We start from the raw sequence: 60948 nt of genomic DNA on the forward strand, positions 1-60948 counted from the left end.
GTCAAGGACAGGTAAGGATTCAATATTTGTTGTAGTGGATAGGTTTTCTAAGATGGCACATTTTATTGCATGTAACAAAACTGATGATGCATCCAATATTGCTAATTTATTTTTCAAGGAAATTGTGAGATTGCATGGAATGCCAAGAACTATTATTTCGGATAGGGATGCTAAGTTCTTAAGCTATTTTTGAAAAACTTTGTGGGCTAAATTAGGTACTAAGCTTTTATTTTCAACTACTTGTCATCCACAAACTGATGGACAAACCGAAGTAATAAATAGAACCTTGTCTGCATTGTTGAGAGCATTAATTAGTAGAAATTTAAGAACTTGGGAAGAATGTTTGCCACATGTTGAATTTGCATATAATAGGTCTTTACATTCAGCAACTAAATTTACTCCATTTGAAATTATTTATGGTTTTAATCCTTTGACTCCATTAGATTTAACACCTTTACCTTTAGGTGAGCGTGCTAATCTAGATGGAAAACAAAAAGCTGAATTTGTAAAGCAGATTCATGAGAAGACACGAGCAAATATTGAGAGGAGGACCGAGCAATATGCAAAGATGGCTAATCAAGGCCGAAAATCAATGGTGTTTGAACCTAGAGATTGGGTGTCACTGCATTTAAGGAAAGAAAGGTTTCCTGAACAAAGGAAATCCAAACTCATGCTGAGGGGCAATGGACCTTTTCAAGTTTTGGAGAGGATAAACGATAATGCCTACAAACTTGATTTACCGGGTGAGTATAGTGTTAGCGCCACCTTTAATGTTGCTGATTTATCTCCTTTTGCTGCAGGTTATGACTTTGATTTGAGGGCAAATCCTTTTCAAGAGGAGGGGAATGATGCGAACCCGTCCGAGCTCACACCACCGACAACTCGCTGGGGTACTGATCCGATACAGATGAAGTCTGGACCGATCACTAGGGCTCAAGCTAAGAGGTTTAAGGACAACCTTGCTGCCTTTATCCAGAGAGTAATTCATTCTCAAAAGGGCTTGTCCATACTTGAAGATAAAAGACCTGTTTTAAGTATCCAGGTGGTGGAGGCTGATACATCGGATACTTATACATCGGACACCCTTGCCTCGGACATCTGATCTCAGACTTCGGACATCAGAAGTAACTTAGCTCAGACAGATATAACTTAGCTCGGACAATCATTAGTTAGCTCGGCCAGACACAAGTTAGCTCGGACAGACATCGGTTAGCTCGGATAGGCCATAAGTTAGCTCGGACATCAGGCAGGCATAAGTTAGCTCGGTTGAAGACATAATTCAACCTAGATGTCAAAGTCAACTCGTTACCTAACTTGCGATTGACTTTATTTCTTTTTGGGTTTTCATTTATTTATTTTCTGGACAAATAACTTTAGGAAGGATTTTATTTTATTGTAAATTAATTAATTCCTAATTTAATATAAAGGAATTAATTAATCAAACTTAGATTAGGAAAGGAAGTATAGTTGCGGCCAACTAGGTTTCTTTATGTGTGTGCCCGGATTTTCCTAGGGTTTTTAGGGTTTATTTTGTTTCTTTCAAAGCCTATTTAAAGGCTTATTTTTCAATAAGAATAATCCTTTGATTTGATTAAGAAAATATTTGTGAGATTAATTATCTCTTTGTTCTTTGAGAACACCTAAAACACCATTAGAGAATTGGTTGTTTTAGCTTGACTTATCAATAGGTTTTCCATCCCCTATTGTGGCGTCTACATTATACCAAGGTTTCAAACCACAAGTTGGTTAGGGGTTGAGGTTAATTCCATTAGAACTTGACCTTAATTAAGATCCGGGCTAATATAATACGGGCTTAGGAGCAAGTCGTCCTAGGTTCGTATCAGGATTTTTTTGTGAAAGAATTTTTGGGCTTATAAAAAGTGGGATTTGTGCTCGTGGAAATTATCGAGTAATCGGAGATGAAAAAGAAGAACCGAAAATTTATGAACAATGCGGAGTTGAATTTGTTGATTCTCATATATGAAGATATCAAATGGGCTACATTAAACTGGCATGCTCAGTAACCATGTGTGGTATTTGAAACGTCTTCCTAGTTATATTGTGAATCTTTTAGATAAGCCTCTTAAAGAATTAGAAGGCTTAGTATATTGCAATGTGTAATTTGATCAAAATTATGATTTTACAAATTCAGAATGAGAAACTGTCATCCCATTCAATCGAATTAGGATGCCCTAGATCTGACATGTCTCTTGGTAGGAGTAACATGAAGCTTAGAATTATGGGTGTGTTCAATACCCCTAAGTAAAAAGGGAATTGGTCTATGGTCGATTCAATAACAAATAAATAGAAATTTGTACCTCGTGAAAAAAAAAAAAGATTTCTTTTATGGAATTAACCATTTCCTTTCTTTCTAAACAAAAGAAATTTTGTCGAAATAAGAAAAATAAGCAAACATGTCATGGTTGCAGGAGTCTATCCATCGCATATAGGCTTTAAGGATATCATGAAATAACCATCGAGGCAAAGTGGGGACCTAAAAGATTGAACGGAATGATACATAGACAAGTAAATACCTTATGAATTCTAAGGCCCTCCTTTACTTTAATTACAATGTAGGGGATTCATCATTCGAAGGGCAGTAGACTACTGAAGAATTTCACATTTCATTTATTTTATTATGCCATAATTAAATAAAGAATTCAATTAAGAAAATATACTAAAACAAATAAATAAAATGAATCAATAAAATGTTGCTTGACCTTCCTTTGGAACTTGAGTAAGGAGTAGATTTTTTGGGGTTTTTATAGAATTTGAAAGTGGAAACGAAGCCAGATGAGAGGAAACTTTCACATAGGATTTTAAGGGGGGGAAGATCCGATAAGATCCTTTCTAAATTTTTCTTTTGCTAGGCCCATAACTAAAAAACCCACTTTCTTACGATTACGAGGTTCATTCAAATATGAGATCCAACCTTGGAAATATAGCATCCCATTTTTTTTTTTTTACTACCCAAGGCTTCGAAACCTTTCAAAATCGAGAAATTTCTACTGGAGCAAGTGATATCCGAGAACAATTAGTTGATCTGGATTTGTGAATTATTATAGATTATTCGTTGGTAGAATGGAAAGAATTAGGCGAAGAAGGCCCCACAGGTAATGAATGGGAAGATCAAAAAGTTGGAAGAAGAAGGGATTTTTTGGTTAGACGCATGGAATTAGCGAAGAATTTTATTCGAACAAATATAGAACCCGAGTGGATGGTTTTATGGCTATTACCAGTTCTTCCTCCCGAGTTGAGACCTATTATTTAGATAGATGGGGGTAAACTAATCAGCTCGAATATTAATGAATTCTATAGAAGAGTTATCTATTAGAACAATACTTTTATCGATCCATTAACAACAAGTAGATTTACACCAGGGGAGTTAGTAATGTGTCAGGAGAAATTGGTACAAGAAGCCGTGGATACACTTCTTGATAATGGAATCCACGAAAAACCAATGAGGGACCGTCATAATAAGGCTTACAAGTCTTTTTCAGATGTAAATAGGTAAAAAAAGGAAGATTTCGTGAGACTCTGCTTAGCACACGTGTTGATTATTCGGGGTGTTTTGTCCTTGTTGTAGGTCCTTCATTTTCATTACATCGATGTGGATTGCCTCAGGAAATAGCAATAGAACTTTTCCAGACATTTGTAATTTGTGGTTTAATTAGACAACTGTTGGCTTCGAACATCGGAGTTGCTAAGAGTAAAATTCAGAAAAAAGAGCCGGTTGTATGGGAAATACTTCAGGAAGTTATGCAAGGGCACCTCGTATTGCTGAATAGGGCACCCACTCTGCATATATTAGGCATACAGGCCTTCCAACCCATTTTAGTCGAAGGACATGCTATTTGTTTACATCCATTAGTTTGTAGGGGATTCAATGCAAACTTTAATGGGGATAAAATGGCTATTCATGTACCCTTATCTTTGGAGGTTCAAGCGGAGGCTTGTTTACTTATGTTTTCTCATACAAATCACTTGTCGCTAGCTATTGGATATCCCATTTCCGTACCAACTGAAGATATGCTTATTGGGCTTTATGTATTAACGAGCGGGAATCACTGAGGTATTTGTGCAAATAGGTATAATCCATGGAATCACATAAATTACCAAAATGGAAGAACTGACGATAATAAGTATATGAAAGAAAAAGAACCCCGTTTTTGTAATTCCCATGATGCAATTGGAGCTTATCAGCAGAAAAGAATCCATTTAGATAGTCCTTTGTGGCTCTAGCGGTAACTAGATCAATGCGTTATTACTTCAAGAGAAGCTCCCTTCGAAGTTCACTATGAACCTTTGGGTACCCATTATGAGATTTATGGGCCCTATCTAATAGTAAGAAGCATAAAAAAAGAAATTCTTTGTATATATGTTCGAACCACTGTTGGTCATATTTATCTTTATTGAGAAATCGAAGAAGCTATACTAGGATTTTGCCTGGCCTACTCATATGATACCCAATAATATGGTATCTAAGCTAAGTAATTGTATGACACTAGTGTGAATTCAAGTCTCTCGGGTTCAAGTAGGACCATAGTTCCTGAATTTCTATGCAAATCAAGATCGAGAAAAGGAAGTTTTCCAGTCATTGAATCAAACCCATTGGCAAACCCCCCTCAGTGGAATATGGAGGTACCTATGGCAAAACGGGCTAATCTGGCCTTTCACAATAAAATGATAGATGGAACTGCCATTAAACGGCTTATTAGTAGATTAATAGACCACTTCGAAATGGCATATACATCACACATCCTGGATTAAGTAAATCCAATTTTAATCAATTTCAATTGATCCCTTGTTACTGCCCATAAGTAATAGGTAGGGATGACAGGATTTGAACCCGTGAAATTTTGTACCCAAAACAAACATGCTACCTATCTACGCTACATCCCTTTCAATTGGCCTACAGTGTCATTGTAAAGAATCTCTGTCTTGTTTTCCACTTCTTTATTTCTTCCATTAATATACATAAACTATCTTGCTATTTCTTCTTTTTTGTCTCATATATCATATAACCTATAATAATAAAAGACTTATATTAAATATGTATTAAATAAAGATAAAACATGCCGTAAAGTCAAAAAAAAAAAAAAAGACATGAATATTTTTTTGGGAATTCTTAGGTAGAAGTAAAAAGGGACTTATTTTTTTGTTTTAGGAAAAGGAATATCGACTATCTATTGTACTGAATCGTTGTACATTTCAAGTCAAGTTATACATTTCAATTTGAATTAGGGATTCTACTTACAAATACAAGTGGTCAATCGTTAACTACATGTACACATCGGGTCATGTATGTATTACCATTATGTAATACATTTTAGAATAAAATTACAATAACGAATAAAGGAGGAGGATCTGCAATGCGAGATCTAAAAACATACCTCTCCGTGGCACTAGTAGTAAGCACCTTTGTTTTAAAACATACCGCTCCGTGGCACAGATTTCCGGATGCATTGATATTTCCTTTTTTTTTTTTCCATTCTAGTTAGTGAGATTTGGGGGAGTTGGGGGGGGGGGGGTTGTTGAAGAAGATTAAAGATACAATCAAATATCAGTGACTAATCCCTCTCCTTCTCTTTTTTTTTTTCTTTTTTTTTTTAATAAACAGAAACGTGATGGCCGTAGCAACAATATCATACAAGATACTTAAATGAAATACTGTACAGCAATTTGTATTTATTATAAAATGTAATTAAATATAGTTAGAAATCATTATATTTCTTATTATTATTATATTGATTATTGATTGATTGAAATTAAAAGGAAATTGGGCTGCTGTAATGGTAGTCTTTACATTTTCCCTTTCACTTGTAGTATGGGGCAGAAGTGGACTTTATAAGTACTGCTAATTGAATTTAGAAACCAAACTTTATCAATTATTTTTATAGATCTTCCTGCAAAGCCTTTTTTTATTTTAATTTCACTATTTAAATTAAAATTCCATTTTGAAATTGAAATAAAAAACATTTTCATTTCGAAACGATATTTGATTCTAATGGAGCAATGGATTCTATGAATAATATATGAACTCTTTCAATCAAACAAATATTGCAATTATTCCCATGTTTATATTTCGAAAGGAATACAAATGGTAGGAAATTGATTCCAGCTGTATTCTTCATAACTTTTCTATTTCGATGACCCGACTCTTACCAAAGTTATATATATATATATATTTTTATTACTGTTCAAAGAGAAAGGAAATCTGTTATTACATGGATACACATTTTTTATGGAAAACAACATAGTGGTTGTCCAACGAGATACTACAACTCCACATAATAAAATATTGTCTTGGGCGAGTCACATATTGTGCACTTACCACTTGTTTTATTATGTGGTTTATTATTTTATAAATTTTATTTATGCTGTGCATGCTTTATTTAACTCGTTTCATATCATGGTTCAAACATAAAAAATCAGTGAGGTTTACTAATCGTTTTTGAAATCTGAAGAAGTTCCCACGGAACCTCTATCAACTGCTCAATCAATTATTCATTGTCGGAATGCTAACAAACAGATTACTTGATTTTATTTTATCCATACCCTTTTTTCCTTCATTGGTTTTTTTCTTTCTTTCAATGGATATTAGGATTCATATTAAAAATAATCCGAAATACAGGAATTAGAATTGTACGAATAAGAGTTGTCTTTTAATTACTTCCGATTATTAATTGGAATCAACACAAATTAAACAGAACTAGATGAAGAAATAGAATTGGGACACGACACTAAGTAATTTATATATGGAATTGATATCTATATATATGAACATAATAATGTAGATTGATATATATTAAATTAACTTGTATCTTGAGATAGTAAACTTTCTACAGTACAATGACAATACTAGATAGTATGGTAAGAAAAATATGAATCTTTCTCTCTACCATACTATCGTCTCTCATAGAGTAATGGTGATTCTATTTTCTTCATTTCATTCATTTAATATGTGAAATTGGAATCTTTTTCATTTTATTTCTTTTCTTCAATCATTGATAAGAACTAAAAAGTCAAGTTTAATTCAAATTAATCGCTCTGACTTACTGTTTTTACGTATATTATGAGTAAAAAAGCAGTAGGAACTAGAATGAATAGTGTAGTAGCAATAAATGCAAGAATATTGACTTCCATAATTTCATCGTTTCATGTTTCTTTAATTGGTAATAACTCGGGATTTAATCCCATAGAAATGATAAATCTTTCATTTTTCCATTCTTTTTTTCTATAACTTATCACCTTCCTTGTACAATCATCTGATGAAGTATCATCTAACCGCCTTTACATTTACCTTACGGTTAATTTTAACCAAACCCAAACAAAAAATCGAAATGAAAAAAAAGAGGGATTTGGTTGGCAATGAAATTTGGCTATTTGTACTCCCTTTCGCATAAAAATGGAGAGACAAATTGATGTATTTTGGTTATTTTATTGGATATGAATCCGTTGGGACTGATGGGACTCGAACCCACAGCTCCAGTCTTTATAGGGTGGTGCTCTGACCAACTGAACTACAATCCCAAGGACATAACATAATAAAATAAACTGTACAGTATACCTATCCTTAATGATTTCATTCAAACCCTTTCAATTTAGATTTTCAATTAGAATTGTCATGTTGGAACAAAGAAGTAAGTGATATATTTCTATCCATATGGATATGAGCTTTAGCGAAAGCGGCGTGGATTACTAATAATCTTTTCGTAATTGCTGGATAATCAATCTTTCAATGAAAAAGTTCATTTTTCTTTATTTTACTCTTGTCCTTAGCCTTTACACTTACCAATCTTGATATGAATCTAGATCATTAGAAAAATTAGAATTTATTGAAAAAAAATTAAAAAGAGTAACTAAATAGTGGTAGAGATATATCAAATTTTTTTACTTTTTTCCTATTGGGATCGAGCATTTCGGGAAAACAACAAATGGGTTATATCATGGCGGATCAATGAATTATTGGGCCGAGTTGGATTTAAACCAACATAGACATATTGCCAATGAATTTACAGTCCATCTCGATTAACCGCTCGGGCATTGACCTAGGACAGGAAGAAGCAATTTCATGCTTATTGATAGTCCATGATTAACTTCCTTTCATAGTACCCTACCTTAAAGGAAGTCGAATCCTTGCTGCCTCCTTGAAAGAGAGATGTCCTGAACCACTAAATGATGGGGGCATAGTTGCCCGACCGCCATCATATTATGCTCATAGTATGAATAGTTTTTCGAAATTGTCAACATACAATATAATAGAATGGGAATGGTATGACTCAATACAAAGGATAGCACTTTTCGATGAGTAATTGGTCTACCAGAATGGGGGATTAAACCCCATTCTTACCCTTTCATTCATCGATTCACTCATTGTTAAGTTTAGGCGGGCATATTTCTACCTCACACTAAGATAGGAAATTCAAATAAAAAAATGATAAGTTATTGAATTTTTTTCTCTAAATTTTTTTTGGTTCAAAGGACAGGCCGAATCTCTTTATCAATGATTGCTTTGAAAAAATATTTCGGAGCTATGTTGAATGGTAGGTACATGTATCAATCATATGAATTTCGTTATAATGGAAAATAATGGAAAGAAATCAGGGTCATCCGGTCTAAAAACAATTCATTGCATTGATATTTATCAAATCCAATATCAATAAACCTTTTTTTACCTACACTTACTAGTATATTCTATACTCACTACGTAAATCAAATTGAGCATTCCTGAATGACCCACTATGCATCTAAGATATATCTATTACATAGATTATAATGTATAAACGTATAAACGTATAAGATATGTCTATAGACATATAACATTTAATATGTATATACACTAAACTCATAGAAACTAGTGGCTTGTTTAGGAGTTGAAATAAATGAGCCCTTTTAGCTCAGTGGTAGAGTAAATCCATGGTAAGGCATAAGTCATCGGTTTAAATTCGATAAGGGGCCTTGTTTTTTTTTATAAAACTCCAACCGCAATATTCATATTTATAAAGATCTTGTTGCCATTTGTAATAAAAAAGTAACAAACCATAAAATGTAATTGTAATATAATTAATTTTTATATTGGAATTCTATTAAATACTAATGAAGTGTAGTAATTTCTAGTAATTATAGTTATAAAGTTGAACATTTGTTATTATGTTTATTATATTGTTATAAATATTATAATGATAAGTTTATAATGAACAATGCTAAGTTGTTTACTTGAATCTCCAAATATTCCTATTACTTTATTCTATTATTCCAATCAAATCAATTAGAAATCAATAAAAGAAAAATTATCTGGACCTAACCCATTTAATCATAACTATATCCACTATTCTGATATTAAAATTCGATTAGAGATAAAATTGGAATAGTGGATCTTTTTTTTTTTTTTCATTTTCGTATTTCTTTGGACTGCGTGGGAATCTGTCAATATTTCCAATTAAATCTTCTTGCTTCTAGATGTGGTATAGGAATGCCATTCCATTCCCTTACTTTACAGTGAAAGATTTATTCCAAGCACAACATACATAAGAGGTGTTTAAAATACCTTTCTTTGATTCCAACACACAAGACAAGATCACTTTCTATTTTATTATATATATTTCATAATTTATAAGTATCTATTTTAGATACTTAGATATCCATCAGATCGTGGTTTCATGTAACAAATATTTCCATCCATATGGATACATACAATATTTTTGTTCTGATAATCGGATGGAAAATGGATGCAAGAAAGAGACTTTTATTTATAGTCTCCTACTATTAAATTCAATACCCTATTAATTTAATTAAATATAAATAATAGAATAAAATAAATAGAATAGGAAGTTTATTTAAAGAAAATTAAAGAGTAAAATAGAAAGTAATAAAATATATGATACTGTAGTAGTTTAAGACACATACAAATTCTTATTTTTATTAATTTTTCCAACAGGATTCAAGAATAAGATTAGTTGATGGAATGGGAGGACTATATCTGGGGATCTATTGGTAGCGAGAAAAGGGATCGCTTGTTTCTTGAACAATTCTTTTCAAATCAAATCAAAAATGCATCTATCTGATTGATGAGTCATAAGACAATTAATGGTTCAGGTGGTTATTAAGAATAGGAAAGGATAACCAAATTGAGTTCAGGGATTTTACTTTACTAGGTTGAGTTAGAGACCAATAAATTTTTTTATATTCGAAACCTATTGGAAAGAAGGGGCAGTGGATGAGAAATAAAATCATACATAAATGATAGAAGCCCCAACATTCTGAAAATGCTACGAGGTGCTTGAAAATGGTTGAAGTAGTTGAATAGGAGGATCACTATGACTATAGCCCTTGGTAAATTTACCAAAGATGAAAATGATTTATTTGATGTTATGGATGACTGGTTACGGACGGACCATTTTGTTTTTGTAGGTTGGTCCAGTTTATTGCTCTTTCCTTGTGCTTATTTAGCCTTACGGGTTTGGTTTATAGGTACAACATTTGTAACGTCATGGTATACCCATGGATTAGCAAGTTCCTATTTGGAAGGTTGCAACTTCTTAACCGCCGCAGTTTATACTCCTGCTAATAGTTTAGCACACTCTTTGTTGTTACTCGTTGGTGTCGATTAGGTGGTATGGACTTTTTTTGCTCTTCACAGCGCTTTTGGACTAATAGGTTTATGTTATGTCAACTTGAACTTGCTCGATCTATTCAATTATGACCTTGTAATGCAATCACATTCTCCGGTCCAATTGCAGTTGTTGTTTTTGTATTCCCGATTTATCCACTAGGTCAGTCTGGTTGGTTCTTTGCACCAAGTTTTGGTGTAGCAGCTATATTTCAATTCATCCTCTTTTTCCAAGGGTTTCATAATTGGACATTGAACTCATTTTATATGATGGGAGTTGCTGGGGTATTGGGTGCTGCTCTGCTATGCGCTATTCATGGCGGTACTGTATAAAATACTTTATTTGGATATGGTGATGGTGCAAATACATTCTGGGCTTTTAACCCAACTCAAGCTGAAGAAACTTATTCAATAGTCACCGCTAAAGGCTTTTGGTCCCAAATTTTTGAGATTTCTTTTTCCAATAAACATTGGTTACATTTCTTTATGTTATTTGTACTAATAACCGATTTATGGATGAGTGCTTTTGGAGTAATCAGTCTAGCCCTGAATCTATGTGCCTAATACTTCATTTCTCAGGAAATCCATGTAGCGGAAGATCTGGAATTTGAGACTTTCTACACCAAAAACATTCTCTTAAATGAAGGTATTTATGCTTGGATGGTAGCTCAAGATCAGCCTCATGAAAACCTTATATTCCCTGAGGAGGTTCTACCATGTGGAAACGCTCTTTAGTGGAACTTTAGCTTTAACTGGTCGTGACCAAGAAACCACCGGTTTCGCTTGGTGGGTTGGAAATGTTCGAGTTATCAACTTATCCGGTAAACTACTGGGGGCTCATGTAGCTCATGCCGGATTAATCGTATTCTGGCCAGGAGCAATGAACCTATTTAAAGTGGCTCATTTTGTACTAGAGAAGCCGATGTATGAACAAGGATTAATTTTACTTCCCCACCTTGCTACTCTAGGTTAGGGGGTAGGTCCCAAGGGAGAAGTTTCAGACACCTTTCCATACTTTGTGTCTGGAGTAATTCACTTAATTTCCTCTGTAGTATTGGGCTTTGGCAGTATTTATCATTCACTTCTGGGACCTGAAACTCTTGAAGAATCTTTTCCATTCTTCGGTTACGTATGGAAAGATAGAAATAAAATGACTACATTTTGGGGATTCACTTAATCTTGTAGGTATAGGTGCTTTTCTTCTAGTGTTCAAGGCTCATTATTTTGGGGGTGTATATGATACTTGGGCTCCAGGGTGGGAGGGGGAGATGTAAGAAAAAATACGAACTTGATCCTTAGCCCAAGTATTGTATTTGGTTATTTACTAAAATCCCCTTTTGGGGGAGAGGGGTGGATTGTTAGTGTGGACGATTTGGAAGATATAATTGGAGGGCATGTATGATTAGGTTCCATTTGTATACTTGGTGGAATATGGCATATCTTAACCAAACCCTTTGCATGGGCTTGCCGTGCACTTGTATGTTTTTGAGAGGCTTACTTGCCTTATAGTTTAGGTGCTTTATCTATTTTTGGTTTTATTGCTTGTTGCTTTGTCTAGTTCAATAATATCAATTATCCTAGTGAGTTTTATGAGACTACTGGACTGGAAGCTTCTCAAGCTCAAGCATTTACTTTTCTAGTTAGAGACCAATGTCTTGGGGCTAATGTGGGATCTGCTTAAGGAACTACTGGTTTAGGTAACTATCTAATGCTCTCCCTGACTAGGGAAGTTATTTTTGGAGGAGAAACTATGCGCTTTTAGGGTCTACGTGCTCCCTGGTTAGAACCTCTAAGGGGCCCCAGTAGTTTGGACTTGAGTAGGCTGAAAAAAGACGTCCAGCCATGACAAGAATGGCGTTCTGCGAAATATATGACTCATGCTCCTTTAGGTTCTTTAAATTCAGTGTGGGACGTGGCAATCGAGATCAATGCAGTCAATTATGCCTCTCCTAGAAGTTGGTTAGCTACCCCTCATTTTGTTCTAGGATTCTTCCTATTCATAGGTCATTTATTTCATGCGGAAGGGCTCATACAGCTGCTGCAGGATTTGAAATAGGAATTGATCGTGATTTTGAACCTATTCTTTCCATGACTCCTTTTAATTGAGATGGGAAGCTTGATGCTTGAAGTAAGAATCAATTTGATTCCACCATACATATTAGCTTAGGTAGATCAAGTCAAATTTAAAAAGTATTCCCTTTTCCCTTATTTTCATCCCATGTATATCTAATATTTTTTTTGTCTGGCTCGGCTATCCCACTTAGCCGAGCCATTGCCCTTTATGATACTGAAAGGGCAAAACCAATAAAATAAAGAAAAGCAACAAATCTATTCACCAAACCAAGAAAGGAGAGAGAGGGATTCGAACCCTCGATAGTTTTTTGTTTCAAGCTATACAAGTTTTCAAGACTGGAGCTATCAACCACTCGGCCATCTCTTTGAAAGCTAATTTCTATTTTATTTTTTTCCACTGAATAGAACACAGACATATGAGTTGATACCATTACTATCTATATAAAGGTATCGGGTATGAATCTATAGGCCTATATATCTATATATATATATAGATGCATGATCCAGCATGCCTTTTTTTAAAGTAAAAAAACCACCCTCGATTCTATGCCTAATAAAAAAAGTGGCAAAAGGAGGTAATAAGTCATATAGAATCAATGATGGAGTCATGGTAAAATAATTCTATGATGCATTTTTTTATTTTTTTTACAATTTTTTGGTTGATAAAGAGATCAAATGGTATAATTCTTTGGTTGGTAGATTGGAGGATTAGAAACATGACTATTGCTTTTCAATTGGCTGTTTTTGCATTAAGTGCTACTTCATCAATCTTAATGATTAGTGTACCCGTTGTATTTGCTTCTCCTGATGGTTGGGTGGATAACAAAAATGTTGTATTTTCCAATACATCATTATGGATTGGATTAGTCTTTCTGGTGGGTATCCTTAATTATCTCATCTCTTGAACCTATTCGCTTGAGATCTACAACTGACCCCTCTCCTAATTCTTCCAGGTTGTGAGACACATTAAGCCCCAAAAATAAAATACAAATAAAGGAAAAAATTCTAAAAATTAGAGGGAGGGGTCAAACTTATTGTATTTGTGTATTTGTTTTGTAAATTTTCTTTATATAAATATGAAATAAAGATGTATTATAAATTATATATAAACTATATAAACAAATATTATATCGAAATAAAATATAATATATAAATATATAATAAGATATATAAACGAAAAAATGGTTATATATTTTTTTATTCACAATATATCATAATATAATAATTTTTAAAATTATATAAAATTATATTATATATACAATCATATATACTACAAATAATATAAAATATAAAAATGAAAGAGAGCATTTGGCCTATCTCTGCTATAATATAATCTATACATTTCGTATCAGGAACAAAAGATGCGGATATAGTCGAATGGTAAAATTGTTGGGTGAGAAGGTTATGACCAAGAGCAAGCTAGCTTGAAGTGTTAGCAACAAGCAAGCTTTTGGTGATGCTCTTGGGAATGGTTGTGTGTGAGTTGTGTTTTTAGGTTTTGGTTATGGTGTTTTCTGGTTTTTAGGGTTCCTAAAGTGTTCTAAGGTGTTGAAGAAGAGATAAGAAGAAGAGGAACACGTTGGCTTTTGAAAATAAGGCTTAGATGTGTAGCCATTTCATTCATTTTACAATATAAGCTTGAAATTACAACTAGTTCACACATGCCAAGCATGTGAGCTTACAAAATGAGTAAAGTATTTGAAATTTAAAAAGTAAAATGGTCAACACCTAACTTTTCATACACAAAAGAGTCAAAAACCAGCTGCAACATGTCTATTCCAAATATAGTAAAAAGTGGCACATGGTTTGAACTAAGTTCCTATTGTTTAACTAGTTTGGGTAAACAACAAAACTAGCTTCACCTACTTAGTTCCCCTTTGTATCTGCTTATGAAACTTGGTTTGAAGCATCCTTGGTCATTAATAAATATTGTTCCAAGAGCTAGGAAAGTTCTGGAACCGGATCATGGGCCAAACAGCTCCAAAACTGGCCCATACTCTGCATACTGGGCCCATCAGATACAGCAATCTGTTTGGAATAGAAAATGGACTTTCCCATGTCATTTTGACCTGACATTTAAACCATAGTCTTCTATATATGTCTGTAGACATCCCTCAAAATTTCAGCGCAAAATTCCATTTGCAACCTGAGATATAAGATAAATAGTGGAACTATGTTGCTGGAAAATATGAATCCAGCACCATAGGCATTTCAAGCATAACATTCCTACTCTTTTGTGCATAATCTTGCCTATAATTTTGCATACATAACTTAGGCACAAAACATTATCAAAATATACCTTGCATCAATTAAAAACATACAAAGAAATATAAACTCATAAAAGGAAAGGATTTGATACCAAGGTGTGCATGCTAGCCGGTGACATGCACCATCAAGTGGCAAAATTGCCACACTTCAACACTCCTCCTTGGCAATTTTGTATGAGACATTGAGAAGTCCTCTCAATATCTCAAATCTCTTCTTTCCCAATGGCTTGGTGAAGATATCCGCCAAGTTCTCCTCGGAAGTCACATACTCCAACTTCACTTCACCACTTGCTTCAAATTCCCTTAAGGAATGATACTTGACCGGTATATGCTTGGTCCTCCCATGTTGGACTGGATTTTGTGCAATTGCTATTGCTGAAGTATTGTCACACAATATCACCGTGGCTTCCTCTTGCTTCAAGCTCAAGTCCTCCAATAATTTCCTAAGCCAAACACCTTGATTAGCACAACTTGAGCAAGCAATATACTCGGCTTCCGCGGTGCTTTGTGCAACGGTTTGTTGCTTCTTGGAATTCCATGAGAAAGGACCATTTCCAAGAGTGTAAATGTAGCCCGATGTGCTCTTGCTATCATCCAAAGAACCAGCCCAATCACTATCACTATAACCAAGCAAAGCTTCATTCATGCCATCCTTGTACCATATACCAAAATCACTAGTACCTTTCAAATACCTTAGGATTCTTTTTGCACAACTAAGATGATTTTGTGATGGACTATGCATAAATCTTGACAAAACAGCCACACTAAACATGATATCCGGTCGAGTAGAGCATACATATAAAAGGCTACCAATTAAACTTCTATAGATGGAAGGATTTACCTTTGGAGAATTATCATCCTTCACCAACTTGGTGCCTTCATTCATAGGTGTGGCAACGCTATTACAATCCTCCATGTCAAACTTCTTGAGCAACTCCTTCACATAGCTTTCTTGAGATATGAAGATGCCCTTGGATGATTGGACTACTTCAATTCCAAGAAAGTATTTCATCTCTCCAAGGCTAGACATCTCAAAGTTCAATTCTAGCTCACCTTTGAAGTTGCTCACTTCTTTCTCATTACCACCGGTCACTAGGAGGTAATCAACATAAAGAGACACCAACACCATGCAACCATGAGTCCTAATATACAATGTAGGCTCATTAGGACTCCTCCTAAATCCATGCTTTGTCAAAAAACCATCTATCTTGGCATACCATGCCCTAGGAGCTTGTTTAAGGCCATACAAGGCCTTGTGTAGCTTGTATACCTTCTCTTCACTTCCTTTCTTCACAAAACCTTCGGGTTGCACAACATAGACCTCCTCCTTCAATATTCCATTCAAGAAGGCTGACTTCACATCAAGGTGATATACTTTCCAAGACTTTTATGCCGAAATTGCAAGAAGAAGTCTTATGGTTTCCATCCTTGCAACCGGTGCAAAAGTCTCTCCATAATCCACACCGGCTTGTTGTGCATATCCTTTGACAACAAGCCTTGCCTTGTGCTTATTTATGGACCCATCCGGATTGTACTTGGTCCTAAAGATCCACTTCACCCCAATAGCATTCTTTCCCTTCGGTTTTGTTACCAAGCTCCAAGTGTCATTCTTGTTTATCATATCGATTTCATCTTGCATGGCTTGTCTCCACTCTTTTCTTGCCATAGCCTCATGGACATTGATTGGATCACTCAATGCCACATTACACCTTTCATAAATCTCATTAAGAGGTCTTGTGCCTCTCACACCATCACCAATCTCCAAATCAGCCCCTATGGAGATTTCTAGCTCATTCTCATCATATTCATCATCATGGGCAGCACCTTCATCATTTCCTTGTTCCTCATCATTATCATGAGCTTCAAGCCGATTGTCTTCATCCATACTAGCCAACTCCTCCTTACTACAAACCCATTTAGCTTCCTCATTAACTTTCACATCTCTACTTATCACAAGTTTCTTGGTTTCCAAGTTATACACTCTATATCCCTTGGTCACATCACTATAGCCAACCAAAACACCAACTTGTGACCTTTCATCAAGCTTTCCTCTCTTCTCTTGTGGTACTAGGATGTAACAAATGCTTCCAAATACCCTTAGATGATCAAGAGAAGGCTTATATCCAAACCAAAGCTCAAATGGGGTTTTACTCCTCAAAGACTTGGAGTAAAGCCTATTTTGGATGTAGATGGATGTATTAACTCCTTCGGCCCAAAACTTCTTTGGCAAGCCACTTTTAAACAACAAACATCTAGCCATCTCCATGATGGTACGGTTCTTCCTTTCACATACACCATTTTTTTGTGGTGTGTATGGTGTAGTGAATTGATGAATTATACCATGATCCTTACAAAGTTGTTTGAAAGCCTCACTTGTGTATTCCCCACCATTGTCCGTCCTTAACACCTTTATAGTGCAACCGGATTGATTTTGCACTAACTTCATAAATTCTACAAACTTCTCCAAAGCTTGTGATTTTCTTTCAAGGAAATACACCCAACACATTCTTGAGTAATCATCAATGAAAGTTATGAAATACTTGCTGCCATTTAAGGATGGAACACTCATAGGACCACAAATATCCGAATGTATAAGTCCTAACTTCTCCTTTGATCTCCAAGAACAAGATTGAAATGCTAGCCTAGTATGCTTTCCTTTTTGACACACTTCACACACATGTTCTTGCTTCTCCACCAATGGCATGTCTCTAACAAGTTCATGTGTGCCTACCAATGACTTAAAGCTAGCATGGCCTAGTCTTTTATGCCAAAGTTGAAAGGTGTTGTCAACTTTGGTGTTCAATGCAACCGATGCACCATTTTCATCCATATTCAACCTAAAATTCTTGTTCTTCATTCCAACACACATTAATTCATTTCCATGTGGATCAACTATAGTGCATGTCATGTTTGAGAAGTGTAATGCATATTTGTTCTCAAGCATTTAACCTACACTAAGTAAGTTCTCACATAAAGAAGGTACATAGAGAACATCATGGATAGTTTTGATACCTTTGGTGGTGTGTATCACCACATCTCCTTTGCCTTTCACTTCCATCAAGGCTCCATTTCCAATTTTGACTTTGTTGTGGCTGCTCCTATCCAAGTTTGTGAACCACTCATGCTTGTGAGACATATGGTGTGTTGCTCCACTATCAATGATCCATCCTTCATCATTCTTGATGCTACTAAAACAAGTAGCAACAAACAACTCTTCGGATTCACTATCACTTGCATTATCTTTAGCAACATTTGCTTGTTGCTTATCTTTCTAGTTTGCCTTGCATACTCTCTCCACATGACCCTTTTGTTAGCATTTATGGCAAAATGCATCCGGCCTCCACCAACACCCTCTTGGATGATGACCTTTCTTCTTGCAATGGTGACAAGGTTCATAGGACTTCCTCTCGGGTTTGCTAGTTTCACCTTTCTCCTTTATGACCTTAAGCTTGTTCTTCTTTTGATTTTGTGTCTTTTGATGTTGTTTAGACACAAATGCAGCCTCCATTGATTCTTCATGTTTAATCCTCCTCCTTTGCTCCGTAGCTTGCAAGGCATTCACCAACTCGGTCAAGGAAATTTCATTTAGGTTCCTTGACTCCTCCAATGAAGATATCTTAGCTTCAAACCTTCGGGCAAGGAGACCAACACCTTCTCCACAATCCTTTGGTCACTTAATCTTTCACCTAGCACCCTAATTTGATTCACCACATTAAGAAGCCTTGTGGTGAACTCCTTAACCGTTTCTTTGTCTTTCATCTTGATAGTCTCAAACTCCCTCCTTAGGTTAAGGATTTGCATTTGCCTTGTCCTTGCACTCCCTTGGAACTCATCTTGAAGTTTGTCCTAAGCTTCTTTTGCACTCTCACATGCCATTATCCTTGTGAAAATGGTATCACTAATACAAGAATGAATGGCGGTGAGAGCCTTGAAACCTTTAGCCAATTCCTCCTCATGGTGCTTGATTTGGTTGACCGTTGCCCCTTGTCTCAAAGGCTCGGGTTCTTGGGGATTTATGGTGACCTCCCAAAGACCATAAGCCTTCAAGTAGGCTTGCATCTTGATACTCCAAATGTTGTAGTTCTCCCCATTGAAGATAGGAGGAGAAGGAGTTGAAAAACTTGAAGAAGCCATGTGAATGTTGCTTTCTAGTATGAAGGAATATGAAAATATATTTGTGCTTTCAAGTATCTGTTCACTCTCAAGGAACGAACCAGCCCAAAAACCTCACAAATCTCACAAAAATGTGCCTTGCTCTGATACCACTTTGTTGGGGTGAGAAGGTTATGACCAAGAGCAAGCTAGCTTGAAGTGTTAGCAACAAGCAAGCTTTTGGTGATGCTCTTGGGAATGGTTGTGTGTGAGTTGTGTTTTTAGGTTTTGGTTATGGTGTTTTCTGGTTTTTAGGGTTCCTAAAGTGTTCTAAGGTGTTGAAGAAGAGATAAGAAGAAGAGGAACACGTTGGCTTTTGAAAATAAGGCTTAGATGTGTAGCCATTTCATTCATTTTACAATATAAGCTTGAAATTACAACTAGTTCACACATGCCAAGCATGTGAGCTTACAAAATGAGTAAAGTATTTGAAATTTAAAAAGTAAAATGGTCAACACCTAACTTTTCATACACAAAAGAGTCAAAAACCAACTGCAACATGTCTATTCCAAATATAGTAAAAAGTGGCACATGGTTTGAACTAAGTTCCTATTGTTTAACTAGTTTGGGTAAACAACAAAACTAGCTTCACCTACTTAGTTCCCCTTTGTATCTGCTTATGAAACTTGGTTTGAAGCATCCTTGGTCATCAATAAATATTGTTCCAAGAGCTAGGAAAGTTCTGGAATCGGATCATGGGCCAAACAGCTCCAAAACTGGCCCATACTCTGCATACTGGGCCCATCAGATACAGCAATCTGTTTGGAATAGAAAATGGACTTTCCCATGTCATGTTGACCTGAAATTTCAACCATCGTCTTCTATATATGTCTGTAGATATCCCTCAAAATTTCAGCCTAAAACTCCATTTGCAACCTGAGATATAAGATAAATAGTGGGACTATGTTGCTGGAAATTATGAATCCAGCACCATAGGCATTTCAAGCATAACATTCCTACTCTTTTGTGCATAATCTTGCCTATAATTTTGCATACATAACTTAGGCACAAAACATTATCAAAATATACCTTGCATCAATTAAAAACATACAAAGAAATATAAACTCATAAAAGGAAAGGATTTGATACCAATGTGTGCATGCTAGCCGGTGACATGCACCATCAAGTGGCAAAATTGCCACACTTCAACAAAAATTTCTCTTTGCCAAGGAGAAGATAAGGGTTCGATTCCCGCTATCTGCCTAGAATAATAACTTAATGTATTTAAGTTAATAGAATAAAGGATTAAGTAAAGTTGATCACAATAGTATATTGGTTCTATCCCCCCTTCTTTTTCTCTTGCTCCCAAAAAAAAACGGTAATTAACAACTAGTTAACAAATTAACAAAACCAAACCTAAAATTTTTTGTCAAAAAAAGTTGCGGAGACAAGATTTGAACCTGTGACCTTAAGGTTATGAGCCTTGCGAGCTACCAAGCTGCTCTATCCCACGATGAAAAGACGAGTAGGAAACTAAAGGGCAAACAAGGATTGAATGCACCCCTCGACCATATCAATACAAATAGGATAGCCCATTTATATAGAATGGTAAAGGTGATCTCTATGGTCATCAATCATAGAAATGAATAGAAAAACGAAGAGATAGTTTAATCCTTACCAACTCGATCTTGTTGCTCCGGGCAACAAACATGCATAAACCATTTCACGAAGTATGTGTTCGGATAAACCGAAGTCTCGATAGTTGGCTCTTAGTCTTCTGGTCGAAAAACAACGTCAATGAAGGCATGTAAGTGCACTATTATGGGGTTGGGATTGTAACTTTCCATGAATTTCCCATTTTTCACTCAACGACTGAACTTTGCTTATTCCTTTTTTTGAGGATCGACGAATCAAATGATATTTTTGTTCCAATTTTTGCCTCTTCTTCTCCCTCTGAAACAAAATTTTTCTTGCCATAATGGTTCAATTCCTATTAGTTTAGTTTCAATGATACAAGTCAGATCCTAGACATAGAAATCTAAGAAGGTAGTCCCCTTTCTCCACCAAAAGAAATGATATTATCGAGGATAATACAACATATAAAAAAAAGAATTAACCAAATTTGCTTGATGTAGAGGCAATCAAGAAAGCCGCATAAGTGAATATATAACCTACAGAAAAGTGGGCTAACCCAATGAATCTTGCTTGCACAATGGAAAGAGCCACCAGTATATCTCTCCATCGAATCAAATTAGCCAAAGGTGTTCGTTCATGAGCCCATGCTAAAGTTTCAATCAATTCCTGCCAATATCCACATCATAAAATTTAGAACATAAACCCAGTAGCCCAAACAAGATGTCTAAAAAAAAAAAATCCATGCCCAAACTGATAAACTATTCATACCAAAAGGGTTATATCCATTGGTAAGTTGTGAAGAGTTTACCCATAAATAATCTTTTAGCCATCCCATCAAATAAGTGGAAGACTCATTAAATTGTGAAACGTTACCCTGCCATAATGTGATGTGCTTCCAATGCCAATAAAAAGTCACCCATAGAATGGTATTTAACATCCAGAAAACCACCAAATAAAATGTGTCCCAAGCTAAAATATCACAAGTACCACCTCGTCCCGGACCGTCACAAGGAAAACTATAACCAAAATCCTTTTTGTCTGGCATTAACTTGAACCACGTGCATTTTAAAGCCCATTTTACTTAGATAGGTGTAGTTGTATGTAAACCTAAAGCAATAGCATGATGAACCAAGAAGTCTTCGGGTCCTATTGTTAAGAATAGTGAATTACTATTCTTATTAACAACATTTAACCAACTAGGCAACCATATGCTTCGACCTACATTGAACATGAGACCATTCGTTGAAGATAAAAGTACATCGAACCCATGTGAAATTTTACCATGAGCTGATTGTCCATTGGACAAATATAGATTCGATCAAGATTCGTTTCTCCGGAATACCAAAAGCAAGCATGACATCATTACAAACATAAAGTCCCAAAGTATGGCCCCAGAAAGAGGCTGGCCTAACTTAAATGGGATATAATGGCTTCTTTATGGTCTAACATTCTTGGCAATACATTATCCTCAATCTGTTTCGGCTTGTAATCTCTAATAAAATATAGCTCCATGAGCAAAAGCCCTTGTCATGATGAATCCTACGATGTATTGGTGATGAGAATATAAAGCAGTTTCAGTAGTAAAGTCTTATGCTATGAACGCATAAGCAGGTAAAGAGTACATGTGTTAAGGGACCAAGGAAGTAATAACCCTTAAAGAGGTTAGAGCAAGCCCTAATTGAAAATGAATCAAATTATTTATTGTGTCATAAAAACCCTTATGTCCACGCCCCAATGGCCCCCACCCCCCAGAGGAATATGTGCTTCTAAAAGATTTTTTTTTACTATGCCCAATCCTGAAATTAGTTCTATACATATGACCAGCAATAAGAAAAATAAATGCAATAGCTAAATGATGATGAGCAATATCAGTCAGCCATAAACTTTGTGTTTATGGATGGGATCCTCTGAGAAGGGTTAGAATGGTAGTTCTGGCCCCTTAGGAGGTACCAAATAAATGACTACTTGAATCGGGGTTTTAAGCATAAAGATTCCACTAACCTGTAAAAAGTGGGCCTAATCCTTAGGGGTACGGTAATACATCTAAGAAATTATTCTAGTGAACGTATTCCCCCTGGCTCCCGGAATAGCGACATTCACTAAATGTCCTGTCCAAGCCAAGGAACTTACTTCGAATAGTCTTGATAAATGATGATTGGGGCACAATTTGGCACTTTTAAACCATGAAACGCTCGGTTTCCACGTTGGTTGTAGGTGTAACCAACTGGCTATTAAAGATATGGTAGAAAGAAATAATAGGAAAGGAGTTCCATTATAAAGATCTCCATTAGTATGTAAACCGATTGTATACCACCATTGATAAACACTAGAATAAGCAATATTCATTGGGCTAAGAGCACCCCCCCCCCCCCCCCCCCCCCGCGTAAAAGTCTTACCTGTACCCATGCCTCAAAGTTTCCTTACTGAGCCACATGAAATAGATTTCCAGAAGTCCACAGAAAAATAATTGCTAATTACCTAAAATGGCAAGCAAAAATATTCTGATAAAGACGCTCCTCGATAATATCATCATGACTTTCGAAGTCATGTGCGGTAGCAATACCAAACCAAATACGGCCAGTAGTGGGGTCCTGAGATAAGCCTTGGATAAACCTTGGAATTCTTAATGCCATAATGCCTTTCAAATCCTCCTAGCCATTATCCTACTATATTAATTCTTGTTAAGAAGAATGCCCACGTTGTGGCAATTCCACCCATGTCCTTGGACAATGCTCAAGGCTCTACACTGAGTAGTAAGAGCAACTTTTAATTTAGTATGAGCCCAAACGATGGATTCAATAAGTTCTTGCCAATAACCACGCTTGCTGAATATAAACATTAGACTAAAAGCCCATACAAAATGAGCACCTAGGAAAAAAGGTCATATGCAAATAATGAAGAACCATAGGACTGAATTACCTAGGATGCCAATGCCCATAAGAAATCATGGAGCCACCCATTAATCGTAATGGAACTTTGCACAAAGTTGCCTCCCATGATATGAGTTACCATTCCTTGATCACTTATACTACCCGAAACATCTGACTGCATTTTCCAACTGAAATGAAATATTAGTACCGAAATTGAATTATACATCCAGAATAGCCCTAAGAAGACATGATCCTAAGCGGATACTTGACATGTCCCCCCCTTCTAGGCCCATCACAAGTGAAACAAAAACTAAGATTTGCTTTATCTGGTATCAAACGTTAACCACTAGCAAATAGAACACCTTTCACAAGTATCAATACCGTCACATGAATGGCAAATGCATGAATGTGATGTACCAAAAAATCGGTGGTTCCTTGTGGAATAGGTAACAAAGCAACCTTGCCACCCACGGCCATTGAATCACCACCCCCCAAGTTAAACCGATACTTATTGTTGAACAAGGGGCCATTGCGCTAGGTGCTAAAGCATGGGTGTTTTGTATCCATTGAGCAAAGACAGGTTGTAATTGTATAGCAGTATCTGAAAAGATATCTTGGGGATGCCCTGAAGCGCTTATAGTGTCATTATGAATATACAAACCAAAATTATGAAAGCCTAAAAATATACATACCTAGTTGGTATGTGATATGATTGCATCACGATGTCTAAGGACACGATATAATAGATCATTGTATCTAGTAGTTGGATCATAGTCTATTACCATAAAAATGGCTGCATGCGCAGCAGCACCAACTATGAGAAATCCACCAATCCACATGTGATGTGTGAATAACGAAAGTTGTGTACCATAGTCAGTAGCTAGATATGGATAAGGGGGCATTGAATACATATGGTGAGCTACAACAATGGTTAAAGAGCCCAACATAGCTAGGTTAATAGATAATTAAGCATGCCATGATGTTGTTAGGATCTCATATAGACCTTTATGACCTTGGTCGGTAAATGGGCCTTTATAAGACTCTAAAATATCTTTTATGCCATGACCAATGCCCTAGTTGGTCCTATACATGTGGTTTGCTATTAGGAAAAAATTTGCAATAGCTAAATGATGGTGTGCTATATCGGTCAACCATAGACCCCTAGTTACTGGACCAAATCCTCCAGGAAAGGTAAGAAATTCTGCATATTTTAACCAATTCAAGGTGAAAAAAGGGGTTGCTCCCTCAGAAAAACTGGGATAAAGTTGAGCCAAAAGATCCTGATTCAAGACAAATTCATGAGGAAGTGGAATCTCTTTAAGATCTACTCTAGCATTTAGAAATTGATTAATCAGTATAGATACATGTACTTGATGCCCTACCCAAGAAAGATACCCAAAGCGGAAGCCCAGGTTATGAGGCTTTTAAAGAAAACTATAATTTCAGATACTTAGATGGAGGTAAACGAAGCCCCGAGCCCACCTCTTCTTCCATAGGCAACTCGAAAACTACCGCTAATGAACTGGTAGCAAAATGAAAGTAGAATTGGGAATGGTGCTTGCTAGGAATGAAGCAAAGATACTTAATAAATAAAAGGACTTTTCTGATGCTCAGGAAGAAATGGAAATTCCACTCAAAAGAGAGAGATTATGTACAAGATTTGGACCGGAAAGTCAAATCCTTAGAATGGAGATTCATAAGGATAGCAAAAGTGGGACTTTAGCACTTTCACAAAGGAGGTTTGTTGAGAAGTTGCTTTAGTTGTTTGGCATGAACAAGACAAAGCCAGTGAAAACACCATTAGCACCTCACTTGTTGTTGTCTTCTGAACAATCCCAAAGTCGGAAGAGGAAAAGAAGATGATGAATCGAGTTCCTTATGCGAGCCTTGTGGGAAGCTTGATGTTTGCCATGGTATGTGCTAGATCGGATATTGCTTATTCAGTTGGTGTTCTAAGTCGGTTTATGGCGAATCCAGGTAAAGCTCGTTGGGAGGCCACCAAGTGGGTCCTTCGTTATTTGAGAGGCACAAGTGGTTATTCAATGTATAGAAAAAGTTTTGAACTCATGCATGGTATTTTGATGCCCAGTGATCTCAATAAACGGAGATGCGAATCCACCCGGATCCGTACAACCGAAAACCCACTGGTCATTAAAGAGGTGTGTGCATGAGAGAGAAAATGGCCGGGTTTTGTTGTATTATTTGCTGGCTTTACTGTATTTTGTTGAGTTGGCTTTTTCTCTTTCCTCCAAGCAAGGGCAACGTGTGGGACTCCATAATAATCTAATTTGGCATCCTACAAAGCATATAGAAGCTGATTTGGAGCTCAAATTGGTTAAAGTCAACTTAGTCAAAGAGCTAGTATTCTAGTTTCCAAATTTGATTCCTATTTTTATTTTAGGAAATTACCTTTACATTTGGTTTTTATTTATTTTTTTTTCTGGAAAATTAAGTTTAGGAAAGTTATTATTTTATTATTTTCATTGTAAATTAATTAATTCCTAATTCAAAATAAGGGAATTAATTAATCCAAATTAGATTACGAAAGGGTGTGAAATTAGGCAATTTTCTAATTGGATTCCATGTTGCCAAAATTTCCTAATCCGTTTAGGGTTTTATTTTGTTCATTCAAAGCCTATTCAAAGGCTTATTTTCAATGAGAAATCAAGCTTGAATTTTATACAGAAAATTATTTGTGAGATTGAATTCTCTTTTTCTCTTTGAACACCTAAAACATCATTAGCGAATGAGTGTTTTAGTTTGACTTATCAATAGGAAATCCATCGCCTATTGTGGCGTTTCCATTATATACCAAGGTTTCTAATCACAGGTTGGTTAGGGGTCAAGGTGACCATTTGAACTTGAACATAATTAGATCTGGGCTAATATAATATAGGTTTAGGAGCAGGCCATCCTAGGTTCGTATCATTTGGTATTAGAGCCAAATTTTGTTCAGGTTTGATCTATCTTTATTTTCTTTCTTTGTTTTTGTGTTAATCTGAATTTTTAGCATTAGGTTTGATGTGATTCTACCAGATCTTGCTCAACCAATAACCCGCTGGGATGCTGACCCGACACGGATAAAGACCAAGCCAATCACAAGAGCTCAAATTAAGAGATTTAAGGATAACCTAGAAGTATTTATACATGGGGTAATCAATTATCAATAGAGCTTGTCCATACTAGAAGGTACAAAGCCTATTCTAATCATTCAAGTGGTGGAAGCCGATATGGACCCGGGTAGCAATTTTGGTGCAAATATGGACACCGAGTAGCATGAAATGGTTCCAACTCTTTATGGATTCAATACATATGTCTAAGAGGATATGGAATCAAGTCAATCCAGCTTTAAATGCATTCAAAAAAGGGTTGCACGGACAACTTCAAATTTGGCCTATTTCGATTGTATTTTGTGCTGTCTTTACTGTATTTTGCTGAGTTGGCTTTTTCTCTTTCCTCCAAGCAAGGGCAACGTGTGGAACTATATAATAAGCTTATTTGGCATCCTAAAAAGCATATAGAAGCTGATTTGGAGCTCAAAGAGGTTAAAGATAGGTCAAAGTCAACTTAGTCAAAAAACTAGTATTTTAGTTTCCTAATTTGATTCTACTTTTTGTTTTAGGAAATTAGTCTTTTATTTTGATTTTTATTTATTTATTTTCTGGAAAAATAAGTTTAGGAAAGTTATTATTTTAGTATTTCAATTTTAAATTAATTAATTCCTATTCAAAATAAAGGAATTAATTAATCCAAATTAATTTAGGAAACTAGGAAAAATTAGGCACTTTCCTTTTATCTACTTTCTTTTTCTCCACACTTTGAGTCCGATTTGGAATTAATTTTTTTAGGGTTTTTACTTTGTAATATTAGCCTATTTAAAGGCTTATTTTCAATGAGAAATCAAGCTTGAATTTTATACAAAAAATTATTTGTGAGATTGAATTCTCTTTGTTCTTCTGAACACCTAAAACACCATTAGTGAATGAGTGTTTTAGTTTGACTTATCAATAGGCCTTCCATCACCTATTGTGGCATCTTCATTATATAGCAAGGTTTCTAATCACAGGTTGGTTAAGGGTCAAGGTCACCATTAGAACTTGAACATAATTAGATCCGGGCTAATATAATACGGGTTTAGGAGCAGGTCGTCCTAGGTTCGTATCATTTGGTATAAGTGCCAAATTTTGTTCAGGTTTGATCTATCTTTATTTGCTTTAGTTGTTTGTGTGTTATTATGAAATTTTAGCATTAGGTTAAGGTTGCATCCATCCCATACACGTTCTGCATCTTAAAAAAAATATACAAAAAAATTCATTCCTAGTTGAATTAGGATTTCCTAGTTTTATCGTATTTTTGTTTCCTAGTTTGTTGGTTGTCTTTTATCATTGTTCTTGTTAATTTGGTTTTTGTTGATTTTTCTTTGCTGTTTCAGTCTTCAATATTTACATTCATATATTAAAAAAAAAGAAAAAAAAAGAAGGGTGTGCGGCAACATATAAAAAAAATAAAAATAAAAAAGCTGCACTTTTGTTTTTATTGGAGGCCACGAGTTTGGTGGATTTTTGGTGTGGAATTGCAATTTTTAGTGTTGATATTTGCTACTGCAGTTGTTTTATGATCTGTGAGTGAAAATAAAAAAAAGAAAAAAAGAAAAAAAAAAGAACAAGAACAACCCAAAAAAAAAAAAAAAAATTCGGTTTGTTGGAGTTTGATTTGTTTGCTGGAAATTTGTTGGAGCTGCTGGTTTGTTGATTATTTATTCAATATTTGAGATGCTAGAGAATTATTTTCGCTGCTGGATATTTGGAATTTTGGGTGCTTATATTTTTGGATTAAAATCAGATAAAGGAATTGATACAAAAACTTGAATTAAAAGAACAACAACCAACACTATTCTATATTTTTGTTCTCTTTGATTCTTGTTCATGTTTGAATTTCTTTTTCTATAATTTTATTCTTGAACTCAGAATCTATTACCATCTGGTCCAGTTCTTCAAAATTCCAAAGTTTTCTCATGAATTTGCCTTATTTTACCTAGAAAAGTTGAAAACTAGGTTTTGTTGAATTCCTTCGGTATTGCCTTTTTTTTTTTTTTTTGCTGCTGTTTTGTTGATAAGTTTAATTAAAACATACTTGTGATCTAATTGCTATTTTTTGGTGTTTTAATTAGAACTTTGAGATAATTCATTGAGAGGAAAAAGGCGAGAGAGTGTGAGCACAAAAGAGGGTTAAAAGCCGAAATTAGTGTGCAAACACGAGTGTTGAGTTCTTATATTGAGTGAAACACGTGTGGGAGTGAATCTCGTGAGAATTTATTTTATTTTTGTATTATTCGTACTAACATGGCAGATTCAAGGGTGAGAAGAGGAGATCCACCTTTGAGAATTAATGAAGAAGAGTCCATAGGATTTAAAGGTGATTTCCGAGCTATAGGGAGTGGTGAGCAAACGGACATGAGGGCTATATTGGAGCAATTACAGTGGATGAATGCCCGATTTGACCATTTAAATCAAAAGATGGATAGGTTAGAAACATCCCAAGGAGTGCCCAATATAAGGTTGGATGCTCATGGAGGTCGAGGTCGAGGAGGCCGAGGGCGACCAAGAGAGGAACTCGGGGAAAGTAACTTCAGAGATGACTTTGAAGAAGGAATGGATGAAACACTTGCTGTCCAAGAGAGTCTAGGCCGTGGGAGGCATAGGAGAGATGATGTAGATAATGATGTTGGCAACATCAAGGTAAACATCTCACCATTCATGGGTAAAAGTGATTCGGAAGCATTTTAGGAATGGGAAGAGAGAATGGAGATGATCTTTGATTGTCCTAATTATTCGGAGGCTAAGAAGGTGAAATTGACAGCAATGGAGTTTGGCCATTATGCATTACAATAGTGGACCAATAAGGAAAAGACCCGAAGGAGAGTTGGTGATGACTTGATCACTACATGGCGACAAATGAAAGGAGCCATGAGGAATCGGTTCGTATCATCACATTATCATAGGTTGTTGCATCAAAGGCTTCAATCCCTATCTTAAGGAAGTAAGTCTCCGGAGGATTAGTACAAGGAGATGGAGATGCTTATGATGAGGTTAAGTATGAATGAGGATAGAGAAGCAACTATGGCAAGGTTCCGTGGTGGTTTGAATCATGAGATAGCCAATCAACTCGAATTGCAACAATATGTGGAATCGGAGGAGATGTTGCATGTGGCTATTAAGCTTGAGCATCAATTCAAGAGGAGCGGTGTCAACTCACGGTTTGGAGGTGTTTCCAAAAGTGGAAGATCAATTCCAAGTGGCTGGAGAAGCAATCCTACCAATGAAAGCAAGCCAAAGCTGAAGGTGGGGGAAGAAAGCTCCAATCGGCCAAAGAAGGAGCATAAAACCGAATCTGTCCAAATCCATAAAAATGAGGTAAAATCTAATCCTAAGGTCAAGAGAAATAATTTGTTTTAAGTGCCAGGGATGAGGACATATCACAAGCCAATGCCCGAATTGAAGGATCATGGTGCTGAAAGGCAATGGTGAGCTAGAATCGAAAAGTGAGGAAAGTGAGGATGAAGCCAAGCAAGAGGAGGAGGACTTGGAGGATGAACCCGAAACCTTGCAAGCATCCAATGCCAAATTAAACTTGGTTTCTAGGAGAGTACTTGCTGCATACAAAGATGAGGATGAAATTCAAAGAGAGAACATCTTCCACACCCGATGTGAAATTCAAGGTAAGATTTGTAGTATGATTATTGATAGTGGAAGTTGTACAAATGTAATTAGCAATCTTGTAGTTGATAAATTAGGCTTAACCACTACTAAAAATCCAAAACCTTATAGATTACAATGGCTTAATGATAGTGGTGAAATAAAAGTGAATAAACAAGGCAAGGTAGAATTTAACATAGATAAATATGTGGATGTTGTTTTGTGTGATGTTGTGCCTATGCATGTCGGACATATTCTATTAGGTAGACCATGGCAATCTGATAAATATGCTACTCATTTTGGTAGAGAGAATTGTATTGTTTTTAGATTCAAAGGCAAGAAGGTCAAGCTGGAGCCATTAACTCTAAAGGAAGTATATAGCGACCAATTACAAATCCAACAAAAGAGGGAGGCCGAAACACTCAAGGAGAAGGCTAGTATGGCTTTACCATCCCTCCAAGAAGGTAAATACGAGCTTGATGTCCAAGGTAAGTCCTCTAAAATCCAGGTTAAGTGGAAAAATTTAAACAAATTCGAGAGTGAGAAAATTGGAGCAAACGCCGAGAGTGATGCAAAATTCAATGAATCCGTGAGTGCGAAAGGAAAAGAAAGAAAAGAGAGGAAAAATAGAAATTTTTATCTTAGCTTTGGTGATGTTAATAAAGTACTTATGAATAAGAAATCATTGCTGGCCATGAATATTAAAGATACTTATTTAAAGATGTTTTTGTTGAATAGAACTTTATCTGTATTATTGAAAGCTTTACTTAATGGAAATTTGAAAATTTGGGAGAGATTATTTACTAAAATTAAAAAGTGTGATGAACTTGTATTTCTAGTATTTTTTGTGATAGTGTTTGACCCAGGAGATTGGTTTTGGTTTCAACCAAGAAAGGAGAGGTTCCTCGAATAAAAAAAAAGGTCCAAGCCTATGCCGCATGTGGACGGATCTTTTCAAGTTTTGGAGCCGAATAACAAGAATGCCTACAAGCTTGATTTACCAGGTGAGTATAACATGAGTGCTGCATTTAATATTTCTAATTTGTTCCCTTTTTCTGCAGGTGATGATCTAGATTTGAGGACAAATCCTTTTCAAGAGGAGGGGAATGATGTGATTCCGCTCGAGCATGCTCAACCGATAACCCGCTGGGGTGCTGACCCGACACGGATAAAGACCGGGCCAATCATAAGAGCTCAAATTAAGAGATTTAAGGATAACCTGGGAGTATTTATACTGGGGTAATCAATTCTCAACAGAGCTTCTCCATACTAGAAGGTACAAAGCCTATTCTAAGCATTCAAGTGGTGGAAGCCGATACGGATCCGGGTAGCAATTTTGGTGCAAATATGGACACCGAGCAGCATGAAATGGTTCCAACTCTTTATGGATTCAATACATATGTCTAAGAGGATATGGAATCAAGTCAATCCAGCTTCAAAGGCATTCAAAAAGGGGTTGTACGGACAGCTTCAAATTTGGCATGTTTTTACTGTATTTTGTGCTGTCTTTATTGTATTTTGCTGAGTTGGCTTTTTCTCTTTCCTCCAAGCAAGGGAAACGTGTGGGACTGCATAATAAGCTTATTTGGCATCCTAAAAAGCATATAGAAGCTGATTTGGAGCTCAAAGAGGTTAAAGATTGGTCAAAGTCAACTTAGCCAAAAAGCTAGTATTTTAGTTTCCTAATTTGATTCTACTTTTTCTTTTAGGAAATTAGTTTTTTATTTTGATTTTTATTTATTTATTTTCTGGAAAAATAAGTTTAGGAAAGTTATTATTTTAGTATTTTAATTGTAAATTAATTAATTCCTAATTCAAAATAAAGGAATTAATTAATCCAAATTAGTTTAGGATATAGGAAAAATTAGGCACTTTCCTTTTTTCTACTTTCCTCTTCTCTACATTCTTTTTCTCCACACTTTGAGTCCGGTTTTGAATTAATTTTTTTACGATTTTTCCTTTGTAATCTTAGCCTATTTAAAGGCTTATTTTCAATAAGAAATCAAGCTTGAATTTTATACAAAAACTATTTGCGAGATTAAATTCTCTTTGTTCTTTTGAACACCTAAGACACCATTAGTGAATGAGTGTTTTAGTTTGACTTATCAATAGGCCTTCCATAACCTATTGTGGCATTTCCTCTCTTTTCTTTCTTTTCCTTTCTCATTCACGGATTCATTGAATTTTGTATCACTCTCGGCATTTGCTCCAATTTTCTCACTCTCGAATTTGTTTAAATTTTTCCACTTAACCTGGATTTTAGAGGACTTACCTTGGACAGCAAGCTCGTACTTACCTTCTTTGATGGATGGTGAAGCCATTAATGCCATACTAGCCTTCTCCTTGAGTGTTTCGGCCTCCCTCCTTTGTTGGATTTGTAATTGGTCGCTATATACTTCCTTTGGAGTTAATGGCTCCAGCTTGACCTTCTTGCCTTTGAATCTAAAAACAATACAATTCTCTCGACCAAAATGAGTAGCATATTTAGCAGATTGCCATGGTCTACCTAATAGAATATGTCCGGCATGCATAGGCACAACATCACACAAAACAACATCCACATATTTATCTATGTTAAATTCTACATTGGCTTGTTTATTCACTTTTATTTCACCACTATCATTAAGCCATTGTAATCTATAAGGTTTTGGATGTTTAGTAGTGGTTAAGCCTAATTTATCAACTACAAGATTACTAGTTACATTTGTACAACTTCCACTATCAATAATCATACTACAAATCTTACCTTGAATTTCACATCAGGTGTGGAAGATGTTCTCTCTTTGAATTTCATCCTCATCTTTGTATGCAGCAAGTACTCTCCTAGAAACCAAGTTTAATTCGGCATTAGATGTTTGCAAGGTTTCGGGTTTATCCTCCAAGTCCTCCTCCTCAAATGATACGAACCTAGGACGACCTGCTCCTAAACCTGTATTATATTAGGCCGGATCTAATTATGTTCAAGTTCTAATGGTGACCTTGACCCCTAACCAACCTGTGATTAGAAACTTTGGTATATAATGATGACACCACAATAGGTGATGGAAGGCCTATTGATAAGTCAAACTAAAACACTCATTCATTAATGGTGTTTTAGGTGTTCAGAAGAACAAAGAGAATTCAATCTCACAAATAATTTTCTGTATAAAATTCAAGCTTGATTTCTTATTGAAAATAAGCCTTTAAATAGGCTAAGATTACAAAGCAAAAACCTTAAAAAAATTAATTCACAACCAGACTCAAAGTGTGGAGAAAAAGAAAGTAGAGAAAAGGAAAGTGCCTAATTTTTCCTAGATTCCTAAACTAATTTGGATTAACTAATTCCTTTATTTTGAATTAGAAATTAATTAATTTACAATTGAAATACTAAAATAATGACTTTCCTAACCTTATTTTTCCAGAAAATAAATAAATAAAAATCAAAATAAAAGGCTAATTCCCTAAAACAAAGAGTAGAATCAAATTAGGAAACTAAAATACTAGCTTTTTGGCAAAGTTGACTTTGACCAATCTTTAACCTCTTTGAGCTCCAAATCAGCTTCTATATGCTTTTTAGGATGCCAAATAAGCTTATTATGGAGTCCCACATGTTGCCTTTACTTGGAGGAAAGAGAAAAAGCCAACTCAGTAAAATACAGTAAAGACAGCACAAAATACAGTAAAAACATGCCGAAATTTGAAGCTGTCCGTACAACCCCTTTTTGAATTCCTTTGAAGCTGGATTGACTTGATTACATATCCACTTATACATATGTATTGAATCTATAAAGAGTTGGAAACATTTCATGCTGATCGGTGTCTATATTTGCACCAAAATCGCTACCTGGGTCCATATTGGCTTCCACCACTTAAATGCTTAGAATAGGTTTTGTACCTTCTAGTATGGACAAGATCTGTTGAGAATTGATTACCCCATGTATAAATACTCCCAGATTATCCTTAAATCTCTTAATTTGAGCTCTTGTGATTGGCCCGGTCTTTATCCGTGTCGGGTCAGCAACCCAGCGGGTTATCGGTTGAGCAGGCTTGGGCGGAATCACATGAAGGTTAAGGTTGCTTCTATCATCATACATGTTCTGCATCTTTTAAAAGAACCAAAAAAAAAATAGAAATTCATTCCTAGTTGAATTAGGATTTCCTAGTTTTATCGTATTTTTGCTTCATAGTTTGTGGGTCCTTTTTTATCATTATTGTTGTTAATTTTGGATTTTATTGATTTTTATTTACTGTTTTAGTCTTAAATATTTGCATTCATATATTCAAAAAAGAAAAAAAAAAGGCCGAACAGATGTTAAAAAAAAAAAAACTACACAATTTGTATTTTGTTTGGGAGGTCACGGGTTTTGTGATTATTTGGTGTTGGAATTGCAATTTTGGTCTTGATTCTTGCTACTGCAGTTGTCATATGTGAGTAAAAAAAAAAAAAAAAAAAAAAAAGAAGAAAAGGCCGAATAAAAAAGAAATTCGGTTTGTTGAATTCGGTGTTGAAATTTGTTGCTGGAAATTTCTTGGAGCTGCTATTTTGTTAATTATTTATTCAATATTTGAAGTTGCTGGAGAATTATTTCTATTGCTGGATATTTGAATTTTGGGTGCTTAAATTATTTGGATTAAAATTAGATAAAGGATTTGATGCAAAACTAGAATTACAAGAACAACAACCAACACTATTCTTTAATCTTGTTTGAATTGATTCTTGTTTGTGTTTGAAATTATTTTTCTATAATTTTATTCTTGAATCCTTAATTTCTTACCATCTGCTCCAGTTCTTATTGATTCTGAAATTTTCCTCGTTAATTTGCCCTATTTTGCCTAGAAAAGCAGAAAACTAGGTTTTGTTAAATTCATTGGTATTGCTTGCTTTTTGCTACTGTTTTGTTAATAAGTTTAATTAAAACATACTTGTGATCCAATTACTGTTTTGTAGGTGTTTTAATTAGAACTTTGAGATAATTCATTAAGTGAAAAAAGGCAAGAGTGTGTGAGCTTAAAAGAGGGTAAAAGCCGAAACTAGTGTGAAAACAAGAGCGTCGAGACCTTGATTGAGTGAAACACTTAAAGAAGTGATTTTTGGTTAGAATTTATTTTATTTTACATTATTTATACTAACATGGCAGATTCAAGATTGAGGAGAGAAGATCCACTGCTAAGAATTAATGAAGAAGAATCCGTAGGATTCCATGGTGATTCCCAAGCTACGGGGATTGGTGACCAAACGGACATGAGGGCTATCTTGGAACAATTGCAGTGGATGAATGCTCAATTCGACCACATAAATAAGAGGATGGATAGAATAGAAACATCTCATGGATGACCAAATTTGAGGCAAGTGTTTCATGGAGGTCGAGGTCGACGAGGCTATGGACATCATAGGGAGGAGTATGAAGGAGGTAAATTTGGAGATGATTTCGAGGAAGGAATGGATGAAACATATGCTCTCCAAGAAAGACTAGGCCATGGGAGACATAGGAGAGAGGAGGCAGATGATGATCTTGGCAACATCAAGGTAAACATTCCACCTTTCATGGGAAAAAGTGACCCGGAGGCTTATTTGGAATTGGATGAGCGTATGGAGATGATCTTTGATTGTCAGAACTATTCAGAGGCTGGTGAAATTGGCAGCAATGGAGTTTGGTCATTATGCACTCCAATGGTGGACCAATGAGCAAAACACCCAAAGGAGAGTAAGTGATGAATTGATTAGTATGTGGCGACAAATGAAAGGAGCCATGAGGAAGCAATTCGTACCATCACACTATCATAGGTTGCTACATCAAAGACTTCAATATTTATCTCAAGGAAGTAGGTTCATGGATGAGGTTGAGCGTGAATGAAGATAGAGAAGCAACCATGGAAAGGTTTCTTGGTGGTTTAAATTGGGAAATAGCCAATCAACTAGAATTACAACAATATATGGAATTGGAGGAGATGTTGCATGTGGCTATTAAATTAGAGCATCAATTCAAGAGGAAGGGTGTAGGCTCACGGTTTGGGGGTGTTTCTAATAGTGGAAAATCAAATCCAAGTGCTTGGAGAAGTAATCCCACCTTTGAAGCAAGACAAAAACTGAAGCTAGGTGAAGAAAGTTCCAATCAGCCAAGAAAGGATGTAAAAGCCGAATCTGTCCAAGCACCAAAGACTGAGGTAAAATCTAATCCTAAACCTTCAAGATCAAGAGAAATTATTTATTTTAAGTGCCAGGGATGAGGACACGTCGTTAGCCAATACCCGAATAGAAGAATCATGGTGTTAAAGGGTAATGGTGAGCTAGAATCGGAAAGTGAGGATGAAGCCAAGCAAGAGGAGCAGAACTTTGAAGATGAAGCCGAAATCTTGCATGCATCCAATGCTGAATTAAACTTAGTTTCTAGGAGAGTGCTAGCTGTATACAAGGATGGGGACTAAGTTGAAAGAGAAAACATCTTCCACCCCTGATGTGAAATCTAAGGTAAGATTTGTAGTATGATTATAGATAGTGGAACTTGTACAAATGTAATTAGTAACATTGTGGTTGATAAATTAGGCTTAAAGTAAAATTTAGCATAGATATATATTAGGATATTGTTTTGTGTGATGTTGTGCCTATGCATGTCAAACATATACTATTAGGTAGACCATGGTAATTTCATAAAGATGCTACTCATTACGGTTGAGAGAATTGTATTATTTTTAGAATTAGAGGTAGGAAGGTCAAGCTGGAGCCATTGACTCTCAAGGCAGTGTATAGAGACCAACTGCAAATACAACAAAGGAGGGAGGTCAAAAAGCTCAAGGAGAAAGCTTGTATGGCACATACGGCCTCACCATCAATCCAAGAAGATAAGTTCGAGCTTGCTATCCTAGGTAAGCATTTTAAAACACAAATTGAATGGAAAAATCATGAGAAAGTCAAAAGTGGAGTGAAAAAAAAAGAGAAAGCTGAGAGAGAGGAAGAATGTGAGGTGGCCGAGAGAAAGGAAAAGTAAAAAAATTTATTTGAGTTTTGGGGATGTTAATAAGGCTATCTTGAGTAAGAAACCATTGCTGGTCATGAATTATAAAGATGCTTATTTAAAGATGCTTTTGTTGTTTAGAAATTTATCTGCATTGTTGAGAGCTTTACTTTATGGCAATTTGAAAATTAGGAAGAGATTATTTGTTAACTTTAAAAAGTGTAATTTTTACCATAATGAGCATGTATTTTTAGATTTTGTTGTGTTTGACCCAGGAGATTTGATTTGGTTGCACTTACAAAAGGAAAGGTTTCCAAAACAAAGAAAGTTAAAGCCTATGCCCCGCATGGATGGACCTTTTCAAGTTTTGGAGCTGATTAACCTACAAACTTGATTTAATAGGTAAGTATAATGTTAGTGCCACATTTAATGTTGCTAATTTATCTTTTTTTGCTGCAGGTGATGACCTTGATTTGAGGACAAATCCTTTTTAAGAGGAGGGGAATGATGCAAATTCACCCGAACCCACACAACCCGCTGAGGTGCTGACCCGATATGGAGGAAGACTGGGCCGATCACTAGGGCTCAAGCTAAGAGGTTTAAGGACAACCTTGATCCGTTATCTAGGGGGTAATTCATTCTCAAAAGTGTTGGAGTTTGGTGTGGTTTTGGGTTCACATGGCCAAGAGTGTTGTACACAAAGTGTTAGTCTTGTGCACAACCTTTGATTCAGTTTTTGGTTTGATGTTTGGGTGATTTTTGTGTTTGTTTTTAGTATGGTGATATTTAAGATTGTTAGGGTTTTGTTTTGAAGGAAAAAGAAGAAGATGAAGAAGAAAAGAAGATATTAGAGTTGGCCACACAAAACTAGACAGCACACTATTACATTTTTGGTTTTCATTCATTTGTTCTCTTTGAACACCTAAAACACCATTAGTGAATGAGTGTTTTTGTTTAACTTATCAATAGGAAATCCATCACCTATTGTGGCATCTTCATTAAGTACCAAGGTTTCTAATCACAGGTTGGTTAGGGGTCAAGGTGACCATTATAACTTGAACATCATTAGATTCGAGCAAACACAATACGGGTTTAGGAGTAGATCGTCCTAGGTTTGTATCACTTACCCTATTCCTTCGCCAGTGAGACATCTACTTAGTTCTACATCGGTACCTGGACACCCAATCCCATCCTCTATGACTAGAAAGACAGAGGGAAAGATAAAGATTCCTATTAGCTGAAAGTTAGTCTACAAGGTGAAGACTCTCTATCGTCAGATCGTTGGCACTTTGGCTCTACTTTCTCTGATGCCAAGAGTCAGAAAAGTCACCCATTTCCTTTCTTTCAGTCTCGCAGCTTCTTTTTCTTTATCAAAAGGAGAATCCATGATGGTTACAGTCTATGACAAAAGAATCCTTCCACCACTCAACACCTATGAAGTAGGCTAAACAACTAACAAAGCACGCATTGAAGGACGCTCACTGAGTCCTTCTATCAAAGGAAGCTTTCGCGGAGGGCACTTCGTATGTCCATCCTCTCCTCAGCCATTTTGGGTTAAGAAGATGTGAAAGTGCATTTCTCTCTATAAGAAAGGAACACTGTGCGATAGCAAAAAAATAGAAAAGAAAGCTCTTACTGCGCCAGAGAAGCAAGGAATGAGATTGCAATTTTGTTTAGCTTGAACAAATGAGTTAGGCATCCTTGTGTCTAATGCTTCCCAGCTTGACTTCCTTTACTTGCCTCCTAGCGCTTTAAGGTTTCTTTCTTTAATAGAAGTTCCTAAGGATGGTTGAAGACTATGGAATGCCATATAACCTATTAGATGTAGCCATCTCTTTCCTACCATTCTAGTATCTAGCTGGTAGCTCTTCTTTCTGGTTTTTAGGCAGCTTCCTATCCTATTAGCTATTAGCTCATAGCTCTCTTCTTGTACCTAGGTAGCTAGTGGTTAGGTTGTTATAGAGGAGCAGACACTGTCTTATCCACTTTAGTCTTTGCATTTTCTCTCTCTGTCTTTATCCAGGTACTTCTCTAGTATCAGCCGCAGCCGAAGCTAGTTTGTATAATCTGCCCTGGTTTTCCTATAGGGCTATACTAGCTTTCCTAGTTTTTTGGATTGCTATCTGAGTAGCTACTAATGAGCAGACGCATATGAGAAAATGAAGATGATAGCTTTAGCAGCTTCCTCTTGCCTCTTCTCCCATAGGGTTATAGCCCGATAGGCTAGCTGAGCCTGGTATTCTATCTGTAGGCGGGGAAATAGAATTTTTTATTTATTTATTGAGAAATGCTTCTAGGGCCTCTTTCTCATGAGCAAGTGAGCTTCGTCTATAGCTAGAGGAGCTCTAGTAAGCGCAGGGCCTACCTAAAGGAGGAAGAGAAGGCAATGAAAGACCGACAGAGCAAAATGCTGGAAAGGCTTCGGTTATAGCTAGAGAAGCTTGAGCGGAAAGCAGCTAATTCATAAAAAGGTAAGCAGTTCTTGAAGTAATGTGCTTTTCCTACCTAACCACAAGCCTAATTCCTTACCTGCCCTTATAACTTTCTTTACAAGGCAAGCAGCTTCCCTCATAGACGGTTATAACTCATGAACTAAAAAAATAAAGTAGTTTTTCCCCTACCCTGAATTCCTGCCTTTAGGAAGTACTAGATTCAGTCCTTTACCTTTCTATCTCTCTAGATAGAAAGTCCTCCACAGGATTAAGCACCCTTTAGAGTAAAACTAGTGTTGTTCTCTAGTTTATATGCTAGAGGGACATATCAATACTATACTATACCAGGTATTCGAACAGTAAAAAATCGAAGGAAATAAAAAAGGAACCTGCTATTAAAGCAAAAAGGGAAAAAGATCCATTAACTGCTATCATAGGTACTAGATTAAATAACATTATCACCAGGAGAATGTTAGTCAGAAGTCTAAGGACCCAGCTAAAATAGCTAGGAAAGGCTTAGTGTTGAAAACCTCGAAGGCTTTAGGAATTAGGCAACATAAAGATGCTAAACTATCACCTCTCTCTATGAATAAAGTGGAAGCCCAAGTTATAAGGCTTTTAAAGAAAACTATTTCAGATACTTACATGGAGGTAAACGAAGCCCTAAGCCCACCTTTTAATCCATAGGCTACTTGAAAACTACCCCTAGTGAACTGGTAGCAAATTGAAAGAAGAATTAGGAATTGTGCTTGCTAGGAATGAAACATCATACTTAAGAAATAAAAGGACTTTTTTTATGCTTAGGAAGAAATGGAAATTCCACTCAAGAGAGAGAGATTATGTACAAGATTTGGTTCGGAAAGTCAAATCCTTGGAATGGAGATTCAAAGGGATAGGAAAAGTGGGACTTTAGCATTTTCACAAAGGAGATTTGTTGAGAAGTTGCTTTAGTTGTTTGGCATGAGCAAGGAAAAGCCGGTGAAAACACCATTAGCACCACACTTGTTGTTGTCTTTCAAACAATCCCAAAGTCGGAAGAGGAAAAGAAGATGATGGATCGAGTTCCTTATGCGAGCCTTGTGGGAAGCTTGATCTTTGCCATGGTTAGTACTAGATTGGATATTGCTTATTCGGTTGGTGTTTTAAGTCGATTTATGGTGAATCCGGGTAAAGCTCATTGGGAGGCTGCCAAGTGGGTCCCTCATTATTTGAGAGGCACAAGTGGTTATTCAATATATAGCAAAAGTTCAGAACTCATGCATGCTTTTTTTGATGCCAGGTGATCTTGACTAAAGAAGGTCCACAATGGGTTATTTATTTCGATTTTGGAATGGTCCAATTAGTTTAGTTAGATGTCAAAGCTTCAATTGCCTCATGAATATGCTAGGGGCGTTGTCGACTACTGAGGCCAAGTATATGGCGTTGACGGAAGCTTGCAAGGAAGCGATGTGGCTTTAAAGAAATGGGTAGTATGTCTTGAATATGGAAGCATTAAAAATGTATGCACTCAACCCACTTGAGCAATGAAGTGAAAGGCTTTCCTTTAGAGTTTGATATGGTTTTCATCGTTGTCAACAGAAAAGAAAGAAGGGAGTGTTTTAATTTCCTTTGTTTGTTGACCGAATTCCATCTTTCTCAGTTACACGCCGATATTTTGCCTTTGTTTCAGCTTTCAAATTGCATAAAAGTTCAAGAGTAGGCCCAAACCGCTCCCCATTTCCATTTAACCACTGAAAAAACCTGCCAACTTAACAAAACAACTTCGACTTTAGGACAATCAATCGAATGGGTAAGGCCAAGGTAAGGGCCTTTTCTTAGTCCCTATTTAATTGCTTGCTTGACTGATTAAGGTGGCTTTCCTGTTGTTCCAGTCACTGTGGCTCCTACTTGAGCCGAAAAGTACAGAAGGCATAGAAGTGAGAAGTATAGTATAGATACGAAGGTACAAAAAATTGATAGGTTTCAAGTAAGGCAAGTAAGAGAAGGTTAGAGAGAACTGTTGCTTTGACATAACAAAAGAGAACAGTTTACCTTACAAAAGAATAGAAGTAGAATAAATAGATATACGTGAAATAAGCCCTATTCTTCCTTTCCAATGGCCAATTCACCATTTCACTTACTTACTAAATACTGGCTTGAACAAAGTAGCAGTAGAAAAGCAAATAGAGAGAGTACAAGAAAGAACTAAATAGGTGTAAAGTTTGGAGTAGCGAAGAGGCTTTGATGATGAAGTGAAATTACAAAGTAGATTGATCATGGCCCTCCAAATCATTTTTCTACTATACGAGCATAAACAATAATCATTTAGAATACCTGCACTACAAGAAATTTGATGATTTCTAGCCCAGGATCAACCCGCATCAAGATATTGTCCTCTTTGGCCCAGTCCGTCGGGCCTCAAGGTTTTATAGTCAAAACGCGTCTTGAAGGGAAAGGGAGCCCCACGCTTATAAGGCGTGCTTAACTCTCCTTTCCAATCGATGTGGGATATTGGAATATTACACACCCATCCTTCCCCCTCCTGGGGCCCAGAGTCCGTCCTGGCACACCAATCTGGGTTAGGCTCTGATACCAAAATGGGAAGAACGTAAAGTATAACAACAAGAAGAAGAAATTTAAGAACAGAGTAGAATAAGATTAAGCGGAAGGAAATGAAAATGACAAAATATAGGATAAATAGGCGGCAAGGCCAGCCAAGTATAATAAAAATGAAAAATAATAAATGATTAAATGAAAATGACAATATTGAGGCGGTATAACCAGCCAATCAATATATATGAAAATAAAATAATTAAATGAAAACAAATGAATGATATGAATGCTTACTTGATTACGAAGAACCAAAATGTTACAAGCACTCACTCTCAGAATAAATAAATTGATTACAGAAGATTTTTTGGGATAGAAGAAGAAGATTGAGAAAAGAGGAGAAATCTGCCAGAAACTCTCTAAACTCTCTCTTAACTTCAGTAGGAAAAAACCTTCAAAACAAAAAACTTGGATGGGTGTGTAATATCCCAATATCCCACATCGATTGGAAAGGAGAGTTAAGCACGCCTTATAAGCGTGGGGCTCCCTTTCCCTTCAAGACGCGTTTTGACTATAAAACCTTGAGGCCCGATGGACTGGGCCAAAGAGGACAATATCTTGATGCGGGTTGAGCCTCGGCTAGAAATGGTATCAGAGCCTAACCCGGATTGGTGTGCCAGGACGGACTCTGGGCCCCAGGAGGGGGAAGGATGGGTGTGTAATATCGCAATATCCCACATCGATTGGAAAGGAGAGTTAAGCACGCCTTATAAGCGTGGGGCTCCCTTTCTCTGATACCAAAATGGGGAGATAGATCGGAACACTTATGGGCTCTGATACCAAAATGGGGAGAACGTAAAGTATACACTTATGATACCAAAATGGGGAGAACGTAGAGTATAACAACAAGAAGAAGAAATTTAAGAACAAAGTAGAATAAGATTAAGCGGAAGGAAATGAAAATGACAAAATATAGGATAAATAGGCGGCAAGGCCAGCCAACTATAATAAAAATGAAAATAAATAATAAATTGAAAATAAATAATAAATGATTAAATGAAAATGACAATATTGAGGCGGTATAACCAGCCAATCAATATATATGAAAATAAAATAATTAAATGAAAACAAATGAATGATATGAATATACAAGGGAGTGCGTAAAGTATGAAGAACAGAAGATGAAATAGACAGAGTATGAATATGGAAGCAGAAGGAAATGAAAATGACAAAAGTTTAAGGCGGCAAAGCTAGCCAAGTATAATGAGATGAAAATAACTAAATGATTAAACTAATTAAATAAAAATATAAAAATATTGAAGGCGGTATAACCAGCCAAGCAATATGAAATGAATGATTAAAATAAATGCTTAAAATAAATAAATGAAAATAATGAAATGTATGAATGCTTACTTTATTACGAAGAACCAGAGTGTTATAAGCACTCAACACTCAGAATACACTCAGAATAAATAAATTGATTACAGAGTTTTTTGGGATAGAAGAAGATTGAGAAAAGAGGAGAAATCTGCCAGAAACTCTCTAAGCTCTCTCTGTCTTCAGTAGTAAAAAACTCTTGGAAGAAAAACTTCCAAAAGAAAAAACTTGATTTTGGAATGGGAATGGGGCTCCTTTAAATAGGCAAAGGAGGACTCGATTCCTGTTGATGAATAGTTGATTGAAACAGTGATTGAACAGTGCTTTGTCGGGAACAGTTGATTGAACAGTGATCTGCTTTCGGCTCCTTTTACTGTTCATGAATAGTGATTGAACAGTAAGTCTCGTGATCTGCTTTTGTGAGTGGAATTTTGAAAGTAACTTGGTACTATCAAAGATTCCTGGTGTTGATTATGACTCAGGCTTCCAACATGTTGTTGATGTAGTGATCTTCTTCGTCTCCAAACTGGTAGGTATCATCTTCATCGGGGTCGATTTCTATGTCTTCTTCTGATTCTTGATTATTGTCTGTATTAATGATTCTTTGTTTTTTGAACATTTTATAATAAATAGCAGCAAGGTCGGGATACATTGTTTTGTAATGAAAGGATGTGAAGACATCATTCCAAACATAACGGAATCCATGATGTAAATATATTTTTGTATATTGATTTTCTTTTGCCAAAAAATATTTTTGAGTAATGTGTTGGAGATTAAAATTGTCTCCATACACTGCAGCTCTCCAATGGCGTAGCTGTTTTGTGATTGGACTGGAACATCTTCGTACCTGTTCGTCTTGGCGGAAATGATTAGTAGCATATTTTGATTTTTCAAAAGTGATTAGGTGGCGTGCTGGTTCCCATCCATGAATCCATTCGGGGGGAGTGGATGTGATGTGAACAGCAATATATCCTTGTTGTTTTAATGGTGCTGAATGGTGAGGTAAAAAGAGGCAGGTAATGGCCATTTTGATTAGTTCAGTATAGTTTTGGGCTTGATCGGTATAGGTGAATATAATGGTACCAACTAATCCCCAATCAAAGAGGGTAGCCCAAGTGATTGTTTTATTTTGAAAATTGAAATTATGAAAGGTTGGGGCATATAGGCCAACACGGTAAATACAATAACTGATTTGGTGAGGACAACCAACATGATTGAGGGGTATATTTTCAGGGTCACATGTGGTACATTTGATATTGGAAGGATGCAAAGCAGCTTCCGAATATACATACATACCACGGGGGCAAGTATTGGGTGATTGGATAAATGAGCGTAGCATTTTTTGAAGAAAATTGAATTCATCATAAAATTGTTTTCTTTTGATTTTCCAAATGCGGGAAATAATATCACTGGGTAAACCAGCTTGATGTAACCATTGATTAGGATAGAAAAATATACGGACAGGATTCCAAGGTAAGGTGGAATTTTTGATTAAAGGATAAGAATTGTCAATGAGTTGGAAAGGTTGATTGGAATGGCTAGTTGAGGCTTGGTTTTGATTAAAAGATTGTTTTTTGGTCCAATAATCTAGATCTTTTTGGAGATGATTAATGTGAAGTTGGTGAATGGCATTGTTGTGGAGTAAGGTTTGAATTTGGTGTTCAAGGCATTGACTTTTGTGTTTGAGTTCATGAACTTGGAATTCTAAAGGATGTTCTATATTGAGGATGTCAAGTGGATCTTGGATTTGAATAAGTTGATTATTGGGATGTTGTGGGTTGACAAAGCCAGTGATTGGGCAAGGATGATTATGTTGCATTTTCTGGGCTGATTGGGAACTAGAAGCTTGATTAGAGATGATTTTTTGGACAGATCGGAGAGTTTTGGAAAACTCTGGATCCATTCGGACCCAAGGGTGAATAAAGGCTTTTGGACCTATTTCTCGATGGGTGATTTCAAGGGCTTGATGGAGACTGTAATAGCCTCGGTATTGGGTATTGATTTGGCCTGCTATCTCATGGGCTATTTGGGACCATGTTTTATAAAGGCTAGGGTTTGGGCCTGTGAATAAGATATAATGGGAATAGTAGTTACTATCGGGCTTTTGTTTGATTGATTGGAGATAAAAACAAAGGTTATCAAGGGTTTGAATAAAATCTATTTTTTCTTCTGGTGATTCAAAATGGGTTTTATTCTAAACGGAATTGATTAAGGCTCTTTGGGGGGTATCTAGTTCAAATTGGGTTTGGAAATTCTTTTCAGAATTTTCTCCACTCCAAATTGGAACAGATGTGCTGTTGATGATCATGTAGCCGCTGGGGCGAGACATGCTGTAATGAGAATGATTAGAAAAAAGATATTTTGAAATAATGCAAAGAGTTGGAAAAGATGCAAAGATATATGAATATATTTTGCAAAATAAAGTTTTAATGATTTGAGATGTATAAAAACATGATTGATTGAAAAATGGAAGATAAGAGGAATAAAAAGGAGGATGATGGATTTGGATTTGATTAAGCTGTTTGGAAATAGATTGATCTTGAAGAGTCTGGACATTATTTGATTGGAGCAAGAAATTGAATTTGATTTTTTCACCTAAAGGGTGACTGATGATGCCATCATTGTTTGTGATGAATGGGTATAATAGAGAAAGGAAAGGGATTCCTAGGATGACCTGATCGGTCATATTTTTAATAAGGACAAAAGAAGTTGTATAACAGATTTGACTATGACAAATTTGGACTTGATTAATTTCATATTGTAAATCCATTTTACTACCATTGGCTGAATTTAATTTTTCTTTTGTTTTGGTATAATATTGATTAGGGATAAGACTTTCGTGGATACAATTTAAATCTGCACCAGAATCTAACAGTGCTATTGTAGTTAATTGAAAATCTTTAATTATTAAGGTGATTTTGATGTGCCATTTTCTAAGTTTGATTTTTTGAATTGAAGCTATACAATTATCATGGGAAGATCCTTCTTCCTGTTCATCAGGTTGATTAGGGCGAAGATTAGGAGGGTTATCCTGAATAAATTGTAAACGATGTTTGATTAAATGATTTTCCATTTTTAATTCTTTAATTTCAGACTTGATTGTCGTAATTTCTGTTTGTAAATCTTGAACAGTTATATTTTTAATTTTGTATTTATTAAATGTTTGTAAGGCTTCTGTTAAACAGATTTTTTGAGCACTTTTATGATGTTGATTTGTTTCTTTGTGATTATCAGTTATTATCTTTTTATATTTTTTCAGGTATTCTATTCTTTCATCAGGGTTTTCTAATTTACTAAGTAATTCTAAGATTATATCTTCATCATCTGTAGAATTAGTTAAGACACTAAGTGATTGATTACAACAGGTATCTAGACAACAAGCATCTAAACATCCTAAAGTAATTTTAGGGTTATCTGTGTCACTAGTGGATTCAGTGTGAATACTTGATTCGTCAGAACTGGATTCAGTATAAATATTGTTTTCACTATGTTCACTATCTGTGTTGTGTATACCTAAAACATTGATTAAATTTTGTTTTTGATCTTCTGGTATTTCTAATTGTTTGATTGTTTGCTTAACATGACATTGATTAGCAAAATGACCAAATTTATTACATTTAAAGCATTTGATTTTAGTTTTGTCTTTTGAATCTTGTTTATGTTTATTTGATTTATAGAATTTGTCAGAATTGGGTTTATTATACTTATGGTTTTTGTAATAGGTTTTATGATTTGAATATTTATTGTTTCTAAAAGTATTCCTATGGGGTTTGTGTTTTATTTTGTTTTGCCTAGAGGGTGCTATAGTAGATAGACCATATTGTTGACAAAAGTTTCCTAATTCGTATTTAGTTTTCTTTTTATCATTATTTAGTTGATTAGCTATTTTCATATCAGTGCACATTTTTAATCCTTCTTTTTTGATTATTGAAACTATATCGCCATAAGTTAATGAATTGTAGTCTATGTGACCACTATCATTACTTAAGATATTTCTGATTTTTCTAGCAAATAATTGGGGTAAACCATTAATAAATTTTTCTTTCCAAAAAGGTTGATTACTATCATCTCTCATCATGATTCCAGTGGTAAATGTTTGTACATACCATTCAAAATCACTAAGAGTGGGACAGTGTAAATTGGTTAATTGACTATGAATTCGTTCTGTGAGAGCTGTAGGGGTTCCTATAAAATGTCTAATTATTGTGGCTAACAAGGTATTGACACCGTCTAGGACACCTTGACCTATTGATTCGTCAAATATGGGTAATCCTTCTTCATCTAGTTTTACGGCGTGAATTATTTCTGATTTAGATTGATCTGTGAAATGTTTTTCCCACTAGTAAACGTACCGGTAAAACCTGTGACTAATAATTCAACAATTTCTGGTTGATTAAGATTTTGATTAGTAAAATAACTATTTGCAACCATGGACATATGGTGCAACTTGTTTAATATTTCTTGTTCTTTTAATCCATCTATATTCCATTCGTATAATTTATCAGAACTGACAGAGAATTGATTTTTAGAAGTTGATTCTTGGAATTCAGGTGGTAAGGGTTTAGTATTCCATTGTTTAAAAGTATTAAATCGTGGTTTTTGATTTTTAAGTCGATTAATATGATTATCTAAGGAAGATTGATTTGATTCTGTATCAGAAGAAGATTTATTGTTGATGGTAGCAAGGTTTGAAGAAAAAGCTTCAGTTTTGGAACTGGAAGTTTTTAATTCTAATTCTTTTAAGAGTTGACTTAATTGATTAGTTTTATTAGGAAGGGTTGGAACTTTTGTAATATCTGAAAATTTTATTAGTGGTTGAGGTTTAATTTCTTCTTTAGAGGAATTATCAATCTTGGTTTCTATTTTATCTAATTGTTTAACGATTGTAATAAGACTTTGATTTGTGTAATTATTTTGTTCAATGACTTTCTTGGTTTCATTAATTAAATCGTTATTTTCATTAGTGGAAGTTTTAAAGGGTGAAGCTATGACTTGATTATTTAAATAGGGAATAATTATTTTCTCAACTGGAGGATGACTAGACAGGACTGTGGATTTATCTGGTTTAATCCATTTTTCTTTTGTTAAAGTTTTTAAATTTTTTAAAGGATAATAGAATTTTTCAAGAAAATCGAAAAGTTTAATATCAAATTTAAGTTGTAACATTGTTTGTTTCCAAGTTTGCCAAATTTCTTCTTTTTGATCTCTAGTGTGTGATTGTCTATATTGGATTAATTTATCGTGATTTTTATTAGACATCATTTCTTGATTTAATTGTTTCCAGTGTGGTTTAAAGGGTGTATCTAATGTGTTTAATTGGGGATCTATGAAATCTGAGGTTGTAGGTGACTGGATTGATTGGATTTCTTCATCACTGTAACGAGGTTGACTAACTTGTCCAGTGTGGTGAATTGATTTTAATCTAAGATTTTTAAGTTCATTTTCTATTTTTAATTTGTGTAACTGTTGTTCTAATTCCTTAATTTTAATTCTTTGTAAATCTTTTTCTATTTCATGATCTCGTCGAGATATACTATCAGAAGAGATTGACTCTATGATTGGGTGATTTAGGGATCTTCTTGAGGAGGTTTCTCCTAAGGATTGATTAAATCTAGGATTTCTATCAAAGGTGATTCGAACTGATCCATCATCAGATTGTGAGATGAACTTAGTGTTGGTTAAAATATTTTGAATAGGGGTTGGACTTCGGACATCAGTTAATACCCAATCAGAGGGTAAATTAACATCGGACCATTTGATTAATTTAGGAATTTTAATATTTAAATCTTGGTATTGACTCTGGATTAACATAGTATGACCTTTAGCATTATGTTGTTTAGCTTTAAAGTTCATATTAGTTCCTGAGACTTTATAATGAATTCTGTAAATTAAGGCTAAGGGTTGACGACCTTCGTCGAAGTTATAACCCGAAGTTTTTAGATTAAGAGTTAAAACTTTTAAGATGCATGGATCTGTTAAACTGACTGGAAAATTTGGATAACAGTCAAAATGAACAGGACCATTACATAAACTGGTTTCGACTACTCCAAAGACACTTTCATTAAAGTTTTTAAAACTAGCATCTCTAAGACATAGTATTATAGATGAATTGGTTCCTAATTTGGTTAGAGGTTTGATGCCGATTTGGACTAATCCTATGTGCATGAACTTATGATCATCTTTTAAATGTTGATTTATATTTGATTTGGTGATTAACTGGCATGTTTCATGATCTTTATTGATTGTGTAAACTTGTTCAACAGTTTTAATATGTGATTCACTTTTAAAGGAGGACAAAGACCAAGTTTTATGGTGGTAAATTTCACTAGGGGAAACTGGAGGAATATTCCAGTCTGGGTTGATTGATTCATTAGAGGTGAAACTATAATGTTCTTCATTAATTATGTCTGGTATTTGATTTCCATTAAGCGATGACCTAGAGCTAGTACTTAATCTAGAACTGGTAGAAGAATTAGTTCTGAATAATCTATCCATTATCAAATTTTAATTTTTAAAACTCTATTAATTCAAATTTACTATTGTCATATGATTGCTCTCTTCCCTTGACCTCTCAGACCGCTCCTCTCATGCCTCACCTGGGACTTATTGTTCAGACACGGACCATTTACTGTTCAGCTAGGGACGAACACGAATGACAACAATAAAGTTGGCTAAATAAAGCTTTAGAAAGTAAGACAAGGAAATGAATGAATTAAGCAGATATAATACTCTACGGGCGCTAAAAGAAATAACAAGCATATAAATCGGAACACTTATGGCTCTGATACCAACAAGGGAGTAGCACCAACAATATGAAGAACAAAGATAGATAGATAGATGCGGAAGGAAATGAAAATGACAAAAGATAAAAGATAGAGGCGGCAAAGCCAGCCAAGTATAATGAAAATAATTAATTAATTAAAATAGATGATTAAATGAATTATGAATATTGAAGGCGGTATAACCAGCCAAGCAATATATGAAAAATAAATAATTTAAATGAAAAATAAATAATGAATGATAAATATGAATGCTTACTTGATTACGAAGAACCAAAGTGTTATAAGCACTCAACACTCAACACTCAGAATAAATAAATTGATTACAGAGTTTTTTGGGATAGAAGAAGATTGAGAAAAGAGGAGAAATCTGCCAGAAACTCTCTAAGCTCTCTCTGTCCTCAGTAGTAAAAAACTCTTGGGAGAAAAACTTCCAAAGAAAAAAACTTGATTACAAATGAAAATAAGGCTCCTTTAAATAGGCAAAGGAGGACTTGAGGTGCATCTGCAGCTCCTGTTGATTGAAATGATTTGTCTTGTGAACAGTTGATTGAACAGTGTCCTGTCGGTGAATAGTTGATTGAATAGTGATCTGCTTTTCGGCTCCTTTTACTGTTCATGAACAGTTGATTGAACAGTAAAGTCTCGTGATCTGTTTGATTGTCTGAAAACAACTCTGTGTTGTCAGAGATTCCTTCTGTTGATTATGCTTCCATTATATTATTGGTATTGTGATCTTCTTCATCTTCTTCGTCTGGATCAATTTCAATATCTTCGTCTGATTCTTGATTAGGATGTGGGATATTGGGATATTACACACCCATCCTTCCCCCTCCTGGGGCTCAGAGTCCGTCCTGGCACACCGATCCGGGTTTGATTTGTATGGGTGAATACAATGGTACCAACTAATCCCCAGTCTAGGAGGGTGGCCCAAGTGATTGTTTGATTTTTGAAAATAAAATTGTGGAAAATTGGGGCGTATAAGCCAACACGATAAATAGCATAACTGATTTGGTGGGGGCAGCCAACTTGATTGAGTGGAATAGTGTTTAGATCACAGGTGGTACATTGTATATTGGAAGGGTGCAAAGCAGCTTCTGAATATACATACATACCTCGGGGACATGTATTGGGTGATTGGACAAATTATCTTAACATGGTTTGAAGAAAATGGAATTGATCATAAAATTGTTTTCTTTTGATTTTCCAAATACGAGAAATGGTATCAGAGCCTAACCCGGATTGGTGTGCCAGGACGGACTCTGGGCCCCAGGAGGGGGAAGGATGGATGTTTAATATCCCAATATCCCACATCGATTGGAAAGGAGAGTTAAGCACGCCTTATAAGCGTGGGGCTCCCTTTCCCTTCAAGACGCGTTTTGACTATAAAACCTTGAGGCCCGATGGACTGGGCCAAAGAGGACAATATCTTGATGCGGGTTGAGCCTGGGCTAGAAATGGTATCAGAGCCATAAGTGTTCCGATCTATATGCTTGCTACTTCTTTTAGCACCCATAGAGTATTATATCTGCTTAATTCATTCATTTCCCTATCTTAATTTCTAAAGGTTTATTAAGCCAACTTTATTGTTATCATTCGTGTTCGTCCCTAGCTGAACAGTAAAGGGTCCGTGTCTGAACAATAAGTCCCAGGTGAGGCATGAGAGGAGCGGTCTGAGAGGTCAAGGGAAGAGAGCAATCATATGGCAATAGTAAATTTGAATTAATAGAGTTTTAAAAATTAAAATTTGAAAATGGATAGATTATTTAGATCTAATTCTTCTACTAGTTCTAGAATAAGTACAAGCTCTAGGTCATCACTTAGTGGTAGTCAAATACCAGATATAGTAAACACAGAACATATTAATTGTCCTTCCTGTAGTTCCTCTTGTAGTGAGTCTGTCTTTAGTAAGTCTAAAATTAATACTAGGTCTAATATATCTTTAAGTTCATCTAGTAATAATCAAAATTTTAAATCTACATCAAAATTAAATAATCAAGATGAGATCTGCCACCCAATCAACACTAATCAATTTAAACCAAATTGGAAATATTTAAATCAAGAATTTAAATTAGAAAAACATAAAGAACAATTATTAAACTACCAACAATCACACACTAAAGAACAAAAAGCCCATATATTAGCTAGTTGGAAAGAAACAATGATAGATCTTAAAACCAACATATTATTTTTTAATTTCTTAGAAGATTATTATCCTTTAAGAAAAAATCTAAAAACATTAACAAAAGAAAAATGGAAAAAACCAGATAAATCAATAATTGTGTCGAGTCACCCTCCTGTAGAACAAATAATCATTCCCCATTTAAATAATCACGTCATAGCTACATCTTTTAAAACCATTAATCAAGAAAGTCAAGACATAATCAATGAAATTAGGAAAGTCATTGAACAAAATAATTACACAAATCAAAGTTTAATCACGATAGGAAAACAATTAGATAAAATAGAAACAAAAATTGATAATTCTATTAAAGAAGAAATTAAACCTCAATCACTAATCAAATTTCCTGACATTACTAAAACACCAACCCTTCCTAAAAATACAAATCAAATTAGTCAACTTTTAAATGAATTAAAATTAAAAACTTCAATCTCTAATCATGAAGCCTCTTCTTCAAATATTTCTACCCTTAAGAATCAACCATTAACTGATATAGAGTCAAATCAATCCACTTTAGATAATCAAATCACTAGATTACAAACTAATAAACCTAAACCTAAGTTTACTACTCTTAGTAAACCTTTACCCCCTGAATTTCAAGAATCAAATCCTAAAAATCAATTTTCTGTTAGTTCTGATAAACTATACGAATGGAATATCGATGGTTTAAAAGAACAAGAAATATTAAACAAATTGCACCATATGTCCATGGTTGCAAATAGTTATTTCACTAATCAAAACATTAATCAATCCGAAATAGTTGAATTACTAGTAATAGGTTTTACTGGTACTTGAAAAACATTTAACAGATCAATCTAAATGAGAAATCATTTATGCTGTTAAAAAAGATGAGGAAGGACTCCCCATCTTTGATGAATCAATAGGTCAAGGTGTCCCTGACGGAGTTAACACCTTATTAGCCACAATAATCAGACATTTCATAGGCACCCCTACAGCCGTAACAGAAAGAATACATAATCAATTAACCAATTTACATTGTCCAACTCTTCGTGATTTCAAATGGTATGTTCAAACATTTACCACAGGAATCATGAGGGATGATAGTAATCAACCCTTTTGGAAAGAAAAATTTATCAATGGTTTACCCCAATTATTTGCTAGAAAAATCAGAAATGTATTAAGTAATGATAGTGGTCACATAGACTACGATTCATTAACTTATGGAGACATAGTCTCAATAATCAAAAAAGAAGGATTAAAAATGTGTACTGACATGAAATTAGCTAATCAATTTAATAAAGATAAACAAAAAACTAAATACGAATTAGGAAACTTTTGTCAACAATATGGTTTGTCTACCCTAGCACCTTCTAGGAGAAACAAATTAAAAGAAAAATCACAAAAGAATGTTGAAAAATCACATAGGCACATTCCTAGAAATAATAATCAATATTATTCAAAACCCAATAGGATTAATAAATCTAATCCTGAAAGATTTCATAAATCAAATAAATTCAAAAAAGATTCAACAGATAAATCAAAAATTCAATGTTACAAATGTCAAAAGTTTGGTCACTTTGCTACTGAATGCAAAGTTAAACAAACAATTAATCAATTAGAAATATCAGAAAATCAAAAACAAAATTTAATCAATGTTTTAGGATTACAAAATACAGATAGTGAACATAGTGAAAACAATATTTTCATTGAATCAAGTTCTGACGAATCAAGTCATCACCCTCAATCATCTAGTGACACAGATAACCCTAAAATCACTTTAGGATGTCTAGATGCCTGTTGTCTAGATACTTGTTGTAATCAATCACTTCGTGTATTAACCTCTTCTACAGATGATGAAGATATCATCTTAGCACTAATCAATAATTTAGAAAACCCCGAGGAACGGATTAAATACATAAGAAAATATAAAACAATCATAACAGATAAACATAAAGAAACCACCCAACCAGATAAAAATAATCAGAAAATAGGTTTGACAGAAGCCTTACAAACCTTTAGTAGATCAAAAAATAAACAAATAACTGTTCAAGATTTACAATTAGATATTAAATCAATTAGGTCTGAAATTGATCAATTAAAAATAGAAACCCATTTAATCAAACATAGTTTGCAGTTTATGCAAGAAAATCTTAAACCTAATCAAGATCAGGAAGAAGGATCTTCCCAAGATAATTGTCTAACCACAATTCAAAAAATCAAACTTAGAAAATGGCATATTAAGATCACCATAATCATCCAAGACTTCCAATTAACCACCATAGCCCTTCTAGATTCAGGAGCAGATTTAAACTGCATTCAAGAAGGTCTTATCCCTAATCAATATTATACCAAAACCAAAGAAAGATTAAGTTCTGCTAATGGCAGTAAAATGGATTTAAAATATGAAATTAATCAAGCTCAAATCAGTCATAATAATATTTGTTATACAACCTCTTTTGTCTTAATAAAAAATATGACAGATCGAGTCATCTTAGGAATCCCTTTCCTTTCTTTGTTGTATCCATTTATCACAAATCATGATGGTATAATCAGTCACCCTTTAGGTGAAACAATCAAATTTGATGAGGTAGTCCCGTGAAAGGCTAGTCCTAGGATTGCTTGTCTCAATCAAACTAAGTGGTACCTGGAGATATGCGAGCCCCTTTCCATAAATGGAAAAGGTTTTTCTAAGTTGACCACCCTACCCACTAATGGAGTGAAGGGATAGTGATGTGATTCTGCCCGAGCCCGCACAACCAACAACCCACTGGGGTGCTGACTCGATATGGATGAAGACCGGACTAATCACTAGGGCTCAAGCTAACATGTTTGGGGACAAATTTGCTGCTTTTATGGAGGGGGTATGATACGAACCTAGGACGACCTGCTCCTAAACCCATGTTATATTAGCCCGGATCTTAATTAAGTTCAAGTTCTAATGGAATTGAGCTCAACCCCTAACCAACCTGTGGTTAGAAACCTTGGTATAATGTAGACGCTACAATAGGGGATGGAAAACCTATTGATAAGTCAAGCTAAAACAACCAATTCTCTAATGGTGTTTTAGGTGTTCTCAAGGAACAAAGAGATAATTAATCTCACAAGTATTTTCTTAATCAAATCAAAGTTTTTATTCTTATTGAAAAATAAGCCTTTAAATAGGCTACAAATCCACGAAATAAAACCCTAGAACATAAAGAAAACCGGCCACCACACATAAAGAAACCTAGTTGGCCGAAACTATACTTCCTTTCCTAATCTAAGTTTAATTAATTAATTAATTCCTTTATATTAAATTAGGAATTAATTAATTTACAATGGAAAGAATAAAATAAAAACCTTCCTAAAGTTATTTGTCCAGAAAATAAATAAATAAAAGCCAAAAAGTAATGGTAGTTTCCTAAAACAAAAAGTAAAAACAAATTAGGAAACTAAAAATGCTAGCCTTTTGATCAAGTTGACTTTGATCAATCTTTGACCTCTTTGAGCTTCAAATCAGCTTCTAGATTCTTTTTAGGATGCCAAATAAGCTGAATATGAAGTCCCACGCATTGCCCATGCTTGGACAAATAAGAAAAGGCTAATACAGTAAAATACAGTAAAGCCAGCAAGCAATACAGCAAATTCGGCCAAATTGTTGATGCTGTCCATACAAGCCCTTTTGATTGCATTTGAGGCTACTTTAACTTGATTCCATGACCTCTTAGGCATATTTATTGAACCCATAAAGCATTGGAACCATTTCATGCTTCCCGGACTCCAAAAATGTACCAAAACCGTCACCCGGGTCCGTATCGGCTTCCACAACTTGGATGCTTAGAATAGGCTTTGTATCTTCAAGTATGGATAAGCTCTATTGAGATTGATTACCCCCTGCATAAATACTCCCAGGTTGTCCTTAAATCTCTTAATTTGAGCTCTTGTGATTGGCCTAGTCTTCATCCGTGTCGAGTCAGCACCCCAATGAATTATCGGTTGAGCGGGCTCGGGCGGAAGCACATCAGGGTAATTCATTCTCAAGAACACTTTTCCATACCGGAAGATCCAAGACCTGTTTTGGGCATATAAGTGGTGGAAGCCGATACGGACCTAGATAGCGGTTTTGGTGCATTTATGGAGTCCAAGCAGCAAGGAATGGTTTTAACACTTCATGAACTCAAATAATATCATTAAAAGGACATGGAATCCAGCCAAGGTAGAATCAAAAGCATCTAAAAAGGACTTGTATGGACAGCATCTCAATTTGGCCAAAAATATGTTGTTTTGGTGCTGACTTTGACTTTTCTTCTTGTTTGACTTATTCCAATCAAGGGGCAACATGTGGGAATCATTATTAATCATATTTTGCATCCTACATGGCATATGGAAGCTGATTTGGAGCCCAAACAAGCTGGAGATTAGTCAAAGATACCTTAGTAGTCAAACTAGTAAACTAGTCTCCTAATTTGATTTTGACTTTTTGTTTTAGGAAATTAGTCTTTTATTTCGATTTTTATTTATTTATTTGCTGGAAAAATAAGTTTAGGAAGGTTATTATTTTAGTATTTCAATTGTAAATTAATTAATTCCTAATTCAAAATAAAGGAATTAATTAATCCAAATTAGTTTAAGAAACTAGGAAACATTAGGCACTTTCCTTTTCTCTACTTTCTTTTTCTCCACACTTTGAGTCTGGTTTTGAATTAAATTTTTCAGGGTTTTTGCTTTGTAATCGTAGCCTATTTAAAGGCTTATTTTCAATGAGAAATCAAGCTTGAATGTTATACACAAAATTCTTTGTGAGATTGAATTCTCTTTGTTATTGTGAACACCTAAAACACCATTAGTGAATGAGTGTTTTAGTTTGACTTATCAATAGGCCTTCCATCACCTGTTGTGGTGTCTTCATTATATACCAAGGTTTCTAATCACAAGTTGGTTAGGGGTCAAGGTGACCATTAGAATTTGAACATAATTAGATCTGGCCTAATATAATACGGGTTTAGGCGTAGGGCGTACTAAGTTCGTATCAGATAGTGTAGATGTCTTACTGAGGGCACCAACTCCTATGAAACTACGTCTTTTGGTTTTTATTGTTTTTCACTTTTTGATTGATTGCTCGCGCTTAGTCGAAAGTAACTTTGCTACCCCTACTTGTAGAATAGATTCCTACTTTCAAAAAGGCTGATTATTTAAGGTTATCCAACGGGTGCGCTACTCTGGTTCTCTTGTTTCATTCCGTTTCCCCTTAAGCTCACTACTAGCTATCTTATCTATGTTCTTCGTGGAAGAGATAGAAACAATAAACATAGGGACTCAGGTCGATCACCACCTACACTATTCTCCTATATTCCAGTACTAGCATTCCTTAGGGATAGCTAAAAAGAAAGATGAAATCCACAACTAGAAAAGGATCCGTCGATGGATCTGCTGGCTTGAATGGTTCAACCTATGGGAATTGGAATTTTTACTTTTCAACTTCATTTATGGGCTAGTTTCGGTGAGTGTGATTGCCTCCCTCTTTCATACATGAGTCCTTCTTAAATAAGTTTATGCGCTGCCGTTAGATAAGAAATTTCTCATTCACCTGCACTAGTGACAGGGCTAGTATTTCATACTGTTTCCTATTCTTGATATTCTCCTACTTAGAGGGTGCATACTCCCTTGAACTCCATTATCGATTTGACCGAGCATAATTACACTATCCCTTTGCTTCGATTCAAGAAGGATCTTTCCTCCCTAAGATCGAATTCCTTATTCACATTTCTTTGACCTCTTGTCCGTTAATTCCTAAGGCAAGCTTTCCTATATTCCTTTCCGGTTTGTTCTAGCTCACTTGCACACTGCCGTCATTAGAAATGCCTAGGAATGGATCGTACCCACGGATAAAGGTTGCTTCATTTCCTGCCAGGGCAGAAAACAAATATGAGAAAAGTGATTCAAGTTCAAGTGGACAATAAGAAACCCATAGTATTACTTCCTTTCTATGATTGAATTTCTATCTATGAGTGAATGGAAGACTTGCAAAGCTTCCGCCCACGAGCTTGCTTGAGCCCGACAAGGAGACTACTTGAATTATAGATTTGCTTCTAGCAGTGGGGAACAACTTCTAAGAATCACAAACAGAGCCTTTGGGAACAACCTAGCTAATTGATCTTTAGTGACCGTACCTTTGCCTTTCTATGCCATACCCTTTACTGAGCTATGGACCTCCTTCACGCCTGCCTTACTTGATTAGCTTGCTAGCCTACGAGAGTCAACTTCTTTTCTCCTTAGGCTGGGGTTGTTAGTCTATTTCCTTTTTATTGAGACATTTAGATGTGATCTAAGTACCACAACACCGTCTTTGGGGCATAAAGTAGATTTCCTTTCTCTTTCCCCTTGGAGATGTGATCAAAGGACCAAAAACCCATATTGGTTGTTAGACTCGTTCTTCTTGAGTTAAAGTGCTTCCTATCGTTTATCTGGTTGAAACCTGGCATTGAGTGTGCACCTTGGGAATACTTGAGTTTGGAGAACTTATCCTTTCTATGCGGAAGGTTTCTAATATGGATTCTGCGTTGTCGAACTTAAAAGTGGATGATGATCCCTAATCAAGGGTTTAGTCCAAGCTTTTCCATTTCATCTTTTGTTTTATCCTCGAAAATATATGAGGGCTTTTTTGTACCCCAAGATGGATACAAGTGACCCAGATTGAGCATTCTCACCTCACTAGGCTCACTGATGACTACACTATGCGATCAGTCCATCAGAAAGACCATAACGAATTTATTTTGAGCAAAATCCTGTACAGAAATAACCGAGCGAATCTTCTTTCTGCTGACATTCAAATGGATAACCCGACTATCATGAATCTTTCTCGTAGAGAGAGAATCTTCCCAAACCATGCTATGGAATGGAGTCCTCATAACTTCTCACCTCCTTTCAAACTGAAAAGGCTGCTTAATAGGTTCAAAAACCCTTTGAGGTAGCAAGTTTAAAGCTAATCAAATTTTCGTGTGGAATATAAAAGGTACGTACCTATCCGCTATTGACAAAGCCTTGCTGTCTATTCTTCCTAGTACTCCTTCGCGTTGATGAGAAGGCTCCAGCTAGTACAACAGAAGTTTAGTCATAGCCTTCTTTCTTTATTAGAATGAAATCCATTTCAATCCTTCATCGTCCTTTCTCTAAATCATATATTTGCCTATGAAAGGCAGTCTAGTCAATGAAAGGATGAGCTTTTTCTTTTTGCTAGGAGCCACAGAAAGGCTGTAAGGGCACTGTCGCAGCCTTTAGGTAAAGTCTAAGATTCAACCACACCGCTCTTCATTGACTAGGGCCCTCGAGTGAATAAATATGGTGCTATACATTACTTTTTTGCTAGTTTGCCAGGAACTAGACTTTTGAAAGAAAGCCCAACAGCAGCTGCAGCACTTCCAAGTGTGCACGCCATAACCACAGCCAATGAAAGAAATGTAAATGAAAGTCTTTCATGATCATCATCTTCTACTAAGTAGAAAGGAGTATGAATTGACATAACTGTTGTAATCCATACGAATATACCTACTGCGTCTAGAGACACAATCCCTAACCTACTAGGTATGTGGTCAGACGTTAAAGTGTGCAGGGGATAGTGAACCAGTAAGATCACATAGGTCTCCCCACTCTATTATGATCATACCAAATTGAGCTCAATAGGGCTGGGGCTGATTCTAGGCAAGCTACTTTAATGGAAGATGCAGATTGCATTTTTTGGGAAAATATTTTCTTGTTTTATAGCCTTTTGAGGGATGTTCTAGATGGCTGATATCTAGATTCTATGTGGAACTTTCCACCTGCTGCTCCTAATCAAGCATAGACACATCCAAACTAAAAGGATTCCAATAAACCGGCATTTATAGACGAGGTTTCCACTCCCGCCTGTTCAACTATGGAGCATTAAAGCTTACAGTCATCACCTGCCCTTTTTGGATTCTATTAGAATGCCAAAGTGTGGAAGAAAGCTAAGAAAAAGTATTTCTTTGACCGCCTTCACCAAAATATTTCATTCCTCTACTTGAGTCCCCTTTCCTTTGAGCATTAAATTGACCCGTAGAGGCTTTACAGTGCTTAATCTTAATGAATGATCCTTAGGTAAGGTGCCAAGTGAAAGGGCCACTGCTCAATGGGGGTGCCAAGGGCAACCATCAACGAGTGTATATGAAGGTATTTTATATGTTGTCTCTATTCTAAAGACTCTCACCCTTGTTAAATACATTTTTGGGCTGCTTTCAATGGCCATAATTTCCCTGCTTCAATGTGAGATTGGCTTAGCTTGGTCTTTCTATGTACCTAGAGTAAGTCTACCCACAGCGTAGTACAAGATAAAAAGAATCTGGTCCTATTAGCAGAGGTAACCTTTCAGAGTATGATTTTTGAGATGCTTTTTTTAGTAAAGTACTCATGGGATTTGACTTAGCAACTGATCCGAGTTTTATTAGGTCAGGAACGGGAAAAAACAAAATGAAAAGAAGGAAGGAGGAAAAGAAAAGCACTATTGACTTCCTGTTCC

The 60948-nt window shown here is 35.6% G+C and overlaps 2 pseudogenes; both read right to left on the reverse strand.

Annotated features, from left to right (window-relative positions):
* Positions 1-21156: 21156 nt before the first annotated feature.
* Positions 21157-23312, reverse strand: LOC125420556 (photosystem I P700 chlorophyll a apoprotein A2-like; annotated as a pseudogene).
* Positions 23313-23350: 38 nt separating this feature from the next.
* LOC132800041 (photosystem I P700 chlorophyll a apoprotein A1-like) lies at positions 23351-59934 on the reverse strand (annotated as a pseudogene).
* Between the last annotated feature and the right edge of the window lie 1014 nt (positions 59935-60948).

The sequence above is a fragment of the Ziziphus jujuba genome, chromosome 11 (genome assembly GCF_031755915.1).
Source record: "Ziziphus jujuba cultivar Dongzao chromosome 11, ASM3175591v1".
Lineage (NCBI taxonomy): Eukaryota > Viridiplantae > Streptophyta > Magnoliopsida > Rosales > Rhamnaceae > Ziziphus > Ziziphus jujuba.